Below are 71,894 nucleotides of genomic sequence, written 5' to 3' on the forward strand. Positions count from 1 at the left end.
CCCCATCTATTTGCCATGCAGTGACGGGACCAGATGCCACGATCTTAGTTTTCTGAATGTTGAGCTTTAAGCCAACTTCTTCACTCTCCTTTTTCACTTTCATCAAGAGGCTCTTTAGTTCTTCTTCGCTTTCTGCCATAAGGGTGGTGTCATCTGCATATCTGAGGTTATTGATATTTCTCCCGGCAATCTTGATTCCAGCTTGTGCTTCATCCAGCCTAGCATTTCTCATGATGTACTCTTCATATAAGTTAAATAAGCAGGGTGACAATATACAGCCTTGATGTACTCCTTTCCAGATTTGGAACCAGTCTGTTGTTCCATGTCCAGTTCTAACTGTTGCTTCTTGACCTGCATGCAAATTTCTCAGGAGGCAGGTCAGGTGGTCTGGTATTCCCATCTCTTTCAGAATTTTCCACCGTTTGTTTTAATCCACACAGTCAAAGGCTTTAGCGTAGTAACTGTGGTTATACAGGGAAATTAAAACATGGTGCTATAACTCCAGTGCCTCCAAGTCTCCCAATGGAAGAATTCTCTGCCCATCCCTAGATTCCAGGGAAATCCTTGGGCATCTCAAGGTAGATCAAGATGACAGGGGGCAGAAAGGCTGAGATTTCCATTGCCCAGCCCTGGAGCCACCATGCCAGAGGGAAGAATTCTTGAAGAATACCAGAAGTTGTATATATTTTCTCAATGTAGGCCAGCAGCTGCTAGCTTCCACCCCTTCCTGCTAGACAGAATCATATTTACACCAAGAATCTGGCATCCTACCCAAGAGAACAGAAAGGCTGACAGCTTCTAAAAAGGCTCCTAATAATTCCTGGTCTTCATACCTCGTGGAATCCTCTCTTGTTCTATGGGATGGCCTTGGCGACTTGCTCTTAACAAGCAGACTATGGCAAAATGATGTCACTTCCAGGATTAGGCTACAAATGACTTGGACGTTTGTCTGGCTTGTCCACTCTCTGGGTCTTCTCTGGTGTTTGCTTTAATCAAGCAAGATGCCATGCTGTCAGTTGCCCCTTGGAGAAGCTCATGCTATTCAGACTGGAGGGTGGTTTCCAGTCAACATCCAGGGAGGAAATGAGACCCTCAGCCTTACAGCATTCAAGGATTTGAATGCTATCAATACCTAAAGGAGTGACCTTGGAAGCTGAAGCTTTAGGGGCAATTGGTTATGCAGCAATGGTTAAATAATGCAAGTATATAAAAGAAGAAGAAAACATAACTAACTCAGCTCATGATCTAGTGTTCTTCCTATTACACCATGTGATTTCTGGCTAATGAGGATCATTCATCTTGAGGCTAGGGCAACATCTGGTCAGTGGCATGAAGTCCTAGCACTTAGCTCAGCAGTCACATTCCCACACTGTCCGACAGTGACCTTGTCTCCGAGGTGTCCTCTGTATCCATAGGCTATTGGCTCCAAGACACCTCCCCAAGTGAATCTCAGATACCAAAATCCACAGATTATATATATATATATATAGCTTTTTTAATTTGCATGTAACCTATGAACATCTTCCTATATACTTTAAATCATCTTTCAGTTCAGTTCAGTCGCTCAGTCGTGTCCGACTCTTTGTGACCCCATAAATTGCAGCACACCAGGCCTCCCTGTCCATCACCAACTCCCGGAGTCCACCCAAACTCATGTGCATCAAGTCTGTGATGCCATCCAGCCATCTCATCCTGTCCTACCCTTCTCCTCCTGCTCCCAATCCCTCCCAGCATCAGGGTCTTTTCCAATGAGTCAACTCTTCACATGAGGTGGCCAAAGTATTGGAGTTTCAGCCTCAGCATCAGTCCTTCCAATGAACAACCAGGACTGGTCTCCTTTAGGATGGACTGGTTAGATCTCCTTGCAGTCCAAGGGACTTGCAAGAGTCTTCTCCAACACCACAGTTCAAAAGCATCAATTCTTCGGCGATTAGTTTTCTTCACAGTCCAACTCTCACATCCATACATGACCACGGGAAGAACCATAGCCTTGACTAGACGGACCTTTGTTGGCAAAGTAATGTCTCTGCTTTTTAATATGCTATCGAGGTTGGTCATAACTTTCCTTCCAAGGAGTAAGCGTCTTTTAATTTCATGTCTGTACTCTCCATCTGCAGTGATTTTGGAGCCCAGAAAAATAAAGTCTGACACTGTTTCCATTGTTTCCCCATCTATTTCCCATGAAGAGATGGGACCGGATGCCATGATCTTAATTTTCTGAATGTTGAGCTTTAAGCCAACTTTTTCACTCTCCTCTTTCACTTTCATCAAGAGGCTTTTGAGTTCCTCTTCACTTTCTGCCATAAAGGTGGTGTCATCTGCATATCTGAGGTTATTGATATTTCTCCCGGCAATCTTGATTCCAGCTTGTGCTTCTTCCAGCCCAGCGTTCCTCATAATGTACTCTGCATATAAGTTAAATAAGCAGGGTGACAATGTATAACCTTGACGTACTCCTTTTCCTATTTGGAACCAGCCTGTTTATCCATGTCCAGTTCTAACTGTTGCTTCCTGACCTGCATACAGGTTTCTCAAGAGGCAGGTCAGGTAGTCTGGTATTTCCATCTCTTTCAGAATGTTCCACAGTTTATTGTGATCCACACAGTCAAAGGCTTTGGCATAGTCAATAAAGCAGAAATAGATGTTTTTCTGGAGCTCTCTTGCTTTTTCGATGGTCCATCAGATGTTGGCAATTTGACCTCTGGTTCCTCTGCCTTTTCTAAAACCAGCTTCAACATCTGGAAGTTCATAGTTCACGTATTGCTGAAGCCTGGCTTGGAGAATTTTGAGCATGACTTTACTAGCGTGTGAGATGAGTGCAATTGTATGGTAGTCTGAGCATTCTTTGGCATTGCCTTTCTTAGGGATTGGAATGAAGACTGACCTTTTCCAGTCCTGTGGCCACTGCTGAGTTTTCCAAATTTGCTGGCATATTGAGTGTAGCACTTTCACAGCATCATCTTTCAGGATTTGAAATAGCTCAACTGGAATTTCATCACCTCCACTAGCTTTATTCATAGTGATGCTTTCTAAGGCCCACTTGACTTCACATTCCAGGATGTCTGGCTCTAGTTGAGTGATCATCTTTAGATTACTTTCAATACCTAATACAATGCAAATGCTATGGAAATAGTTGCTGACAAGCAAATTCAAATTTTGCATATAGGAACTTTCTGTATTTTTTTTTTTCAAGTATTTTTGATCCACAGGTGATTGAATCCTTGCATGTGGAACCTGTAGATATGGAGGGCTAACTGTACTGTGGTCAGGGCTGGTCCTCACTACCTCCAGGTCCTACACAGAGCTTCATTCACCTGTCCACAGTTCTCACCACACCCTACAAGGTCTGTACTATGATGGTGCCATTTTAAGGAAGCAGAAACAGGTTTAGTGATATTCTTGAATTGACTGAAGGTCACAGAACTACTGAACTTCAGAAAAAGTGCACCATATACAATTTCCTGACCTCTTGAATGATGATTGGTTGACTTTTGTATCTCACTCTTTTCTAGATGCAGTTCCAGAGTCTGTCATGGGTCAAGGGCTGTGGTCACTGAACAACTGTGCGGCTTAGAAAGCGGCTTACTTCCCTGTAGCAAAATACCCTGAAATCATATTTGCTGGCACTTTTTTATTATGCAAATGAAGATAATGAAGCCTAAGGCTTGATGCTTACCTCATATTTAGAACAAGGGACTGTATTTCTTCAACCCTCCTCCAGTTTACACCGCACCCAGGATCATACACCATCCCTCAGGTCCACAGGTACAGATGGACCCATTTTCTAAAGTGTTGGGTTCATGGCTAGGAGTTACCTATCCAGTGAAGAACAAGTCTCAACCTTTCTGAGTTCTGGGACAAAATGTAAATGATATAAACTTTCATGTTCTCCCAAGGAATACAAATTAGATATATGGGGGAAATACTATGAAATCGATTATTTGTTCACAGTTTTATCACTCAAAGCACTCTTGTATATTTGAATGTGAATTACACAGATACGAGTGGGACATATCATTCGTTCCATCTATAGCTCACTGAACAGACTGCCCACATAGCACTGAGTTTCCATACTGCACACGCTCTGCTCCAAGGCCACCTGCGGATCCAAGGCTCACAAGGTGGAAACCACTATCATATAGATACTGCCTTTTTATTTAAATGCACTTTCCTGGTTTGCAACTATCCAATGAAACCATCAAACAAAATTCTAGGTAAGGATCCTCAAATTGTTTTAAATTTAAAACAATATTTGGACACAGAAGGAAATAGAGGAGAGAGGAAAGGAAAGGATCCAAGGAAAAGGCAGAGGAGAAGGCAGTGGCAGGAAGGAGAGCTGTGCTGTAAAACATCAGACGTACTGGGTTTGTGGAATTTCACCAATGGACCAGTGGTTAAGAGCACCTGCCTTGCAATGTAGAGGATGTGGGTTCGATCCCTGCTCTGGGGACTAAGATCCCACATGCTGTGGAACAACTAAGCCTGCCTGCCTCAACTACTGAGCACACGTGCCACGACTAGAGAGTCTGTGCGCCACAGTGAACAATCCTGCAAGAAAGATCTTGTGTGCCACAACTAAAAGACCTGACGGACACAGACAAACACTACTGGTGTATGCTCATGAGCTAATTTCCTTGAGACTCAGTTTCGTCCACTGAGGTTTGTAATGAAATCTCCTTTATGCAGCTATCGTGAGGATTAAATGGCACAAAATACATAAGAATGCTTTGCAATTTGGTGAGGCTATGGCACATATTAATTCTTAATAGACCTTAATCTGAGCAATCAGGGCTGTCCAAGGTCATGTGACTAATTGGCCAAGTTGGGGCCCAAATGGGATAAAAGCTCAATGTGTCCTTGTTCAGACCCTGGTCTACTGGTGACCAGCTTGTTTTTCCCAAACTGAAGGTGGGCTTTTAAAAGCTGAAGAGGGATGTAAATGATCATTCAGTTCAGCCTATTCCCTTTGTAAGGAGGGTATTGGTTACCTCCACTCCAGAAATGGTAGGGGATTGAAGTGTCATTCAAAGGCCTAAAACTCAGAAACAGAGCGGGGTACAGGGGGGCGGAGGGTGGAAAATCATCTCCCTCGACATTTGTCTGTGTGCCAGGTATGGAAACACACACTAGACTTACCAGAACACCCTTCAAACTGAATCTATTTTTACAGTAACCTAGCACTGTAGATAAATGTAAATTTGTAGCACTTGCTGGACTAGCTGGATTATTTTACCGGTTTTCACTTTGTTTTATTAGCTGCTCCACAATATATAACAGGATGGCAGGCAATTTGTAATATTCAGAAAATTCCCATATACTAGGCTTCCCATTCTCCTCTAATTTAATTTAAAAGCAACAACAGCAACAAAATTCTCCTATATTCATTTCACTTGTAAGCACTCTACAACTATTCCCTTGGACGGGAAGAAAAACAACAAAACCAGGGGATGGGGAAAAAAATGTTTCAACATGCCAATTTCTTTTGTATTTATACACTGGACTTCTGCTAGGAGACCATTTATCCAAAGAGAAAAACAGACCCCTTACCTTGCCATGGTAAAACAAACAAATACAAAGTCACTTTTTAACAGGTACTGCTAGGAATCACCTTGGACATAAACAACCATTTTTCAAAGACAAACTGTTTAGAACAAATTGAGAAAAGAATCACTATTATGGAAGGATTACAAGTGAGCCATTCAAGCCAAAGGTTTAGACATCTAAAATAGCCTGATGACGGGCAACGTGATGTACGTGAACCTTAATTCATTTCCCTGCCCCCTTCTTCCCTCACACACACAGACACACACACACACACACACAGACACACACATGTGAGCAGCACAGCCATTGAGTAATGGGCCACCATGGAAAAAGTTAATGAGTTTTGCTGGGTCCTGGTCCTGGTTCCTTCATCTGAAAAGTGGGGGTAATAATATCTATTTTGATGGATTTTATAAGAAGCAGAGAGAAAGAAAGTGGCTGGTCTAGTGCTAAGAAAGCATAATTGAAGTATAATTATTATTAAAGTTACTAAAAGAGAAGACTCCAAAGTAATGGGTCATGAAGCTTCAATTTATGACATGAAGCTTGGAAGCAAGCCACAGGCTTCATACTACTGGAAATGCATCTTCCATTCATGACTGTATCCAAACCCCAGGGTCACAGTGAACTTGACCAAATGCATCTCTGAGGACTGGAGCAATGAAGCTGTGTACCCTCTCCCCTAGATCTCTGCCTTCCTCCTTTCACAAAGGAATGATGGAATCTCTTTCTAGAGTTAACTTGGAGGGGTAATTAGGGGTACTTACCTTCCTGGTGACTGGTACTGACTCTGATGCTAGGTGATCTGAAGATACTGTCATCAGGAATATCTAGATTGCAACTCATGTCTTTATACCACAAAACTCCTCATTCTTGACCAACTGCATCCATGCCACCTTGATTTTGAACATACCATTTGTAAAACCTGAGGCAGCCATGAAACCAGATAAGAGAAGTAGGGAACATGATATGAACAAGCTAGAAGGAATACCTGGGAAAGGAGTAACTTCAGGGAAATACAGAGGTCCTAGTCATCAAGCAGGTATCATAGACGCCTATGTCAAATCATAGACATAGAGGTAGAGTCCACAGAGTGGTGTGAGTGGCCGGTGGGCGTGTAACCAAGAGGAGGGGGAGACGAAGTTGCTGGGGATTTCTTAAATGCCAACTCCCTTTATCTATGCCCAGGTTTCGAGGTATGGCCAAGAAGATCGTGTTTTGCACAATTCCAAGGGTGACACTCACAAAGACCTCAGGGGGAATGGAATGTTCTGCATTTGTGCACATCAGCATATGGTAGCCACGTCTACAATTTGTCCTGGAAGCTTGTCACAGATTTTTGAGCCTAGATATGGCTTGATGCGAGAGTTAAGAAAGAAGACTATCATCATCCATGGTATATATCAGCCTTCAAGTGACATAGTAGTCTCAAGAGTTGTTATCTGATCAACAAACACATCACTTAGTTTAGGGCTTTACACTTAGCAGGTACCTACTCTACATTTACTAGATGAATGAACTAATGAGTGATGAAGTGAATTAAGGAGCAGTTACATGCATATCAAGATAGAGGACATTTTGGAAAACATGCACAGCAGATTAGCGACCTATGGCAGCTGGATCTGACTGTTCTACAGAGTGGACTGGTTAATGTGTGTTGTGCTCAGTTGCTAAGTCAGGTCCAGCTCTTTCCAACCCCATGGACTGTAGCCCACCAGGCAAGTAGAATACTGGAGTGGGTTGCCATTATTACTCCTCTAGGGGATCTTACTGACCCAGGGATTGAACCTGTATCTCGGCAGATTCTTTACCACTGAGCCACATGGGAAGCCCAGGGACTGGTTACTATTCCTCTGTAATTGTATAATCCCTACTTTAATTGCCATATCATCTTTTATCATAGCTACATAATTTGTGTTTAACCATACCTACAACTGTTATTTTAACAACTCCTATACATTTTATTGATATTTAAGGCATTTTGTCTATTATTATTATCATTGCATGTTGAATTGCTTTCTGTGGACATATTCAAACAATGACAATAGTAATATTATACGCAAGACATTATGCTAGTTGCTTTAGGTGCTGCTGTTCAGTCGCTAAGTTGTGACTCTTTGCAACCCCAGGGACCGTAGCCTGCCAGGTTTCTCTGTCCATGGGATTTCCCATGGACAAGAATACTGGAGTGGATTGCCATTCCCTTCTCCAAGAGATCTTCCCCACCCAGGGATCAAACTTCAATCTTCTGCATTGCAGGTGGATTCTTTACCACTGAACCTAAGCTCATTTTATAATTAAAGTATTTCAAATTCATCTAAGGTCATATACCTAGATGAAGATTCCCACAAAGATCTTCCTATTACATGTTTCCTTTTTTTCAATCTAAGAAGAATTACTGTGAATTCAGATAAAAAGGTTTAAGGCACTAGGTATAAATTATGCAATTTATCCTCCACTACAGTAGTTTCCAAAGATCATGAATTTGGCCTTTAAGAATGGGCAGGACTGTGGCCACCATATAATTTCATCAGAAGTCGTGAATGTATCATCAATCATGCATAGCATCCATTGCTGTGCTGTGCTTAAGTCACTCAGTCATGTCTGACTCTCTCCAACTCCAGGGACTGTAGCTTGCTACGCTCGTCTGTCCATGGGATTCTCCAGGCCAGAACACTGGAGTGGGTGGCCTCTCCCCGCTCTAGTTCATCTTCCCGACCCAGGAATCCAACAAGGGTCTGCTGAATTGCAGGAGAATTCTTTATCAGCTACCAGGGAGGCTCACAGCATCTGTTATGTACCACTATGTTGACCATTTTCTGTCTCTCCAGGTGACAGGGCTTTCTTTTTCCTTGGAAGCCCACTGATATTTACTTCATATGACCTCCAGTATGATCCTTCTAGAACCCCAATCAACCATGTCACTTCCCCATTTAATGGCAGCTTTCACTCTGCATCTCTTCTACTTTGGCTGGTCTGTCTGTCCCTTCTCATTCTAATCCCAGTTCACTTTGTCTGCCACATGCCTGGCCACTGCTCCTAAGCTGCCAGTACCAGAGCCATGGCGAGTTACTAGAAATTTCAGAATATCCCACTCCTTTGCTTCTGTACATTCTTTCTCTCCACCAGAAATACCAATGACAATCTCTTATTCATCTTATTGTATGACTCATAGAACTTTTTCAAGATCCATGAGGATAGGAAATAAATTCTTTAAAATCATTGTATCTCGAAACTCAGTATCTGGTGCATAGTAGGTTTCAATTAAATATTTGCTTTGGATAAATTCAAGGTGAAAAAATCACTCTTTCTGGAAAACTCCCTGAAGCCCAGGAAAAGTGGATGGCTTGATATCCAATAGCCACATTGTTATACAATGAAATGATGTATTTCCAAGTGTTTCTCTGAAGCTGGACTCCGAGCTCCTGGGTGGTAGAGACCAAATCTTACTCATATTTGGATCCTTAACACCCATCCTAGGCCGGGCTTATAGTAAACCACCGTAGATTTCCTGGAATTGAAAAATATAATTCTAAAGCAGTCATGTGAGCTGAGCTGGACGGGTGTTAGGCTTCTCATTTTACAGCTGAAAAAAGGGGTAGCCAGGGAGGAGGGAAAACAAAATGTCTTGACTCAATTTTCACTGGAAATCAGAGGCCCAGACAGGGCTGGAACAGGGTCTCCTAAACTCCTAGTTATAAAGCACTGTTGGTGGCCACTGACAAGGAAGGCTGATCCCTTTCTTTCCGACTCCTCAGCGGAGGAACAGAGGTCTGAGGAGGAACAGAGGAACAGAGGAGCCTCGATGGGCCGAGATTCATAAATGGATCCTGCTCACCACTCATGGTGACGGCCTGGGGGAGCACACAAGTCACCCTAGGGTCAGGGACTGAGTGCCAGGAAGTTCTGCCAGAAGTCGGTTGGCGAGAGGGAGTCAGGAGACATGGGAGCACTTTCTTGACTCTTTTTTCAAACCCAGTGGCCCTGTGGTGGCCTGTCATGCAGTCTGTGTTCTGCCAACCTGCCAGGAATGCCTTATCTCTGGAGTTTGTGCATAATCATAAATTGCAAATATGCTCCAGTGGGCATAATCGTACAGAGCTCTCTTTTTTTGACTCAAAAGTGTCCTACCAAGGACTTCCCTGGTGGTCCAGTGGTTAAGAATCCATCTTCCAATGCAGGGGATGGGTGGGGGGAATTGATCCCTGGTTGGGTGGGTGGGGAGGACTAAGATCCCTCATTGACACAGCCGAGTAGATAAATATTTTTTTAAAAAGTGTCCTATCACGGGCAATACATGACATAGTCCGCTTTTCCTCCCAGACTAGAAAATATGCATGTGCGTGCTCAGGTGTGTCCAACTCTGTGCGACTCTATGGACTGCAGCCCACCAGACTTCTCTGTTCATGGGATTCTCCAGGCAAGAATACTGGGGTGGGTTGCCATGTCCTCCTTCAGGGGATCTTCCCAGCCCAGGGATGGAACCCAAGCCTCTTAAGTCTAACCTACTTTGGCAGGCAGGTTCTTTACCACTAGTGCCCACTGGGAAGCCTGAAAATATGCATATATGGGTATAAAAGTTCAGAGGGCTCTAAGAGTATTCTAAACTCCCCTTTCTCAGCCCCTTGGGTTTTTTTGGGTTTTTTTGGTCCTCAATCAGATTGCTTGGTTTACCAGGTTACATTAGGTTAAGGCCTGGCAGTACAGCCTCTGTCCAAGTTCTAGCCTAAATCAGGGGACTGGCACTTCTTGCGGAAATTGGGAATAACTGGAGTGAACCCGCAGGTCTCACCTGATCCCCAGTGCCAAGCGCCTCTGTGGTCCACATGTGTGTTGGGGGAGGGCGCACAAAGAGAACAAGAGAAAGACCTCGACTGAAGGGGCTCCAAGCTTCGCAGGAGGTGTGCGCAAGCAGTTTCCCTGGGCCAAAGCCCTCTGGGCACGTCTTGGGAGAGGAAGAATTAGTGATTACCTGCGGTCTGAGTTAAAAGATGTGTTTGAGCTGGTATTCGGCAGGCAGAAAAATACTAAAAGCCTTGATGGTAGGTGGGTGTCGGAGGGGGACACCAACTAAAAGCAAGCAATCCGTTTATTTTTATATGGGGAGGAGAGTGTTGGAAAAGATAATGAAACTGAATTTTGAAACGGTGCGGCACCCCGGATGGCAAGCACATTTTCCAAGGAAAAGAGCTATGTGAGCAGCGATGTCCGGACGCTCGGAGGATGCCCGGCTTGCTGGGGAGGAGTGCCCGGGAAGATGAACGAGTTAGGAAGTCCACTCGTCACTGATGGAGCTTCTTGGGGACTTGGCGGCGGGGCAGGAGTCGCCCCGCCGCCTGCAGCAGGGCGCGCAGTCAGCCGGTAGCGGCGCCAGGACCGTCCCTCCCTGGTTGGGTGCGCTACCTCCCCGGCTCCGGGCCCCGGTTGGTTAAAGCACTTTGTTTACCTCACCCGGGCAGAGCCATCCTGGGGGGGCAGGGGGAAGGCGAGCGCCCGCGCCCGGAGCCGGGAGCTGCAATGGCAGTGGCAGCCGCCTGCGGGCGCGGGGAGCTGCCGGAGGACTGGCAGCGGCGAGGCTGATTGATGGGCCTCCGGCTCAATGAGGGGGGGGCCCGGGCGGGGGCGGGGCGGGGCGGACGCTGCGCTCAGCCAGTCGCCGGTGCCGCCGGGTGGGTGGGGGGGCAGGGGGAGGAGGCTCAGTGGAAATGTGTCGGTGACATTGAATGGGGAGACCGAGCGCGAGCGAGGCGCGCGCGCACACACACAGCCCCGCTCGCGCAGAGATCCCCGGCCACGTAAGTAACTATTAATACCGCCTCGCCGAGAGATGCGGGCGTGCTGAGCTCGGGGATTGGCCTCGGGCACCGTCGGCCGTCCCCTTCCATTTCCAATACACATTTCTCTTACCTCCGGTTGGGGGGAAGAACAAAAATCAAAGAAGAAGAGAAGCCGTCAATTTTCTCCAAAACAACCCCGCCAGGCAGTTTGGGTTGAGGGAAGGGGGTGACGGAGCGGTGGCAAATTATTCCAAGGCGAGATCCAGTGAAAAGAGCGAGAGAGGAGACGGCGTGTGTTGACTGGGCTGGGGGTGCATCCCTTTCCTGCCCCGGGAGGACCCCCGGAAGCTCGTGCCGGGGACACCGGAGACCATTGATCTACCCTCGTCCTCCCTGGGCGCACTTCTCGCTTTCTCCGGAGGCCGATCCAGAGCGCGAGGGAGCGGCAACGGCATGAGCCAGTGCTAACCTCCGCCCGGCGGGCTAAGCCCTGGGCTTTGTCGCGTACCTGCGCCCGGCCCGCAACTCCGTGCCTGGCTTTTGCAATCTTTTGTTGGCAGCGCTGACCGCTCTAAGTTAAATGCTCCCTTGCTATTTTTTATTTTTTTTTCTTTTTGTCTGTTTGTTTAAATTTTGGAGAGCTCTAGCGATCTTGGAAAAGCCTCAGACGCCATCTACAGTTAAAACGTAGGTAATTACCCTCTCTGGACCCTCTCCGGCAGCCTCCCCCCACCACCCCCAGCCTTCCACGCCCCCCACCCTTTCCACCAAGAAAGGGGGTGCAGCGCGGATTCAGTCTGCGGTGCGGCGCGAGCCGGTACCCGGGCTTGTTTCCTTTTTCTTTTTGTTTGGTTTCTAACGCGCCGAGACCAAGCGGCGGCCGTGTGCGCTCCCCGAAGACTGCACAAACTACAGCGAGGCTCCTCCGCCCCGTCTGCTTCGGGAGCCTGCGTGGGGACTGCTTCGGGAGCCCCAGAGCTGCAGCTCCCCACCTTAGCAATCCGGTTACAAGTCCAGATCCACGTTGGAAAAGGAGCGAGAGAGAGAGAGAGAGAAACTAAAAGTGCGAAGATTCTGCAAATCGCTGGCGGCTTTGGGGGTAACAAAAGGACCCGAGTTGCCGCCGACCGAGGACCCCCCGGGAGTCGGGTTCGGAGCAGACGAGGTGCCCGGCGGCGCCCGTTTGGGGGGGCTTCTAACTCTTTCTCCACGTAGCCCCCTTCCCGTCCCTCCCCTCGCGATCCCTTTTAACATCCGTGGCACGGAGGCGCCTGCAGCCGCACTCGCCCGCGACTCATCTCTCCAGCGGTTTTTTTTTGTTTGTCGAGTGCGATCCCCACACTCATGAACATACACAGGTCTACCCCCATCACAATAGCAAGATATGGGAGATCGCGGAACAAAACCCAGGATTTCGAGGAGTTGTCGTCTATAAGGTCCGCCGAACCCAGCCAGAGTTTCAGCCCGAACCTCGGCTCCCCGAGCCCGCCTGAGACTCCGAACTTGTCGCATTGCGTTTCTTGCATTGGGAAATACTTATTGTTGGAACCCCTGGAGGGAGACCACGTTTTTCGGGCCGTGCATCTGCACAGTGGAGAGGAGCTGGTGTGCAAGGTAAAGAGCCCGGGGTTTGCTTTTGGCTGTTTTGTCTTTTGAAAAGATGCCCCAGCCTTTGGGAGGGGGCGGGAGGTTACCGAGCCCTGCGGTCCGGGGGAGGGCGATTCGCCTGATTCATTATCCGTGGGCTGGTTAAATGGGGTTCTGAATTTATTTGCTCGCGTTCGACTAGTCGCGAAGTTTTTAGAGCGTTGCAGACAATGCGGCGGGCTGCGGCGGGGGCGTTCTGGGGAGAGCCCGCCGCGGGGAAGGCGGGGGGACTGAGCGGGGGCCAGGGCCACGCGTGGTCCCTTCGGCTCGTGGAGCTCCTCTGCGTTACGCCGGGTCCCGCGGCCTGGGGATTTCTCCCTGGGTCCAGCCCCCTCCCCTTCCAACGCCGAGGAGGGAATCCCCCCGCTAATTTCTAGGCGCTGATGCCTCTGTTCCTTTCGCAGCCATTGTTCTCGGCAGCGTGCAGGTGTGGAACCTTTGTTCCGTAGGTGCCCTTTAAAAGAGACGCACAAAGGTGTCCCCTCTGGCTGAGCCCAGGGGCCCAGCGCGGGGAAGGAGTTTACAAAGAGCCTCCTTCTGCCTGGAGCCTTGAAAGGAAGGTTGAGGGCGGAAATCAAAGCCACCAGTGCACCTCTGGGTGTTGGAAATTGTGAATCCTTTGGGTCTTTTTCTCTTGTCTCCGTTTCTTCTCATCTCCAGCTTTCCATGCCTGACCCCCCCCCCCCCCGCGCCCCCCGCAACACACACCTTTGCCTGTAGGGTTTAGAGGCCAGCATTTGGAGCCTCGGGGATTCACAGTGCTAATACAGAGATGGGTACTTCAGTTTCCTTTTCGTCTTTGACCCTAAACTGGTTTGTGTCTCTGTGTCTTTGTGTGCGTTCACAGGGCTCCAAGACAAGGGGATGAACAGGGGAATGGTTGCAAAAAAAAAAAAAAATGAAGAAGGTAGAACGGGCTACCCAGGAACGGGACATAGATGAAGAATTCATTGTCACTTAATTTTAGCTTAGCTCAGTGTTGGTTTTGTTTGGGGAGGGGTTACGGAGGTAGTTAGAAGTGGGGACACCACCCCCCCCTTTGAAATGGGCACTCTGCATAACTGTGCTACAAATAATGCATCACACTTTTACCATCAACCATAGGCTGCTTTGTGAACTTGCTTTCTTTCACAGAGGACTGGAGTATTTCATTGTGAAAAATGGGTTTTGTGGAGGGTCTCCAGTCTGTTGTGCAGTTGTTCAGTTGAGACCTCAGGGGCAAATCAGAGACTCTAAATACTGCTCTCTGCTTGAACTGAGCATTTGGTGTTTTGCACCTTCTCCAAGTTATTGAGACTCAGAGCAGCTATTCCCAGTTAACCAAAATTCAGTAGGCTATTCAGAGCTGGGTTGAATTCTCAGAAGACCTACAACGTTGTACAATAGGGTAGTCATCCTCTGAAATGAATGAATTCCACAGAGCTGCCACTCTCATATGAAATATGCACAATCACCCAGCAGTGTGTTTTCACTCCTTTTGCTCAACTTCAGTAGAGCATTTTAATATTTTTCAAAGGCTGGAGATGCTTTTAAGTAAAAGGAGTCTGCCGCCAAATTCTGCAGGAACATCTTGCCCTGTTATTTCTTTGTTTAAAGACAGAGGTGACTCCAGCCCCTGCTGTTTCTTTCTCCCTTCAGATTTTTTTCAAGACATGTTTCACTTTAGACTAACCTTACAGTGTCATTCGTAGACTTGCTCTCTGGCCTGAAACTGTACTTAATCTGCTGGTTTAGTTATTGCAAAGATTGAATCAGCCCCTCACCAATTACTGTGCCACTGCAAGTGGATTTAAGTGCAGTATCATTGTTCTGCTTGACAGAGGTCATCCCTTTAAGACACAGCAGCTCTGTTTGCCTGCCTTTTCATCAGAGGTGATGTGGGTGACTTCTTATGCAAGCGTAGTTGTATAGTTGTGTATATCCTAGGAAGCTCCAAGTGGTTTTTATAAGGCTACTGCTATGAACTACCCTCATAGATACACTGTGGACTCTTGGCTTACTGCAGGCTCAGTGAAATCTACACATTGAATCCAGTTCCTTTTGACATCTTAGAATGTAGAGTTCCTGTCTCCTAGCTCTGTGTTGACCCAAGAAAAAAGTCTTTGTAACAATAGATCCAGTGCAAAGATGCCACTCACAGGAACTCTATAGAATTCTATAGGACATTATTTGGGGAGAGAGAGAGACTGGAGCGTCATTTAACCAAAATAATCATGCCTGTTTATTGTCTTCCTGTGTCTGTGTTAAGCTAGGCAGATGAAGGAAGGGGACTTTAGGGTGTCTTTAGCTTATTGTTTTCATGGAAGTGCTTGTAGTCACTGTGCAGATTGACATAATTACTATGTTGGCAAAATGGGCACTTTTTTTTTTTTTTGCAAATACTATGAATGATGGCCTAATCTCACTGCCTTATCTGATCTGTCACATTATATAACTAAGGATCTAAATTAAACATTTAAAAGAGGCTGGCACTGAGGCTTATGGCTTGATTTTGCACTTGAAGGTGATGGTTTAAATACCAATCCAAGCTCATAAATGCCTGTTACAGCTAGTAATAAAAGTTTGGTTCCTACCCATTTGGGAAAACATAAGTACTTGTTTTATTTTGCATATTATGTCCACCATCTTGGAATTTGGTCTCTCCTGCAAAGGGTATGGCTACATTCTGAAGTTGCCATGAATATGTTTGACTTTACATTTTAATGTTCATTCAGTTTTTCAGTGGGACAGAATAATAGACTAAGGGTACTGAGCAAAAAAAAAATCACCTTTTATTTTTTTTAAATGCAACTCAAAGCAGGAAATATGTTATAAATAATCATTACCCCATGAGCACTGGCTACAGAGCCTGCAGCCTGGTGCTTCAGATCCCAATGTCCTCCTTATGTAACGCAATGTTTACATTAGTCACTGCAAAGCCTTTATTACTCTGGGAAATTTCTGAGGCTTTCCTGGGTTTCTGCAGTCTGGGTGTTAAAGTTGACTCAAGCATTTCAGATGCCTAATTGAACGGACCTCTGAGGTCACTGCTGGCAGGTCATCATTTGACAGTATCAGGGTGTGATTTGTGGTCTCTGGGGACACGGAAGTATTCATTCTCAAATTCTAGGTTATAGTGGCAGCAGCTGCGCTGCTTTCCTGAGCTGCCTCATTATGGTTCATTCACAATGTTACTTTGCTTCCTCGCCTGTGTTCGCACCAGCCCTCCCGAGGTTCTTATAGCGCCGTTTAACTCACAGATTTTGGAGTTTTGTTTTTTGAAACGAAGAGAGGCTTCACTCAGGGATTGCTAAATAGCAGCCTATGTCCCTGGCTGGGTTATGGAAAGCCTGTAAGTCCCCTTAAGACACATCTATTATTATTGTACATGCTTTTGAGAATGGGCATTGTCAGCTAAGAGGGGTCAGAGCTTTCATCAGATTCTTAGGTAGGGGCCGGACCCATAAAGGTCAACAGTGTTTCCAATCAGTGTCTTCAGTTTATGAAAAGAAGGGCGGCTGAGTGATCCTGAATGCTTTATCCACCTCCTCCAGATTATCGGTGGCCAAGCCAGGATTAGATTCTCAAATTAGATGGTTTCTAGGCCAGCGTTTTTCATTCCCCTCCACACACCACAAAATTTTGATTAAGGAGAGTGTGTTCTAACTAATGGAAAAGAGACTGAAGAAGCTAAATGATGGTGAACTGTTAGCATTCAGCGTATTGTCGTTACAGCGATGTTGGCTCTCCATGCTTCCCAGCAAGGAACACCCACGCCCGCCCCTCACTCTTGCAGACATGGAATAGACTCATCATAGCCACATTCCCCGGGCAGATACGAAAGCCACATTCCAAACCCAGAGATTTGTATCCCTGATTTAGTGGAGGTCTTGAATGAAAACGTTTTTTTTTTTTTTTAACCTGAGAAAATCTCTGTAGTGTTAATTCTTATTAGATCTGTTTCCAAAAGGTATTGAGGGTGGATTCGCTTTTGAAATAACCCCACAATGAGGTGGCATTTCACAGGCTCATTTTGATTCATAGAAAATCATTGCATAACTGATTCATTGAGCTAGATATGTGTGGAGGGAAGAGAGAAAGGAGCGTGGCTGCTTTCTTAATCAGAAGGACTGTGTCCTTTCTCAGCTCTGCCGCTGGGGGCTTGATTTGACTTGTTATCCGAGCCTCGATTTCCACATCTGTGAGATGAAGGTACTGAATTACGTAACCTTCATTCTACACATTTAATCTATTAATTGCTATTATGTTGTATACTGCTATACAATCCAATTATGTAGCAAAAAATATGTTGTATATGGTTGTTAGAGCTGTGTAATGTTGGTGTATGGATGCTTTTTTTTTTCTTTGAAGGTAAATAAGGTGTTGTCTGTGCACCTTGGGATGTCTCAAATTTTGCCTTAATTTTTCTATAAACAGAGGCGATTTGGATAGAGAGAAAAACATAATAAAACTTACCATTTGTATATTGCATTACATCTTGCTAAGCATTCCGACCTTCATTTTCTCATATAATCCTCCCAACACTGTGAGTCAACCACTTGCCCTTTTGCACATGAGGATTTGGAGGCTCAGAGAGGTCAAGCGACTTATTCAGTGCTGCACAGCTGGGAGGCAGGGCCAGTGTGATCGGGAGGTTCAAGCTCAACCCGTGTCTATGGGAGTCATCCACATTCTGTGATCTGGTTGTATAGGAGGCACCTCTGACTCTTGGTATTGTTCATCCTGCCCTAGGTGTTTGATATCAGCTGCTACCAGGAGTCCCTGGCCCCCTGCTTTTGCCTGTCTGCCCACAGCAACATCAACCAAATCACCGAAATTATCCTGGGGGAGACCAAAGCCTATGTGTTCTTTGAGCGGAGCTATGGGGACATGCATTCCTTCGTCCGCACCTGCAAGAAGCTGAGGGAGGAGGAGGCGGCCAGGCTTTTCTACCAGATCGCCTCGGCCGTGGCCCACTGCCACGACGGAGGGCTGGTGCTCCGGGACCTCAAGCTGCGGAAATTCATCTTTAAGGATGAAGAAAGGTGAGTCTCCTTCCTGTCCAGGCCCGTGTGCTGTGCCAGGCTGCTCAGAGCAGCTTGCCGGAGAGGTTGGAATGGACATTCTTGGGCTGCCTGTCGTCCAGGTGAGGAGGAAGGATTGTGGAAGAACAAAGAGAGAAATATTGCAGTGTTTTAAGTGCCCCTGAGAAGTGGTTTGCTGCTCCTCTAAGAGGTGGTTATCAGAGGCTCACAAGTGCCAGGATATTCTGTGATCCCGTAATTAATTTTGTTTTGGTGTCATGAACTCTGAAGGTGGCTGCCTTTCAGCGTGAATAAGGCAAACTTTTGAAAAATCTGCCTTCGGTGGTGTCCGTGCCTGGCATGAGTCGTTTATCATTCATTCATTCAAGAGATACTCCCTAAGTCCGTTCCTAAGTTTGAATCACAGGTCTCCGGACTGTGAATATCAAGATGCATTAGCTAGTCAGTGACCTAGTAAAGGAAGCGTTACTGGCCCACATGCAGGTATGTGCTGGGTCAGATGGGAACTGGGGGCTGGGGTGTCAGTTCTAACGAGGACTTGAAGAGTCAGGAAAGTTTTTATAGGAGAAGTGAATTTGGAGCCAAGGTGAATGTGTTATAGGCGATGTGGGAAGGACCGGCATTCCAGGTGAGGAGCCTGCCTGGGCACGTGCCTGGCTATGTGAAAGTCTTGGTTGTTTTAAGAGACAGCCGGACAGGGGGCTGGGCATCTGGGCTTCATTCATGGCCCTTCCATTAACTCATTACATCATGTTTAGCAGACCCCCCCTGGGGCCCTGCTTTCTGCTCCAGCTGACTTTGATTGTAAAAACTCTTTCAAGTTCCTTTTTGTTTCCTTTTTAATAATGTGCTTTTTTAGAGGAGTGGAAGCAACTGATGTATATTCATTGCTGACTATTCCAAGAATTACTGCAGGGGCTCTACATACGTGATGTCATGGAATTCTTGTGACTGCCTTGGGCTTTCCTGCCTCCTATTAGCAGAGTGTTTAGTGAAGTGAAGGTTCCATTGTCACAGTCCTATTCAGGATCATCTGAATACAAGGCTAGTGTGCATCATTCATCCACTCGCTCTGCAAGCATTCTGCGAGTACCCTTTTGCGTCTGGTACAGATTTGCTGTCAAACCTTTCCATCTTCCAGTTAGATTAGCTAAGCTATCCCAGTGGCCTGTGATGTTTTTAGGTGATTGCTTATGGAAGCCTGACGGCATCCCAATGAGAGAGATCTAGTGATGGTTTTTCCATCTTTGTGGTCCGAGCTAATCTGGCAATAAACATCTGGGAAGCATTTGGGGATTAGCACAGGTCAAAGGACCTGTGGTTACTTAGTCCAAATGGAATAATTTCATGAGCATTTATAATCCAGCAGAGTAGACAAAGTGCAGAGGGCCACTGGATTTCCCAAACCCACTGTTGGTTATTGTTCCATATTTTTACCCATAAAGGCATACCAAGTGATTTATTATGTTTTTAAAAAGTGATGAAGGGAATATTAATTCTGGAGGGTTTTTAATCAATTCAGCACTATTATACATCAGAGGAAAAAAAATCTCCATGAACATTCCCTCACAAAGCCAGTAGTTTTATATTTACATAGTTATTATTATAGCAATTTTAAATGTTAATCTATGATACAATAATATTACTTCAGAAAACATAAAAAATATAGTTTTTTAATAGCCGTGCTCCCATTTTTGCTGAAAGCTAGTCAGTTCACCCTAATGTTAGTTTGACACTTTAAAACACACGTGAGATGCAGTCCGCTCTGTAAACGCTGCAGGACAGAGACCCTCAAACGGGCCTCTGGTGATTAATATCCTGGTCTCACACACTGGATGGCTTTTACCTTCATTAACAAGCTAAAGAAGGTGGGGACACTATTTGATCTAGAGTGTGGGAGTGATGGTTATCTTTCTCTTTCTGCTTACCTCCGTCTGCCCTTGGATCCTGGAGAGCCAGGTCTTCATCCTGTTTTTGCCCTTACTCCTCTCTGTGACCTTCGATTGGTCCCTTCCCCTTGGCCTCAAGTTCCTCAATCTTTTCTTGTCCTGACTCTGTTGCACTGGCTCTAAGGTCTTCCTGAGTTCAGACAGTCAAGTATGTGCCACTTTGAATATTCTCATATACACCTGACTGAAAGATATACACCTGACTCCAACAAGATACTGACAGAGATATCCTTTTTGCCCTTCAGTGTTCTATCTTCCTCGAAGATCTAATAACTAACTAAAAAAATAAGAGGTATTGTTTAGTGACCTATTTAAGGACCTTCCGTGATGGCTCAGTGGTAAAGAATCCACCTGCAATGCAGGAGACAGGGGAAACACAGGTTTGATCCGTGGGTCACGAAGATCCCCTGGAGGAGGAAATGGCAACCCATTCCAGTATTCGTGCCTGGGAAATCCCGTGGACAAAGGAACCTGGCGGGCTACAGTCCATGGGGTCGCAAAGAGTTGGATACCACTGAGCGACTGAACACGTACACACGGCAGAGCCTACTATAAGGTTGTCTTTCAACACTTAATTCTCTCTGCAAGTTGGAGAGGTGAGTATCAGCGTGTCATTAGGTAGCTGAGGGCTCCAAAGTGTAGCTGGAGAAGTCTCAAACTTATAGACACAAAAGAACAGAAGACCCAATTCTCTGTTAAGTCAACTCTCAAGAAATTCATTTGGCCACCACAGGGATTCAGGACAATCAATGCCCTCTGTCATGGGGATCTGCATTTTTAAGCAGCATCTTTAATTGTGTCTCTCTAGAGAGGAATTGCAGGCATACTGGCGAGGATGTGGGGTGGTAGCCCGTCAGGTCCTAGCAGAGCCGTGTTAGAAACAGATGTGTCAAGTGGGTCCGAGTAGACTGGACGTTCCCCGGTCACAGGCTATGGGAGCAGAAGTCGGCGTTAGAGATTCCGTTCATTTTGCCATCAGTGAGCAGAGCCCCAGAGGTGAGGGTGCTTGTCCAAGAGCCCACAGTTGTTCTGGAAGCAAATATGGGCTGAGTCTGTTGGGAAGATCCCCTGGAGAAGGGAAAGGCTACCCACTCCAGTCTTTGGGCCTGGAGAATTCCGTGGACTGTATAGGCCATGGGGTTCAAAGAGTCGGACACGACCCAGCGACTTTCACTTTCACCGACCTCATGTTTGATGGTGTGAACCTCTCCCCCAGGACTGCTTGTCCTTTACGGGGAAATGTGTAAGGTAATTCGTGTGTGATGGCAAAGCCAGAGTCCTTGATGTCACAGGGGCTGAGGAAGAAATGGTCACACATGAGAAACTTCTAACATGAGCCCTGCAGGGCTCTGACACTTGGTCTGGAGTTACGTTTGGCTTATGCAGAAGAGCGTGATCCTTTCTAGAAAGAACTAGAAAGAAGTATTTGGTATGAATGTGAAGCTAGGACACCACAGAAGCAGGTGGTGTCACGCTCAAAGGTGGTGTCAACGTTCAGACCTGAGGTGGGGGCGGGAGGATGAATTGAGCCTTTGGGATTGATATGTATATACACTGTTGATGCTATGTATAAAATAGATAACTGAACCATTGTATAGCACATGGAACTCTGAATGGAAAGGAAATCCAAAGAGGGGATATGTGTATGTGTGTAGCTGATTCACTTTGTTGTACAGCAGAAACTAACACAACATTGCAAAGCAAATCTACTCCAACAAAAATTAATTTAAAAAGAAAGCTCAATCCTTTTTAACTTTGAAGAGCATTTTCCTTCTGAAAAAGACGGTGTAAGCAGCAGGTAAGAAGCTGGCCATCGTTGTTGCCACTGTATCTGAGAACCTGAGTCAGAGCAGCCTTGCCCCCCAAGGGGCTGCAGGGAAAGGGGAACCCCTTGCCCCAGCCCATAGGCGAGGCAGTGGGCCCGCACAGCAATAGGTGACCTTGCTCAAGGTCACACAGTCAGTCTGATGATGGAGTCAGCCTAGAAATCCTATCATTTCCTTCCAGAGTTCTTTCTCTGCCCTGAACCCTGGGGAGGCCCCAGTGGATTTGCTCTGAGAAGGCTGCTTTCCTTTTCAAGGACATCAGTGGGCGACAGGACCTTTCTCATTATCACCCAACCATCAACTTTTGGTAAAAGATGAATAATGCTTAGCAGCCTTCTTTCATCTTGTTTGGGCTTTAACCCCTCCATTTTGGACTGTAAGGCTGGTTTTGTCACTCAGGTTATTCTAGTTCCCAGGGGCCTCTGAGTTTCATGGTAGAGTCTCTTCATTGGCCTGCACGGTGGCTGTATGACAACCACTCCTATATTTCCAAGAGGGACAGGAGCCAGAGGCTCTGGGATCTCTTCTGGGCCTTGCTGCCTTCACTCTTGGTCCCAATCAGTAGGACCTAATGAATAGGTATTTCAATAGGACGAAAACTTCCTCCTCTCATGACAACGTGGAGGTATGAGAAACAACGAGTTGGATTTGAAAGGCTTTTGAAAAGTTAAAACAGTGGAATCTGGGTCTGTTTCCTGATTGTTAAGGCATTGGTTCTGTGATGCCCGGGGCGGGGTTGCATAGAAGAGACCTTAGGAAGCACTGCTTTACAAGCTTCAAGCCACCAGACATCTCTCTTGCCTCATCTGCATCCGTCTCTCTCTCTCTCTCAAGGATGTACTTCCTGTTCTTTGATGATCTTGAAAGTGATCAAAGGGGAAAGCCTTACATAGTGAAATTGGCTGATGCAAAGAGCCGACTCATTGGAAAAGACCCTGATGCTGGGAAAGATTGAGGGAAGGAGGAGAAGGGGATGACAGAGGATGAGAGGTTGAATGGCATCACTGGCTCAATGGACATGAGTTTGAGCAAACTCCAGGAGATAGTTAAAGACAGGGAAGCCGCGTGCTGCAGTCCATGGGGTCGCAAAGAGTCGGACACGACTTAGCGACTGAACAACAGGTGGTTCAGAGAGAGACCTGACTCTGGGTTGACTTCTTATGCACAAATTTTCCATTCTAGACCATCTGTAACTCTCAAGCCCGTGGCCACCCATGGAAACATGCTTAATAGAACTGTCATCACCCATAAGTCCAGCTTCCTACAAGTGGTTTTGCTCACATTATACACGGATGACACCTGATATTCTATGAAGACTTCATGCTGGGGTGCCTTCTGCCTCTGTGTTGAATCCGCAGCACCTCAGATTCTTGTGCTCCTGTTTTATTTGTTTACTGTTACTTTATTTACTTACTGGCTGCGCTGGGTCTTTGTTGCTGCTGGGCTGCTCTTTCTTTGTTTTTGCAGTGCACGGGCTTCTCATTGCAGTGGCTTCTCTTGTTGCAGAGCATGGCCTCTAGGCTCACAGCTACAGTAATTGCAGCATGCAGGTTTGGTAGTTGTGGTGCTGAGCTTGGTTACTCGTCGGCATGTGGAATATTCCCCGACCAGGGATTGAACCCATGTCCTCTGCATTGGCAGGCAGGTTTTTATACACTGTACCACCAGGGAAGTCCTGTTATTCTGTTTGTTGGAACTAGATTCCAATTCTGGCTCTACCACCTGTTAACTACCTGATTAAGTCATTTCATACTTCTATGCTGCACTTTCCTCAAAGCGGAAATAATAGTTGCATCCCTAGAGGGTGGCTATGAGAGTTAGATGATCCTGTGACTCACAGGTAGGGCAGGCGCTAACAGTCAGTAGCGGTCCTAGAGTCATCCATGGGGCTTCCCAGGTGGCGCTAGTGGTCAAGAACAGGAGATGTAAGAGATGTGGGTGCAGTCCCTGGGTTGGGAAGATCCCCTGGAGAAGAAAATGGCAGCCTGCTCCAGTATTCTTGTCTGGAAGATTCCATGGACAGAGGAGCCTGGAGGGCTACAGTCCATGGGGTCACAAACGGTCAGACATGATTGAGCATACCAACTACTTAGAGTCATTGATAAAGTGATACCCTTGTGGGAGAGCTTCCCTGGTAGCTCAGTTTGTAAAGAATCCGCCTGCAATGCAGGAGACCTCAGTTCGATTCCTGGCTCGGGAAGATCCGATAGAGAAGGGATAGCTAACCAATCCAGTGTTCTTGGGTTTCCTTGGTGGCTCAGCTGGTAAAGAATCTGCCTGCAATTCTTTGGGGCTCTGCCTGCAGTTGAAGCCAGGAGACCTGGGTTGGGAAGATCCCCCGGAGAAGAGAATGGCTACCCACTCCAGTATTCTGACCTGGAGAATTCCATGGACTGTATAGTCCACGAGGTTGCAAAGAGTTGGACACGACTGAGTGACTTTCACTCACTTTATGGGAGAGCAGTTCCCAGAGAATGGAGTACGTAGCAACAATGTCCTTGAAGGTTGAGCCCTTGAGATAGAAAGATTAGATTTAAGCCACATCCTCCCCTCTCCTTTGTTTAATTATAATCGCTGGATGCGTATTAGGAGGGCAACTGACAGGTCAAGTACACATGGTGTGGAACCTGCTGCTCAGAAGGGCTAGGCGGTTCACAAGCAGTCGGAAAGGGAAGGTGGACAAGGGCACTGGCAGGGTGGGAGAGAAGGGTGGATTCCACCCCTCCAGGCCTGGACCAGCCACGGTGCTCCCACCCCTGTTGTGCTGCCTCTCCTCTGGGCCGGGATGTTTCTTTAGGGCTGAGCCTCAGCCACACTGTTTGTGTTTTGAGGAAGTTAAAGCCCTACCCTAACTGAACTCGCCCTGGACACACCCTTTGCATCCCCAGTTCCTGTAGTAAAATCTGAGATGATCTGTGTGTAGTAAATATAGTAAATGTGATGCAGTAAAATCTGCATAGGATTGAGGCCTCTAATCTGAAAAAGGGCAGTGCCTGATCCCCCAGAGGCTGCGCCCGTGTTCTCCAGCCCCTCTCGCCCTGCTCTGGGATTAAAGGGGTCTCCTGGTCAGGTCTTTTCCTTGAGGCCCCGGATTTCAATCCCAGCCTCTAAGGGACAAAGCTTGTTGCTCTGCTGCAGTCCATCCCTCTCTGGATTCCAGTCTGTTTCTCTTGCACTTCTTCATCAGTTTAACGTTGACCAGTTACCTAACCTCTTCTGCTCCATTGGCTTATCATAACGGGAAGACTTTGCTCATGAAATTAAATGAATTAACGAAAGTGAACCTGTTGCTTGGCGCACAGTTGGCCATCAGCTGCTCTTAACCTCTCCTGGGCTTGATTCATGTCTGGGTCTCTGGGTGACAGCAGGCCAGCCTGCTGACCTAGAACTTGAAGAGCACTTTAAGCTGCTGCAAGCTGCGGCTGCAGGAGGGGCCCCCTGAAGCACGTAGGGAGGTGGGGGAACATGGTGCCTACAACAGTCCCCGTTTGCCAGCTGAATCTTGCCTATCCCTTGGAACAGGGCTCCTTGACACCCTCCCTCCCCAACCCCAGCTCCCTGCCCCCTACCACAATTCGGTGTTGACATTTCTTTGCCCAGAAATACCCCCATGTGAACGAGAAGACGGCTTCTGAACATGTTTCTTCTTTGGTTCGAAGATCTTTATCTCTTAACGTCAGAGGTCTCATTTCCTCTGCTTTGTGGAAGCTGATCAGTGCCTGTGTCTGCCGGAGGGGATGGAGGGCGGTGTTTCCCTGGAACGAAAGCCCTCTTCAGGGGCACAGGGGTACTTGCATCTCCCTCCTAGGGGAAGGCCTCTTCCCTGCCGCACCAGATGAGGTCAGTGCTCCCTTCCCCAGGCAGGTGTTAGTATGTGTATTAGTTCTCCCTTTAGATCTTTAAGGTTTTTCTTGCCTCCAGAGATGTTCCCATATCTAATAAAGTACAGTGGGCAAGGCATTGGAGTCCTGGAGACCAGACTCTGTTTTCTTCCGTTAATAGCAATGTATATTAAGTTGCAGGCTTCCCTGACGACTCATGTGGTAAAGAATCTGCCTGCAATACAGGAGACTCAGGTTTGATCCATGGGTCGGGAAGATCCCCTGGAGGAGGAAATGGCAGCCCACTCCGTATTCTTGCCTGGAGAATTTCATGGACAGAGGAGCCTGGAGAGATACAGTCCATGGGGTTGCAAAAGAGTCGACACGACTAAGCTTGTACTCCCACGCATCCATTAAGTTGTAGGTTTGTTGAATTTTAGGAAATTTGCCATTCTGCTTTAAAGGCTATGGAGCTCCTGGAATTCTCTTGTTCATGTTGACCCCTTGGATGTAATCAGGCACTGTCCATCCTTTGGGAAAGTTCCTCCCCCTCACTCTTCTCAGGACATGTCAGGAGTGCTCACACTTGGATCTGTTACAGCGTGTTTTCTGCTCTCCTCTTACTATCCGTGAGCATCTCCAGACAGTCTGCATCTCCTTCTGGCCTGGGAGCTCATTGAGGTCGGAAGCTGTGTCTTGTGTACCGTTCCTGGAGCCTGGTGGGCATTGAGTGAATGAGAATTCCTTTTATGGACCAGGAGCAGCTCAGATTGGATTCTCATGTCAGAGCAAGAGAGGCAGGGAATGTATTCATTTAATGATCATCTCGGTCATTGCCCAGATGGGAACCCAAAAAGACTGAGACTTATGAATCTCCCTTGTAGGCACCTTTTTTAAAAATTTTATTTTTTATTGAAATACAGTTGAATTATAATGTTGTATCATTGTAGACGGGCTTCCCTGGTAGCTCAGATGGTAAAGAATATGCCTGCATTGTGTGAGACCCGAGTTCTATCCCTGGGTCGGGAAGATCCCCTGGAGAAGGGAATGGCTACCCACTCCACTATTCTTGCCTGGAGAATCCCATGGGTGGAGGAGCCTGGCGAGCTACCATGTTCTGGACCATGGCTACAGTCCATGGTCACAAAGAGTCAGACACGACTGAGCGACTAACACTTTTTCTTTCATCATCGTAGACACCTTTTGAAGAGAACTGTTTTCAAAGGTCCACGTCAAGTAACAGACAAACCCATCATTCCCATTTTGATTTAATGATTTATGCAAAAGTGACATTTACTTAAGACGCCGTTATTTATGTCTGTGGTGGGTGCCTTTTTATTTATGAAGGGCTTCAGGTCACGATGAAGGCAATGGCACCCCACTCCAGTACTTCTGCCTAGAAAATCCCATGGATGGAGGAGCCTGGTGGGCTGCAGTCCATGGGGTCGCTAAGAGTCGGACACGACTGAGCGACTTCGCTTCACTTCAGGTCACGATTAGAGGGGAGGGCTTCCTCAAGGTTCCATGCTTAGAGATAGACTGAATTGTAGGTATTCTTCAGCAGGGTTTCTGGCTAGGGTATTAGGGCTTAATAAATTAGCTGATGGACTAGACTGGGAACCACAGGCAAGTGGAGCAGAGAGCACAGTGGTGAAAGTTTTTGATTCCTCCATTTGGCCTTTTGCCCTTGGCCTGCCTTCTCTGACATGGGTTGGGGATAATGAATTTAGAGTATCCAGCACAGATATACTTCAGGGACTTAGGATACCTATTATTCCTGCTCTCCATAATCCTTATTGCTTTGAGCCTCATATTCCAACAACCTGGAGATTTGTTTATTTGTTCAACAAATATTTATGGAGTACAAAGTATTATATGTGCCTGACAATAGTCTAGGTGCTGGAGATACTGAAATACTGGATGACACAGAAGCCCTGGTCTCATGGGACTTACATTTTAGTGAAATAATATCTAGGATCCACCATGTACCAGACCCTGTTCTAACCAAAACACATAAATGAACAAATTTTATCTGAATTAATTACTATAATTATTTATTTATTTTATTTTTTTTTATTGGAAGATAACTGCTTTACAATGCTGTGGTGGTGTCTGCCATACATCAACTCAAATGAGTCATAATTTTATATATATATATACCCCCTCCCTGCAGAGCCTACGTCCCTCTGAGGGAAGAAGAGGGTAGAACAAATTGAGAGAGTAACACTGACATATGTACACTATCCTTGTAAAATAGATAACTAGCAGGAAGCTGCTGTATATCACAGGAAACCCATTCTGGTCCTCTGTGATGACCTAGAGGGGTAGAATTACTGTATTTAAATCAAGTTATTTGATTTAAATCAAGCTATTTGATTTGAGGTCCTGCTATGTTTATCACCATTGTACAGATGAGGAAATTGCGGCCTGGGGTTGTACAGCCAATCAGTGCAAATCTGGGGGTGGTACCCAGACTGAGCGACTGATCTGAACTGAACTGAATACCAAACTCCTAATTTAAACCTCCTACCGACAACAGAGAATGAGATGGCTGGATGGCATCACTGACTCGATGGACATGAGTTTGAGTGTACTCTGGGAGTTGGTGATGGACAGGGAGGCCTGGCGTGCTGTGATTCATGGGGTCGCGGAGAGTCGGACACGACTGAGCAACTGAACTGAACTGAACTGAACTGAACCCAGAGAGAGAGAGACCTGGCTCCCAAGCTTAAGTTCTCAAATGCCATGTTAGCTACAGAAACTAAATGCCAGGTAAAGTGCCACCCTTGTACTGGACCCATAGAAGGAATTTTCTTATGCAATTAGACAACAAGTGAACCCACAAGGACTTGGATGCCTGGAGTCTAAGTGAGGCTCAGTCCTCAGTTTTCTCGGAGAGGTCTTGGCAGAGGTAGACTCGGCCACCAGTCAAGCAAACCTCACAGGCAGTCCTTGTACATCCTGCTTTTCCACTTTTAGGAGTGGGTTTAGGTTCCTCTGCAGGACTCTAAGCTGGGGTCCATTTATCTTTTCGTCCCTCATACCTAGCCCAGGACTTCGCATTATACATACTTAGTGAATGTGTGACAGTTGATTCGGTGGGGATATGACTAGCCCCATATATTCTGGAGTCATAAATATTATAAGAAAACCCCCCTAAATATACTGATGGTAGAAGACAGTAGATGGAAACACATCTCAAACATCCCTTAGCCAGTGCTCTTAGGAATTTCTCTAAACCATGGACAAATCCAGTCTCTCTGAAATTTCTCTGGATTCTGGACATTGCAGTTGTTAAGCAGAGTCATGCCTAGATGCCCTGAGTGCTAGATAACGTGTTGGAGCTGAGGGCGCAGGACACATGGGGATCACACTATCTTGCAAACATTTATTAAGCACCTGTCATGGCACTACCTGCAGTGCTCGGTATTGGGGATGCAAGACTTAATAGCAGAGAGTCCTCACCTAATGGAAGACACAGTGCAGTGGTTATTTTTAACAGCACGTCTGAGAGGAAGGGTGTGCATTAGAGAGCTATCTGGGAGCAGGAAGAGGATCTTCCAACAACGGAGTGGGCTGTAGAGAGGACTGCGTCAGGGAGGAGCTGGGCTCCTCACAGGGTGGTTCTGAGAGATGCAGGAGGGAAGGGGAAGGGTCCAGAAAGTGCCAGCAGTGGGTAAGGAGGGACTGCTCAGGGAGGGTATTGTGAGGTGGGGCTGGAGAGGAAGGTGAAGAGAGGTCTAGGGCCTTGGCCTCACGTCTGGGACCTTAAGGGCTTTCCAGGCGGCACGGTGGTAGAGAATCCACCTGCCAGTGCAGGAGACTTGGGTTCGATCACTGGGTCAGAAAGATCCCCTGGAGAAGGAAATGGCAACCCACTCTTGCTGGAGAATTCCATGGACAGAGGAGCCTGGTGGGCTACAGTTCATGGGTTCGCAAAGAGTTGGATATGAGCACACACAGACAGGCTGGGACCTTGAACTTGATCTGAAACTCAGCAGGAGCCGTTTAAGGTTTTCTCTAGACAGGGCGGGGGCAGGTCAGGTTGTGATTCTGGACATGCGTGTGAAGGACAGACTGGGGACGGACATGGACGTCAGGTTGCTGAAGCTGAATCACGCCCCAGGCCGTGGGGTTGAGAGCTAAGAGGGGATTTAAATCTGGCCCTCTTACCTTTGGTGGCTCAGAGGTTAAAGCATCTGCCTCCAATGCGTGAGACCCGGGTTCGATCCCTGGGTCGGGAAGATCCCCTGGAGAAGGAAACGGTAACCCACTCCAGTATTCTTGCCATGGACGGAGAAGCCTGGTAGGCTTCAGTTCATGGGGTCGCATAGAGTCGGACACGACTGAGCGACGGAATGGAACGGAACCTTTACAGATAAAGAAATCAGGAAGGGAAGGCCCTTCCCCAAAGTTCTATAAGGTGTAAGTGATACAACCAAGAGCAAAACTCAGAATTCTGACTCCCCAAGTTTGTTCAGTCTCTGCCTAGACCACGTGGGGAAGCCGCAAGTGAAACCCCTCACCCGGGTGGCCCAGTGTATGAACCAGCCTGGCCAGGTTCACAGCCCTTTGGGGGTGGGGTTGGAGGGACTGGCCTGAACCTTGCCCTGCTTCACCAATGAGGCATGGAGAGGAATGTTCTGGGCCCTGAATCATCCTGGGCAAAAAAGGCAGGAGCAGCACCTAGGGGCGCTTGGCTCTCCCTGGAAGGATCTGGGCTGGGTGAGCAAACAGGGCAGTGTGGTACAGCATGGAGTGAGATGGCCGCCTGGGAAGCTTTCCTGAGAGGCTCAGTTGATTGATTTGGGTTTGAGGGAACCTCAGGGATCCAGGTCTCGGCGCAGAGCAGCGAGAGGTGGATAGATTTTTGACGAGGAGTCCCAGATGCACCACCTCCCTTGGAGCTCCTGGTTGTTCTTATGACAATGGAAGGCAGGCTGCCTGGGTGTGGGGTCCTCCTGCAGGGCAGGGGTGGGGTTGCGCGAAGTTCTTGGAGGTGGAATGATTTCCCCATTCCCACCACGGCCCTGATGAGTCGGGCACAGACGTGCACCTGCATGTAGGTTTCAAGGGCTTTTGCATCCTGGCTGGGTAGCCGGTGCCGTGGAAACACCTGCCTGCTAGAGTCGGCTTGGGTTCCACCTCCCAACTGTGCTGTTTCTCAGCGGGTGGCTTTATCTTTCCAACTGCACATTTCTCTGTGTAACCAGTGCACAGTGTGGGATGGTGTTTTAAGGCAATCGGAGGATATACTGCCTTCTGGAACTTAACCAGACCTCCACTGGGTCCCCTTCCCCTTTGACTTCTCTTACTCCACCCTGAGTGGCTCCCTTACTGTTTGCCTGCTGTTCTCTGGCTAATGTGTGAGCAGCTCGACCTAAAGTGCTGGGTCTGTTCCCTGAGTCAATGGGACCTGGGCATCAGTGGCACTCAGAGGTGACCGCTGGAGAGATCCATACACACAGGAAGCAGAGGCTCTGAACAGTGATGATTTATTGGGCAGTTTAGTGGCCTGTGGAGTCCCCGTGGTGCCTGCCAGGCTAGCACAATGCAGCCCATGCTGCTGGGGTGGGTGGGTGGGTGGGGCCTTCCTCTGGCCTCTGAGCAGTAATTCCAGCTGGGACCCTGGCCTGACACCTGGACTGGCAGCCAAGGGTAGCTTTGCAGTAGTGGCCAGAGCAAGGTCAGACCTGGCTGCAGCTAACCTTTCGCCCTTGATCCTTCTCCTGTTTGGACCCACCCCACAGAATGGCCTTTGGTGACTTCTGGATTCCACTGACCTCAGGCCCCTGGACTTCCCGTCCAGGCCAAGCCCACTTGGTCTGGCTGAACTCCCAGCCTGACCCCACCCTGGCCCACCCTGTCCTGATCTCTTCCTGTTGGGAGCCCAGGGTGGGGTTCAGGGTTTAAAAGCAAAGCCTGATTGGCTTGTGTACGCCTATTTTTCATATTTTGGACGAAGCACCAAACATGGAGGTTGAAAACCTGGGTTTAAATCCCAGCTCAGCCACTCACTAGCCAGGTGGTCTTGGACAAGTCACATCTGCTTTCTGTACCTCAGCTTTTCATCTAGTAAATGGGCAGGTCCCGCCACCACCATCCACTTCACGAGCTATAGCACTTAGATCATGTATTGTAATGGTTTTGTATGTGATCCAGTGCTAAATAAACCTGGGGCCATATCTGTCTCCATAAACCCAGGGTCTTCCTTTAAAAATTACTTTGTCTTTTGTTGTTCAGTATGACTCTTTGTGATGCCACGGACTGCAGCATGCCGTCTCCCTGTCCTTTACCATCTCCTGGAGCTTGCTCAAACTCATGTCCATCGAGTCGGTGATGCCATCCAACCATCTCATCCTGTGTTGACCCCTTCTTCTCCTGCCCTCAATCTTTCCCAGCATCAGGGTCTTTTCCAACGAGTCAGTTCGTCCTATCAGGTGGCCAAAGTATTGGAGCTTCAGCTTCAGCATCAGTCCTTCCAGTGAATATTCAGGATTGATTTCCTTTAGGATTGACTGGTTGGACCTTCTCGCTGTCCAAGGGACTCTCAAGAGCCTTCTCCAATGCCACAGTTTGAAAGCATCGATTCTACTATGCTTAGCCTTCTTTACACTGAGTAAATCTGTGATACTGGCACCAGGGTGTCTTTTGGAGGGACACTGGCGTTAGAATACTCGTGACGTGGATCAGAGCTCAGTTGTTTCAGTTACTCCGTGTGTGACCTAAAACATTTCATTCTCTGTGCCTAAATTGCCTTAATCTTTAGGAAGTTGGCACATATCATAATATTTGCCTTTCAGTTTTGTTATGAAAAATAGACATGTAGACCAAAAATAATCCCAGTGTTTTGTAGCTGTTTAATTCATGGTTGCTATTGTTGCTGCTGCTGCTAAGTTGCTTCAGTCGTGTTTGACTCTGTGTGACCCCATAGACCCACCAGGCTCCGCCGTCCCTGGGATTCTCCAGGCAAGAACACTGGAGTGGGTTGCCATTTCCTTCTCCAATGTGTGAAAGTGAAAAGTGAAAGTGAAGTCACTCAGTCGTGTCCGACTCTTAGCGACCCCATGGACTGCAACCCACCAGGCTCCTCTGTCCATGTGATCTTCTAGGCAAGAGTACTGGAGTGGCTTGCCATTGCTATTGTTGTTCCATTCCGTTCCGTTCCGTCGCTCAATAGTGTCCGACTCTATGCGACCCCATTGACTGTAGCCTACCAGGCTTCTCCGTCCATGGGATTCTCCAGGCAAGAATACTGGAGTGGGTTACCGTTTCCTTCTCCAGGGGATATTCCCGACCCAGGGATCGAACCTGGGTCTCCCGCAATGGAGGCAGACACTTTAACCTCTGAGCCACCAGGGAAGCCCGCTATTGTTGTTACTAGTATATAAATACTATATTAGTGTCAGGATGTTAGATAGGAAGGGTTGCAGTCCCTATAGCTTAAGAGTTAAAGGTATAAAATCAGGAAATTTGAAGCTGGAAGAGCCCTTAGCAGGCCATGTACCATTGGTTCTCGGGATTCTCCGGTGGCACAGTGGTGAGGAACTCACCTGCCGCTTCAGGAGACACAGGTTTGATCCCTGGGTTGGGAAGATCCCCTGGAGGAGGATGTGGCAACCCACTCCCACGGACAGAGGAGCCTGGCGGGATGCAGTCCATGGGGTTACAAAAGAGGGAGACACGACTGATCACACACACACACACACACGACTGGTTCTCATTTTATAGAAGAGAAACTGAAGCTGAGGTCGATTTAGTGACCCAGAGAGAGCCACTCAAACCTCCGGGCAGTGTGGGTAGGACATCGGGTCAGAGCTTTCTAGGCTGGTACGGCTGCTCCGTGGGGGTGGGACATGGAACCTCATGCACCCAGCTGGTTCTGGCTTCCTCACCTGGCTCAGCATCTGAGGACTGTAGCCCTGGCGCTGGGCTGGGCCTGCTCCTCCAACACAGGCTGCCCCCCTGTAAGCCTTGTTCATTCAGAGGTTGCAAGCAAAGCAGGCTTTTCCCGCCTATGCCAGGGACAGGTTGCCGAATGCACACAGAGATGGCAGCTTGTCAGCCAGATCAACCCTCCCTGGGGCCCGTGACTCAGGGCTCCCTCCTCCAAGAAGCAGCAGGAGATAACCACTCTCATTTGCAGCTCTTTGGTCACACATATCTCTACCATTCTCCTTATTCTCCGTGTGCCGTTTCTAGTCTTAACCACCTCCACGAAGCCCATCCTGATCAACTTCGTACTGAATAATGTGAGCAGGAGTGAGCTGGGCACATATTTGTGGGAAGAACATTCTAGGCAGGAAGGAAAAAAATGTGCAAAGGCCCAGGAAGGAATGGGGGCACAGAATTCACATCCATTTTATTCTGCCTGTTGCTTATTCATCTATCTTCCCTCTAGGCTTTGGGGCTGAAGGGGGCGAGGGAGGGCTTATAAGAAGGTCAGTTAGAGTTTCCAGCATTTTTTTGCAGATTTAGTGTGCTCGGTTCTTTGATAGGTACTAAACTTGCATTGTTTCATTTACAACCTTAACAAAAACTGAGACTATGGGTGTGACTTGTCTGTATCTCCAGTGTATAGTTTCATTTGAATAACTTGGACTACCACCGATGTTCCTATTGAGTTTCATGAAAATTGATTTCTCTGCCTGGAAATTCCTAAAGCCCAGATTGATCAAGGGACCTCAGAAGCTGAATGATTGTTTTCATTCACTTCCTCCTACTCTGATGGGTGCTGGTGCTCTGCCAGGAATTCCCGCAACACTCCTGAGAGGAGAGGGTGAGGCGCCTCCGCCCCACCCCCACCCCCACCCCCCGTGCCCAGGGGTGGAGAAGCCGAGCCCCAGAGACCTTCTGAAGGGCCCTGTAGTTGTGTCGTGCATCGGTGGGGACCAGAGTGGGAATTCTAGCCCAGCTCAGGCCCACGACCTGGGGGCACCCCGGAAGGCCCTTGTTTACAGATGTAATCCAGACTTCTTGCCTCGACCCTTGCCTGGGAGTGATGTAAACAAGTTCAGGATGTTCCCAGAGGCAGGCAAGGTCAGAAGAATGCCTGGACTGCTGCATTTCCTCCCCATCCTTTCCTAGGCTTCTTCCTACCCCTGGGGGATTCCTGCAGCCTGCGCAGAAGAAGCCGGCTTCCTGACCCTAGGGCGCATGCGTGCTGCCCGCCTTGAGGGCCCCTGGCTGACCAGCCAGCCTGGGTTGGTTTCCTCCACCAGGTGCTCAGGTGATGGAGGCTCACCTGAGCTCCCGGCCCAGCGAGAGCCGAGCATTCGGCCTTTAGCTAGCCTTCCCGCCAGAGGAGCTGACATACCCTCTCTGAGCATCAGGTTCAGTGTCCATGCAAAGGAAGAATAATTCTTGCCTTGGAAATTGACTTTATATATTTTGAAAAGAAAATATATGTAGATACCCACTCAGGCTTCAATGCATAGACGGTGTTTGGTATTTTTTCATAGTATTTTTGCCTAAGCCAGAATTCGAACCCAGGTCTCTGGCTTTAAGACCCTGAACTGGCCTGGCTTCCTTGTGGCTGTGTCACCACAGGCCACACTGAACCCGATGTGACCACAGCTCCAGACCCTCCCTGCCGGAGGCTCAGCCTCTGAAGGCAGGGGGATAAAGTGGCCTGTGGATCAGCTTAGGGGGAGCGGAAATCAGCAGCACGTGGGTGCCTTTTTATTTATATATTAATAGCACTCAAATTCATGAGGTGTTTGCATGGTTTCCAAGCCCTCTTTTTGAGTCGGGGGAAGAGAGACATGAACTCAGGGAAAGGGGTTAATTGACAAGATGGAGACCTTAGGCCTGGGTCTTGTCTGTGGTGTGGGAGGAGGGTTCTAGAAGAGGGATGAGGATGAAAGTGGGGTCACTGCTGCCCGTAGGAGGGGGTGTGGGGATGACGGGGTGAAGGAGAAAGTCAGAATCTAGGGCTGTGACCCGGGAAGGAATGAGAATGGAAAAGGGCTTTAGGGTTGGCTTAGCATGAACTTTACTAGCGTGTGAGATGAGTGCAATTGTGCGGTAGTTTGAGCATTCTTTGGCATTGCCTTTCTTTGGGATTGGAATGAAGACTGACCTCTTCCAGTCCTGTGGCCACTGCTGAGTTTTCCAAATCTGCTGGCATATTGAGTGCAGCACTTTCACAGCATCATCTTTCAAGACTTGAAATAGCTCCACTGGAATTCCATCACCTCCACTAGCTTTGTTCGTAGTGATGCTTTCTAAGGCCCACTTGACTTCACATTCCAAGATGTCTGGCTCTAGGTCGGTGATCACATTATCGTGACTATCTTGGTCGTGAAGATCTTTTTTGTACAGTTCTTCTGTGTATTCCTGCCACCTCTTCTTAATATCTTCTGCTTCTGTTAGGTCCATACCATTTCTGTCCTTTATCGCGCCCATCTTTGCATGAAATGTTCCCTTGGAATCTCTAATTTTCTTGAAGAGGTCTCTTGTTTTTCCTATTCTGTTGTTTTCCTCTATTTCTTTGCATTGATCACTGAGGAAGGCTTTCTTATCTCTCCTTGCTATTCTTTGGAACTCTGCATTCAGATGCTTATATCTTTCCTTTTCTCCTTTGCTTTTTGCCTCTCTTCTTTTTACAGCTATTTGTAAGGCCTCCTCAGACAGCCATTTCGCTCTTCTGCATTTCTTTTCCATGGGGATGGTCTTGGTCCCTGTCTCCTGTACAATGTCACGAACCTCCGTCCAGAGTTCATCAGGCACTCTATCAATCAGATTTAGTCCCTTAAATCTATTTCTCACTTCCACTGTATAATCATAAGGGATTTGATTGAGGTCATATCTGAATGGTCTAGTGGTTTTCCCTACTTTCTTCAATTTAAGTCTGAACTCCCAGATGTTCAAGCAGGTTTTAGAAAAGGCAGAGGCACCAGAGATCAAATTGCCAACACCCGCTGGATCATGGAGAAAGCAAGAGAGTTTCAGAAAAACATCTATTTCTGCTTCATTGACTATGCCAAAGCCTTTGACTGTGTGGATCACAATAAACTGTGGAACATTCTGAAAGAGATGGGAATCCCAGACCACCTGACCTGCCTCTTGAGAAACCTGTATGCAGGTCAGGAAGCAACAGTCAGAACTGGACATGGAACAACCGACTGGTTCCAAATAGGAAAAGGTGTACGTCAAGGTTGTATATTGTCACCTTGCTTATTTAACTTATATGCAGAGTACATCATGAGGAACGCTGGGCTGGAAGAAGCACAAGCTGGAATCAAGATTGCCGGGAGAAATATCAATAACCTCAGATATGCAGATGACACCACCCTTATGGCAGAAAGTGAAGAGGAACTCAAAGGCCTCTTGATGAAAGTGAAAGAGGAGAGTGAAAAGGTTGGCTTGAAGCTCAACATTCAGAAAACAAAGATCATGGCATCTGGTCCCATCACTTCATGGGAAATAGATGGAAAAACAGTGGAAACAGTGTCAGACTTTGTTTTTTTGGGCTCCAAAATCACTGCGGATGCTGATTGCAGCCATGAAATTAAAAGACGCTTGCTCCTTGGAAGGAAAGTTATGACCAACCTTGATAGTATATTAAAAAGCAGAGACATTACTTTGCCAACCAAGGTCCGTCTAGTCAAGGCAATGGTTTTTCCCGTGGTCATGTATGGATGTGAGAGTTGGTCTGTGAAGAAAGCTGATCGCCGAAGAATCGATGCTTTTGAACTGTGGTGTTGGAGAAGACTCTTGAGAGTCCCTTATACTGCAAGGAGATCCAACCAGTCCATTCTAGAGGAGATCAATCCTGGATGTTCATTGGAGGGACTGATGCTAAAGCTGAAACTCCAATACTTTGGCCACCTCATGCGACGAGTTGACTCACTGGGAAAGACTCTGATGCTGGGAAAGGTTGGGGGCGGGAGGAGAAGGGGACGACGGAGAATGAGATGGCTGGATGGCATCACCGACTCTGTGGACATGAGTTTGAGTGTACTCCGGGAGTTGGTGATGGACAGGGAGGCCTGGCGTGCTGTGATTCATGGGGTCGCGGAGAGTCGGACACGACTGAGCGACTGGACTGAACTGAACTGAACTAGCATGAACTGCTTGAGGTAGTTAAGTCTGTCTTCGGAAAGAAGCCACAACTCCCTCCCAGCTTTACTCGAAAGGCACCTGAGCTAGTGTACCAACAATTTATAAAGCTGGCCCCCCAAATAGTCTTCACTTTTCCTCCACTTACTCCGAGGAAAGTTTTCCTCCTTTACCCAGAGCAGGGCTGTTGTTCCTTTAAAGGTAGCATACAGATACTCCTGGGGTCTATAACTTGATGGTCCCTTTCATTCTTGGATTGAGGGACTGAGTGTCTGTTGGGTGCTGGGTACAAAAAAAAAAAGTCTATGGACTGGAGTTACCTCAGGAAGGACAGGTGGTGTTTTTTATACTCAAAGTGACCTCAGCCACCTGCCCAAGGGCCCCTGGAGGTGGGATTAGGTGATGACCCTGAAATGACCACTGGTATCATAACACATAGAGTATACACGCAGAACTGTAGACATGTAAATACCTAGTTTCAGGTGGTAATGAAGGGGATATGGCATTGTGGTGTGGGGGTGCTCCTTTGGAACAGGAGGGTCAGGCAGGGTCTCTTTAATAAAGTGCATTTAAGCAAAGACCTGCAAAAACTGAGTTTTGCAGAAGAAGACCATTCTGGGCAGGGGGCTGGAGGTGGGGGGTGTGTGCAGAGGCCCCAGGAAGGACTGTCGTTGGTCAGTATATGTGAAGAACGGTGCAGGGGCTAGAAGGGAGAGGGGCCGCTCAGCTGAAGCCTTGGCGAAGATGGACACCTACTTGAATGAGCAGAGATGCATTGGAGGGTTTTGGCAGAGAAACCCAGCTCCAAACCCAAATCTGATTCCAAGTCTCATTCCACTGGACCATCACCCCTTGTCATACAGATGCGAAGGCTTATTACTATTATTTCCACTGGGATGATTATCCCCACGGCTACTCTGCTGCCCAGGCTGTGAACTTGAAGGTAGAGAGCCTGGTGGGTCCCGAAGCTGGGCAGCAGCAGCTGCTGGTGAGGGTGGGGCCGGGGAACCTGTGGAGAGAACCCACCTGGGCCTGTGGGTTGTGCTCCATCCTCTCCACCCCGTGGGTTTTACCAGCTCACCTCCAGTCTCCAACCATCTAGAGAGGCTGGTGTGAGTCAGCGCCACCTGCCACCTTAGATTAGAAGAAGCAAAAGGAAGAAGAGATTTGCTTTTAATCCACTCAATTCCAGATCAACACATCCAGACCCTTCCTATTTTTATAGATCGACTAAAGGGGGAAGAGAAGGGCACATACACTACAGATTATAAATAGGATATGGGCAAGCAGATAAAGAAGATGTGTTGCAATGTACTACATAGAAGCCCAGAATGTTAAAACTGGCAGAGACTTCAAGACTGTCTTGTCCAGATGGATACACAACTGTGTGCGTATATCAAAAATTAATGCTACTGAACTGTAAACTTAAAATGGTTAAAATAGTAAATTGTATCTTACATATATTCAGTCAGTTCAGTTCAGTCACTCAGTTGTGTCCGGCCCTTTGCAACCCCATGGACTGCAGCACACCAGGCCTCCCTGTCCATCACCAACTCCCAGAGCTTGCTCAAACTCATGTCCATTGAGTCAGTGATGCCATCCCCTTCTCCTCCTGCCTTCAATCTTTCCCAGCATCAGGGTCTTTTCTAGTCGGTTCTTCGCATCAGGTGGCCAAAGTGTTGGAATTTCAGCTTTAGCATCAGTCCTTCCAGTGAATATTCAGGACTGATTTCCTCCAGGATGGACTGGTTGGATCTGCTTGCAGTTCAAGGGACTCAAGAGTCTTCTCCAACACCACAGTTCAAAAGCATCAGTTCTTCGGCGCTCAGTTTTCTTTATTACATACATTATACCACAGTTTAAAAAAGTAAAATAATAATTAAAAAAAAGACTGTCTCATTCAACACTCTGCTTTAAGGTTGAGAACAGAGAAGTTTAGTGACCCACTCACAGACACAAGGCAGGTAAGAGATGTAGTCTGGCCTGGACTCTGCTCTTCTAGCTCCTAGTCTAGTGCCTTTTCCAGTGACCGCCACTATGTTTTCCTTGTTGATGGGAATGAGAACAGGGAAGAAGTCAGTCACCCTTTGGTCTTGGAAACTCCTGCACTTCAAATATGGCGTCTGAGAATTTGTGCAGGGTTTTAGCTGACCTTTTGCTCTGTGCAGCTCCCCGCAGTTCTCCTTGGATTAATTTGAGCCTCACCTCCCTTCCGTGGCTCTCTGAGGAGTTGCGGTGACAGTCCTACAAGGCTAAGACCTACAGCTGGAGAAAGAAAGAGAAACATTAGTGGATGAACCTGGTCATCAACTCTGATTCAGGCCTGAAGCCTTACTGTGGCTTCTCCAGCCCTATTCACTCCTCATCTGTGCCTCAGGACACCTCAGGGCAACAGGGGCAGTGCTTTGGTGGGCACTTAGAGATGAAAGAAGCAGCTGATAGGAATGCCACTGACCTCCTAGGTGCTCATCAGGACCGTCCGTGTGGTCCCAACCCCGACCCCAGCCCCTCCTCCCTGCCTCAGCTTCCGTTCATGTCATCATTTGTGTGATGCAATGGGATTAACTGAGCTGATGGGGCCTGAGAACTGCGGGAACTTTGCAGTGGTGGCATTCTGGCCAGGAGGATGGAGGTGGGTGTTGGTTTTAGGCACTGAAAGGAAATAACACCTAACTTTGCACTCAGAGAGCAACAAGGCAGGGGCACAGGGATTCTTCAGAGGTCGCTGGGATAAGGAAGGAATGCAAAGCTAGGAGCTTGGGGGTACTGAGCATATCTTTATTTGGTACTTAATGGTGATATCAAGCCCTTCTGTGTAACCCTGAGTGCTAGGCTCCGGAGACTTAGAGTTTAATGAGATTTCTGTACCTCTGTTCCTCCCCATCGTACCCAGGAGGGTCCTGCATTCATCAGTGAGCTCGGTGGTCCTTAACCAATGGGGAGAAGATTCACACACACACACTCATGTACCCATGTGAGACAGAATCACATATGTGTGACCCAAGTGGAGAATCTAGGTAACCCAAGTCGCATGCATACTCCTAGGACCAGACCCTAGGAGTGTGATGGGCAGGACAGGACACAGCCTCACCAGGAAATCTTGGGAAGAGGGTGGGCTTGAAAAGAAGATGAGAATGTTGGCTTTGGAAGGACGAAGTGATGGGTTGCATTTCTAGAGAATATTTTCTGGCTCTGCCTATGAGAGGCATTTTGGTGTGGAGAGAGCACCAGGTTGATTTAGGAAGACCTGAGGTCAACTCTTCTCTGTTTCCCAACCAGATGGCTTTGGGTAAGTTACTTAAATTCTCTGAGCATCCATGTTCTTCTCTGTACAATGGGTTAGGAAAATCCTCTCCGTCTAATAAAGGAGTGTTGAAATGAAGCAAAACTGTTGAAAGAAAGATCCTGGCTCCTGTGTTGTATCATGTTAGTCGCAAGTTTGCCAGAAGCTATGGATAGAGATTGTGTGAGTTTCCCAGCTGGTTGGATCTGAGTTCAAATCTTGTGACTCCCCATCATTACCCCTGTGTGACTTTTAATCTCTTGTTCCTTCCTGACTAAGTTGAGGCAGTAATAATCTATTTGTGATTTCGCTACCTGCTGAAGGTTTCAATCCCCCAGTGGATCGAACGTTTCAGGCTAATTCTTTGCCTCCTGGCTCCCCAGCTCTGGAACAGGGTCTCGCCACCTAGAAGGTGCCCAGTAAACAGTGTTTGGCTGGTCCGATGTATGAATACGAGTCTTTGGAAACATTCGAACAGAAGCTGCGACATAATGGTGGGATTCCTGGGGCTCAGAGCATCCTTACAAGCTCATGTTTTGCCCCCTTTCTTGCAGGACTCGGGTCAAGCTGGAAAGCCTGGAAGACGCCTATATTCTGCGGGGAGATGACGACTCACTCTCCGACAAGCATGGCTGCCCAGCGTATGTCAGCCCGGAGATCTTGAACACCAGTGGCAGCTACTCGGGTAAAGCAGCTGATGTGTGGAGCCTGGGAGTGATGCTCTACACCATGCTGGTTGGGCGGTACCCTTTCCATGACATTGAGCCCAGTTCCCTCTTCAGCAAGATCCGGCGTGGCCAGTTCAACATTCCAGAGACTCTGTCGCCCAAGGCCAAGTGCCTCATCCGGAGCATCCTGCGGCGGGAGCCCTCGGAGCGGCTGACCTCGCAGGAGATTCTGGACCATCCTTGGTTTTCTACAGATTTTAGCGTCTCGAATTCAGGATATGGTGCTAAGGAAGTGTCTGATCAGCTGGTGCCGGATGTCAACATGGAGGAGACCTTGGACCCTTTCTTTAACTGAGCTCATGCCCCACGGGGACTTAGCAGGTACCAGAAGCGAGAGAGAGGGCAGCGGAGAGTTCTTCCAGGGAACACGTATTGCCTGGCTTGGTAGCAAGAGGGACACGGATACTCACAGGCTTCTTGGTTCAAAGAAGGAAAACCGTCAAGGAGCTGACTGAACATGTAGCATGGGGGCCAGAGACGCGGGATGGAGGCGGGCTCCAGGGTCCTCTCGGGTGGGCAGGAGCCCCCTGGAGCTTCTCTCGCCCGACGGAGCCCCCCAGGAGGCCACCCCTGTCAGCTGGGCTGCTTCCGCCTATCCCCCTTTCCATTTTGTTCCAAATAGTTGCAAATCTTGATAGAATCAAAACTCTGCCTCAAACACACATCTTGGCATCGCACTGTTAGCATTTAACTTCTTGTCATGATTCAGGGAAGGTACCATTGGCCAAGGGTTTTTTGGTTTTTGTTTTTTATTTTCTTTTTAAACAAGCCAGCCACCTATCTGATAATTCACGGGGTTCATTAAAAAAAAAAAATTCGGTGCACACAGACTGATGTGAAACCTGGGTGCTAAAACTAAAAGAAAATAAAAGTCCAGCTTGTGTCTCCTAATTGCGCTCTTCAACTCATTTCTTCTAAATAAACTATTGAATATCCTGGTCAGGAAATGACAGGTTTAGTGCTTTGCTCCCTGAAGTGGGGGGGAAAGAAAACAAACCTGTCCTTTAACCCAGTATTCTGCTTTGTGTCAATAATTTGTGGCAGGAAGCTCTTAGAAGTCAAACTTCCAGATGCATCATTGCTATCATAGTTTAAAGAAAGAAAAATGAGAGGAAAAGAGAAATTCAACTCTTTAATTTTATTATTATTATTTTTTTTCTGGTGAATGACGAGGGCTGCATCACATGCATGCCTGTTTGCTGAGATGTTAGTGATGGAGTGAGATTCCAGATGCTGTTGGAGTCTGAAGCTCTTGTAACACTCTGATCTCAACTAAACATTTTGTCTTTGCTTTATTGGCAACTCATGAAATGAAGCAGGTTGTCCCACATGTATGAAATACAGGGCAGCTATTGCATTTTCTTTGTGGAATATGATCCTTGTAGCTTGGGAGGCCCTCTGGTTTGGACAAAACCCTCAGTTGAGACAAGCAAGAAGGAAAATAAGCTGAAAGCTAGGATGATATTAAAAAACAAAAAAACAAAAAAAACAGCTGTCTATCCCCATATGCACCTTTGTATTTTTCAAGAACTCTTCTATTTATTAAGGAAAATGTCACATTGTGATGTATTAAGCCAGTACTTCAATTACGGGTTAACTTGGGTAACATGTTACATGCTGTAGTTAACATTTATATATATATATTTTTCTTTGTTTGAGTATTTCTGTCCCTGAAATAACCTTTTATTTGGCTTTTCTAGATAGCTTTGTTTGATTTCGAGTGGCAAATGTTTTTCTTTTCTTTCTCTTCTGTTATGGCTTTTCTATATTGCTGTATGATACAGAACTCTCTTTGTTTCCAGTACCTCAGTTGTTTGGATTTTACTGCCTGTATATGTTTTGTGAAATGGTCATGTTTTTGGGTAGGTGACACGTGGACTCTAGTATGTAAATGTTACTTGAATCTGTGCTTCATTATAGTATGTGGCATGTATGTGCAGACCTTGGATGCTCGATTCCTACTTAGCCGGAGCCCGGCCTCACATTCCCAGGAGGGCGGCTTAACCATTCATCGTCAGGAGACAAGGAGGCCATGGATTTGCTCTGGATTCTATTTTGATAACAGGAGATTAAAAAAGGAGAGAGGGTTTTTTACATTCTGAAGATGGGGCTGAGTCAAGAAGGACCTGTTTTTCTTCCCTCTCCCTTATTTTTTAAGTACCTTGTTGGAGGGAAGATTGGTGACATGCATGGTGGGAATCTATGGCCTCTGGTGCTTTGTCCTGTATTCGGTTTAATGTTTTTGTCCTAATCTCTTCAATCAATAAAATTGTGCGTATTTAACTAAACTCCTGGGGTCTGGCAAATGATGATTTTTCTGCTGTCCAGGGTTTGAGGGCCACCAGCCTCAAACTCAAACCTCTCACCAGCCGGGAACTCACCCGTTCTCTTAGGTCAACACTCCTTTGTGAGTGAATGAATCAGTGTCGCCATGTATACAAAGCAATACACATGGTGTGGGCGTGTGCTGGCTGATTTAGATGGAATATCTCACTGAATTCACACTTCCGGAGGTGTGAATTATGTTCCTATTACAGGTGAGGAAATCAGCCCAGACAGTTTATAACCCGACGTGAATGAGGAGTGAGGAGGTGAGTGAGGAGTGAACCCCAAGTCCAGTGAATCCCAAGCTGGCTATGCTTTCTAAGATTTTAAAGCCCAGAGGCTCTTAGGGCAACTGTAAAAGTAACTGGAGGTGTGAGGCTTACCTTGGTCTCAAATAATGCAGGATTCCACATGATTCCCCAAGAAAAAGTTTCCCCTGCAAACCTGATTGGAAATCATCGAGGAGGAGACCACCTGGCTCCCAGAAGTGAATGTCCTGCCAGCAGCCTTTCTCTAGGTCAAAGATCCATGTAGGGTTATCAGAGACAGGTGGGCTCTCTCAGCAATCCTGTGCACTGTAGACCTGATTTAAGAGATGGACCTCCAGCCCAGAGAGGGTCAGTTCAATCCTGAAGCGTTTAGTAGGTGCCTCCTCTCATTTCAGTGCAGGTTGGGGAAACAAAGGCAGTAGGCAGCATCGAGTGGCGGGTAAACAGGTTCATGGCAGCCCACAGGTTGGGCGCCCCCACCTGACTAAGGCTGACAGTTTGTGTCCTGGAAGGGGTGGCCGCTGAATCAGTCCAGAAGGACATGGCTTTGGGTATTGAAGGAAGAAAAATCAGCACTACTCTAAGCAGAGGGAACTGTGACAGAGAAGAATCTAGTCCTCAGTGCCAAGCTATGGATGGAGTTCATCAACGTCCTTGCAAAGGTGTGGTTTTGTGGCATTTGGAAGGACATGTGGCAGAAGAGGAGGCTTTCTAGTTGGCTGGACCCATCTTCTAAATTCACAAAGTGCTTACCATCCAGTGACATCACCTCTGTATCCCCAGCAGCACCTGGCCCTGTGCCTGGCACATGTGAATGTTCAGTCAATGGTTCATTGATGTTTAATTTGATCTTCCCGAGCCACGGATCGAACTGGCGTCTCTTGTGTCTCCTGCATTGGCAGGGGGATTCTTTACCACTAGCACCACCTGGGAAGCCCATGCTGAGGGCCTCTGCTGCTGCTAAGTCACGTCAGTCGTGTCCGACTCTGTGCGACCTCATAGACGGCAGCCCAACAGGCTCTGCCATCCCTGGGATTCTCCAGGCAAGAGCACTGGAGTGGGTTGCCATTGCCTTCTCCGTGAGAGCCTCTATATGCTGCTAAATTTCTTTCCAGCCCTTCTAAGGGGCGCATCATTAGAAAACAGCTTTTGTAAGGACTGGAGCCCACCAGAAGTGGCTTTTGCTAGGACCCAGAAAGGCTGATCCAAATTCTTTGCTCTTTCACTGCCTGTGATTAAGCAGAAGTGGGCCTGCTGCCTAATGAGTGCCTGTTTGAATTGTGTTCTGTCAAACCTTCCCATGCGTGGTTGCTGGGGGGAGAGAGCTGTTGGCACACACACTTCCAGCCTCTAGATGAAAGCTTCCACCCTGTTAGGGACCCAGAATCAGCAAGCTTCCTTTTTCTTAACATTTCAAGCCTTAGCCAGCAGAAATTTTTATTCGAGCTTGCCTTTGGGGATAGATATACTTCATGGCTTTGCTACTTAACCCAGTCCTGGGGCAGGGCCAGGGCCCAGGCCACTGGGAGTGAAGGCGGAGGCTGGGGAGGTAGTGAACCAGGCTCTGTGTCCTCACCCTTCCATTAGCCATGACCGGGTACATCACTTTTACAAGGACCAAGGGTGTTGTGAGGATTAACTGAGATGAGGTGAGGCAGGTCAGAGGCTTAGTCCTGAGCCAGGCTGACCCGGAGACTGGTAATAGCAGACAAGGGCATAATGAGGTGGAGTTCTTACAACTGGGGATGGCCCTAGAGTCAAAAATTTATCAAGTGCCATCAAAAAGAGGTGACAGGGACCCACTGAGCCTCCTCCCCTACCACAGCCAAAGCAGCTCCAGCTTTCACAGTCACACGTGTCTAGTTCTCACGTAGATGTAGAGGGAGGAGGATGACATTTCGGTTGCCAGATGCGCTTGAGAATTATTGTCAAGTCTAGCTCTTGATTAAGAGTTGCCAACGTAGCTTTGATAAAGCAACCAAGGTCCAGAGAAGTCAAAGGCATTCCCAGAGCCCACACTGAGAGTGGGTAATGGACTCTGAACTGGAGGACCAAGGTATGAACGAGCTGGGTCTGTGGGTCATCCCTTACGAACTTCAGGGGGTTTATTATCCACCCAGCTCCTCTCACTTTGACCTTAGGTCCTTTGCAGAGGCCTTTTCCCCTAACTCAGTCCATTCGCCTCTGTAACTAACCTCAGTTCAGTTCAGTTCAGTTCAGTTGCTCAGTCGTGTCCGACTCTCCGCGACCCCATGAATCACAGCACGCCAGGCCTCCCTGTCCATCACCAACTCCCGGAGTACACCCAAACTCATGTCCACAGAGTTGGTGATGCCAACTCTGGAGAATGTTTTCTGGTAGCTCTCAGTGGTAAGGGGCTAGAGGAGGGTTGAGAGTATCCCTGAGGCTAGATGAAGTTTTCACCTTTCCCTGAACTTAATCACAATTCAACCAGATGTGGACAGAAAACTTTTGAGGGAATATCTTTCATTTCTAAAAAAGAAACTTCTAGGGGGAGGGAGGAGGCATCAATCAGGAGTTTGAAATTAACAGATACACACTACTATGCATAGTACTATGCATAAAATAAATAGGAACATGGAACAACAGGGAGCCATGGCACAGGGCTAATTATTATTAATTATTTTGTCATAACCTATAATGAGGGGCTTCCCAGGTGGCACTAGTGGTAAAGAACCCTCCTGCCAATGCAGGAGACATAAGAGACACAGGTTCAATTCCTGGGTTGGAAAGAACCCCTGGAGGAGATGATGGCAGCCCACTCCAGTGTTCTTGCCTGGAGAATCTCATGGACAGAGGACCCTGGATTGCTACAGTCCATAGGATTGCACAGAGTCAGACAGGACTGAAGTGACTTAGCATGCAGGCATGTAACCTCTAATAAAAAGGAATCTGAAAAAGAATGTGTGTGTGTGTGTGTGTGTAATCAAATGGCTTTGTTGTACACTTGAAACCAGCACAACATTGTAAATCAACTATACTTCAGTTTAAAGAAAGGGAAAGAAACTTCTCCTCACCAAGACTATGGAAATTTTTGAATTATGGACACATCTAGATGAAATGGAAGGACTGATGCTGAAGCTGAAGCTCCAGTACTTCGGTCATCTGATGTGAAGAGCTGACTCATTGGAAAAGACCCTGATGCTGGGAAAGATTGAAGGCAGGAGGAGAAGGGGAGGACAGAGGACGAGATGGTTGGATGGCATCACTGACTCCATGGACACGAGTTTGAGCAAGCTCTGGGAGTTGGTGAAGGAGAGGGAGGCCTGGAATGCTGAGGTCCATGCAGTTCCAAAGAACCGGACATGACTGATCAACTGAACAACAAACAACAACAGATGAGAAGTTGGTTCTGGGTTTGGAAGACCTCTTGGAGGAGGAAATGGCAATGCACTCCAGTATTCTTGCCTGGGGAATCCCATGGACAGAGAAGCATGGTGAGCCACTACAGTCCATAGGATCACACAGAGTCGGACACAACTGAAATGACTTAGCATGCACAGATATAATAAAAAAAAAAAAACAGAGTTTGGAATTAGAAGGCTTTGGTTCGCAAAATCTGTCCCTTGTCTCCTATGTGATCTATGAGAAGTCACTTGTTGAATCTCAGTCTTTCCATACGTGAAGTAGGAACAAAGGATGATTGTGAGGATAACTAATCTCTCATTAGTTTCCATGCTGTGTAAGCTGTAAAGTAGTCTACTCATGCTTTTATAAGGACAGATGGCCTGAGCAATACTACATCTTTAATTTTAGGTACCAAAATTAAGTACAAGGCAAAAATTAAGTGAAGGCAAAATGAGACTCAACTAGGTGAGTCAACAGCAGTAGAGGGTGCCCCTGGGGTTCCCAACCTAAGATACAGCTGCTCTATCAATGAGGAGACTCCTCCGAGGTCCTCTCATAGCTCTTGATCCAGGAACCTGTGTTCTGAGACCTCAGCTGAAGCTGAGAAGCAGGTAGAGATTGAGGGAGAAAGAAGAAAGGAGGCTGAACCATCAGGCTGAGCCTCCTCAATTATATTCTTAAGGCCTTAATCTCATATACCCTTAGCCCAGACCATGCCTGCAAGATCCTCCAAGACATCATCATAACTCTTCTTAATGCATCCCTTGATGAGTTGTAAACACCTTACCTCTACATGGAGACATAGAAGACACTATGCTTTCTTCTCCTAAGTTTAGGATGAATGATGGAGCCATTGGTAATGTTTCTTTGAAGATGATATTCCTAACCATTGGATCTTTGAAAACTTTGGTGACGTGGCAGGGCCCTGAATCTTCATAAGGTTTATCTCCCACCCTTTAAAATTACAAGCACCTTAATAAGGCTAGCCAACCCTTGCTCATCCTTCCTGATCATAATATTACCTAGGTAATGGATCCGTCTAGTCAAGGCTATGGTTTGTCCCGTGGTCATGTATGGATGTGAGAGTTGGACTGTGAAGAAAGCTGATCGCCAAAGAATTGATGCTTTTGAACTGTGGTGTTGGAGAAGACTCTTGAGAGTCCCTTGGACTGCAAGGAGATCCAACCAGTCCATTCTGAAGGAGATCAAACCTGGGTGTTCATTGGAAGGACTGATGCTAACGCTGAAACTGCAATACTTTGGCCACCTCATGCGGCGAGTTGACTCACTGGAAAAGACTCTGATGCTGGGAAAGGTTGGGGGCAGGAGGAGAAGGGGACGACAGAGAATGAGATGGCTGGATGGTATCACCGACTCTGTGGACATGAGTTTGAGTGAAGTCCGGGAGTTGGTGATGGACAGGGAGGCCTGGCGTGCTGTGATTCATGGGGTCGCGGAGAGTCGGACACGACTGAGCGACTGAACTGAACTGAATGGATGAACAAGATGCCCTGTGGGAGGTCCAGATGACCCTGCTCTCCTCAGACTATGTTCTGAAAGAAGGCAGTAGCATTAATATGACTCTGGATCAACTGTGATTATGTACAATTGTCCATTTCACGTCAAGGCCAACTGTTTTTTTCTGTCTTTCATGATTTGGATGAAAAAGATCGCATTTATCAAATCAATGGCCATTTGAATCTGCTCTTGCAGCGATGTGACAACTGGTAAAGCATCTTTGATTGAGGCTCATGATTGGTTGAGCTTGTGGTGGTCTGTAGGCATTCCCAGGGTCCCTCTGTTTCTGTAGGAAGCAGTCTGCCATACTAAATGGAAATATGAGTGGGACCATCGGACTCCGTTCGGTGGCACTAATTATCCCCTCTGCTTGAGGATTGTGATGCTGTTTGTTATTTTATTCTCCAGACAGGAGTGGGATAGGTGGGAAACCAGTTTCAGAAGACCCCTTTGCTTCCTCCCTGCTGGTTTTTATCCCATATGTCAAGACCCAGTGTGGGAGTTATTATATGTGCTTAGTCAAATTCAGTTATACCTTTGGGGGATGGGGATATGAGGGCCAGGTATGCCTGCAGACCCAATGAACCCAACATGAAGTGGGCAAGGACTCCATTCATTACTTGAGCCCCACCTCTCCAGTCTAATGTGGAGCCATCATGACCTTCTGGGTTTCTGGGTCTCAGTGTCAATCCTACCTTGTGTTCAAAGGTTTTTGAAATGGTTAAGTATTCCTGTTTCCTCAGCAGCAGCCACCTAAGTAAGTGCCCGCAGGCCTCTTTAGGAAAGTCCTGGGGAATCATTACAGACATTTCCTAGAGATAGTATGTGTTCTGTTCCAGGCCACCACAATTAAGTAAATGTCACCATAAACTGAGTCACTCAAATTTTTTGGTTTTCCAGTGCATGTAACAGTTTTGTTTACACTAGGTGCTATGCAGAGTATCATGTCCGACTCTTTGCAACCTCATGGGCTGCAGCCCATCAGGTTCCTCTCTCCATGGGGTTCTCCAGGCAAGAATACTGGAGTGGGGTGCCATTCCCAGCCCAGGGATCAAACCCAGGTCTCCTGCATTGGCAGGTGGGTTCTTTACTGTCTGAGCCACCAGGAAAGTATATTTACACTCTACTGCAGTCTATTAAGTATGCAATAGTGTTATGTCAAGAAATATATATGGTACCTTAATTTAAAAAGGCTTTATTGCTAAACTATGCTAAGTATCATCTGACCCTTCAGCAAGCTGTAGTAGCAACATCAAAGATCACTGACCACAGATCACTGCAACAAATATGTGCTGTGCTTAGTCACTCAGTCGTGTCCAACTCTTTGCCACCCCATGGACTGTAGCCCGCGAGGCTCCTCTATCTATGAGATTCACCAGGCAAGAATACTGGAGTAGGTTGCTGTGTCCTCCTCCAGGGGATCCTCCCAACTCAGGGATCGAACCCAAGTCTCCTGCATTGCAGACGGATTCTTTACTGTCTGAGCCACCAGGGAAGTCCAACAAGAAATCTAACAATAATTTTAAAAGTCTGAAATATTGTGAGAATTACAAAAATGACACACAGAGATATGAAAGGGGCAAATGCCCTGATAGACTCGCTTGACTCAGGGCCACTGCAAAGCTTCAATTGATGAAAAAAAAGTGCAATATTTGTGAAGCATAATAACACAAAGCACAACAAAACGAAGTTTGCCTCTATAATATACACTTGTTTTGCTGCTGCAAGTTCCTTTCTCCTGAGAAATCAGCTCCCTTAATTGCCAAAAAGCCTGAGTCTGAAAACTTCCTTCCAGTTTCCTTACTTTATCTGAAACTGGACAAAGCATATGACACTTTAGTCATTTTATTACCATCAGTCTCCTGATCATTCTTAACTTCCTTTCTAATGCACTGAGGGCTCCATGCTAATTCTGGCCTTTTGATTTTGGCAATTAGTTGTTAACACTTTACCTTTACTGCTTCGGGGCCTCATCATCCCATTGCTACCTGCAAGCCGTCACCATAGCAACCCCTCTTCCTTAGCTGTGACCTCTGCCAAGAGCCAGAACTGAACTTCTTCGTGCTGTCTCTCACCAGTACATTCCTGATGGCCTTGGTGACCTTTAAGCCACCATGAAACATAATCCTTGGGTGGGTCTCCTGGCCTCACATAATGCATCTGTTCCAGCATGTTGTCTTCCCTGCGATTTTAATCACTTTCTCTGCTGTTTCCTCACTAATTCAGGCATTTAGCCTGGCTCAGTGTTGGCCATTGCTTTCTCCAGTTTTCTGGGAAATCTCCTAAAAGCATATGGATATCATCCCCAGGATCCTTCTTGTAGTGGTGTCAGAGTTCTCCATCTGCTGTAAGAAATTATCATAAGCTTAGAGGTTTAAAACAATACAAATGTATCATCTGTCTCATAGTTCTGTGGGTTAGCTGTCAAACACAGGCCTCACTAGGTTAAAACCAAGGTGATGGAGTGCTCCTTTCTTTTCTGGAGACTTTGGGAGAATCCACCTCCTTGCCTTTTCCAGCTTTTAGAGCCTCAGCTGGTAGCTCCCCTCCCCCAGGATCACAAGGTCTCTCTGCCTCCATCATCACATCACTTTCTCTGACCTTTTTCTGCCTCCCTCAACTTCTACTTTTAAGGACCTCCATAATTACACTGAACCCACTTGGATAATCCAGGATAATCACCATATTTCAAGGTCAGCTGATTAGCAATTCTAATTCCCTCTGCAACCTTAATTCCCTTTTGCCTCGTGAACTGACAAGTTCACCAAATTCTAAGGATTAGGACTTGGACATCTTGGGGGAGGGGACCACTATTCTGCCCACAACAGATAGTAAATCATTTAACCAAGGAGAGTGTCCCCAAGTCAATGAAGTCTTCCTTATGTAATTTTGTGTTCTAATCCCCTGATCAAGAATATTTAAAATCCAGGACTACAAATACCTATTCCCACCAAGACTTTCTGGCTGATTATTGGAGCTGTTTTGGAAGGTAGATCCGTTTCTTTCTTATCAGATGCTATATGGAGCCATGATGGCACTTTGAGTTTCTGGATTTCTGTGTTAATTTTATCATGTGACCAAAGATCTTTGAAATGTTTAGAAAATCATTGTAGTATATACTTATCTGGGTTACGGGTCATGCAAATACTTCACTCAAATTACTGACTTGGGTCCAAAAGTGGACTCTGTTGTCCTTCAGTGTCTTCCCACTCAGGAGCGCTGTTAGCTCTATAGGAGTGAGTGCTTTCAGACTCGGAGGCATCAGATTTCTGAGGAGCTAAAGTCTTTGGGGGGATTCACCAAGGTGTATAAGGGGATCCAGATTTTCCCAACCAAAGTTTGACTTTGGTATAACGGAGCTGTCTTGTCCATATATTCAGGTGCCTGAAACTCTACACTAAGTATTACATCCTGAGTTTGGGAGCCTTTCCTGTTTTCTCACTGAAAGCATGACCTTTTTTGTAAGCTACCACAGAGGCCCTCTGGTCTTCACACTCAGTTTTAAATTGTTAACTACCCTCAACTTTCCATTGTCCCTCTGAATTGCAGTGCAATCCCACTGTGCTTCCTACGCAAGGATGCTAATCAGTGTCCCAGAACTGACCTCGTCCCCGTCTCAGCTTCCCAGGGGACCCTGGGAACAGTAGTGCTGGGGACCAAAGTTGAGCGCCAACAATGCTCCTGAGGTGGTGGGGGGGCTGCTCCTCAGGCACTTCTTTCAGGTCCCCCGACCGCAGAAGTCCTCCCAGACCGCCTTTCCAGGCTCCTCTAGAGCCCCAAGCCTCTGCCTCCACAGCCAGGGTGGAAGGGAATCCAGAGCTTCAGAGCCTGTCTAGCCCCATAGATTGCTGCTTCCTTCCCAGAGGAGGAAAAGCTGGCCTAAAGGTCTAGTCCTCTGTTTCTCCATACTCTGGGTGGGATGTTCCAGGGAGGATGTGCGCTTCACTTGGAGGTCAGAATTTATTTATTCTCAGTGAGGAATGATCAGAGAACCGGGAAGCCTCTTGGCTCTGAAAATGTAATACCTTAAAGGCATACTTAAATATAAGTTCCTTATTAATTATTAACACTAACACATTTCTTTTATATGCCTTCCACTGTGCACGTTCTATCTTTACATATTGCTACTTGGTGGGCAAAGAAACTTAAGAATTGTCCAGTTTGGTTCCCCATTTGTAAGGGGGAGGAAGGCCACTGAAGGTCAAGGAGGGACTGAAAAGTTCTACCTGTTCTCACGACATCATCCTGCAAGACACAGCTCTGGGGTCACCTCTTTCAGAGAGCAGTGCTTGAGCACCCACCCTGCCCAGGAGCCCTGCTCCACTCTGGACTGTGGTCTCTGGGAGGGCAGGATTCCTTCTAAGGTGTCTCTTTATTCCCAGGGGCCCACATGGGTCCAAGAACAGTCATTAGTCATCAAATGTGTGTTGAATGAAAGAAGACAGGTCAGAGATGCTCTAGGGGCCAAACCAGAGAGAAGTGTCTCAGGTTCAGAGCACAGGAGTCCAATGTGAATCTCACAGCCGAGATGATTATGCCCAGGAAGGGAGGATAATAAGGGAAGAGGACAGCAAGAAATAACCGGCGAGCTCGAGAAAGCATCCTTTCTAAAAATTACCATTTTCTTTATTACATAGGAGGCTTTGTAATGTGCTGAATCCAGCTGGCAGCTGGTCTAGAAGGCAAAGTCCTACATCCCTGATCTGACTGAATATTTAAACTCTTTACACCAGTGAATGGAGAAGGAAATGGCAACCCACTCCAGTATTCTTGCCTGAAGATTCCCATGGACAGAGGAGCCTGGCAGGGTAGAGTCCATATGGTCGCAAGAGTCGGACACAGCTTAGCATCTAAACCACCACCACTGCCATACCATTGAAGGGACTGAAATCTAGAATACAAGGCTTCTTGAGCAGTACTGCTTCTTTATTACATACTGTGCTGGTGTGTTCAGTCACTCGGTCATGTCCCACTCTGTGTGACCCCAGGGACTGCCACCTGCCAGGTTCCTCTATCCATGGGATTTTCCAGGCAAGAATACTGGAGTGGATTGCCATTTCCTCCTCCAGAGGATCTTGCTGACTCAAGAATCGAATCTGAGTTTCCCGTGTCTCCTGCATTGGCAGGCAGATTCTTTACCACTGAGCCACCTGGGAAGCTTATTACATATTGATATGGGACCTCTTAAAGGCATCAGCATTCCCACTGGCTTTCAAACGCCTTTCTCAGGAAGAAGAGCCTGAAAGTTACATCTCTCACATAAGAAAGAGTTTATTGGTTCTCCAAGAAGGTTATTGACTCAGTTTCCTTGTGGCCCACTTGCCTCTCACCACGCAGATGGCCCAACAACTCACATCTATGTGAGTCCAGTGCTGTGGAAAGTCCTAGGGTTTGCAAAGTTGTCAGTTGTTTCGGTATTGTTACAGCTCAGTCATTCCACAGAGATCTTATACTTGCAACTTTATATTTATATGCTTATAATATTATATTTATAAATTTACTTATGCTCCTCTACTTCTTCCTTGAGGAAATAATTATATACAGCTTTAAGGATAGGAACCAAAGAACAAAAGGATAAAGGAGTAAAAAGTGAGTAACTTTAACTTTTCTAAGTAAACATCTAAGATGATCGTCTTTCGGATCAAACATGAATTTAATCTGTCCTTTTGTCTTCACTTTTCCCATCTCTCTTTTCCCTTCTCTCTCCATTCCTTCCTTTGTGTATTTATTCAGTCAGGTGTTAAATCAGCAAATGTTCCTGATAACTTTGTCTGCATTCTGCTTTGTCCAGGAAACACAGACTTGAAGGACAGATTATTCTCTCCCGGAAGGAACTTTACGCATGACGGGGAAGCTGATAAGACTGGGCCTAGTGAGCAATACCTAGTGAGCGCTACTGAGATGGAGGTAAACTTGAGGAGTTATAAGGCCAGCTAATCCAGCCTCAGGGGAGGTGAAGAAGGACTCACTGAGAAAGAATATGGCCCATCAGAGTCCTGAAGAATGAGAAAGAATATGTGAGGCAAAGAAGGAAGACGAGAATTTTTAGGCAGAGTCACCAGAAGGCCCATCAATAGACACCATATACGTGCCACTACTCTGCTCCTGTGCACGCTTGCTCAGTCGTGTCCGACTCTCCGCAACCCCACGGACTGTAGCCCATCAAGCTCCTCTGTCCATGAGATTTCCCAGGCAAGAATACTAGAGTGGGTTGTCATTTCCCTCTCCAGGGGATCTTCCTAACCCAGTGATTGAATCTGTGTCTTCTGCATTGGTAGGCATGTTCTTTACTGCTGAGCCACCTCAGTTCAGTTCAGTTCAGTTGCTCAGTCGTGTCCAACTCTCCACGACCCCATGAATCACAGCACGCCAGGCCTCCCTGTCCATCACCAACTCCCGGAGTACACTCAAACTCATGTCCACAGAGTCGGTGATGCCATCCAGCCATCTCATTCTCCGTCGTCCCCTTCTCCTCCCGCCCCCAACCTTTCCCAGCATCAGTCTTTTCCAGTGAGTCAACTCGCCGCATGAGGTGGCCAAAGTATTGCAGTTTCAGCTTTACCACCTAGGAGTCCCTAAATACATGCATATATACTGGTTTCCCTGGTAGCTCGGTGGTAAAGAACCCACCTGCTAGTGCAGGAGACTCAGGTTTGATCCCTGAGGTCAGGAAGGTCCCCTGGAGGAGGAAATGGCAACTCATTCCAGTTTTCTTGCCTGGAAAATCCCAAGGACAGAGGAGCCTGTCAGGCTACAGTCCATAGGGTGGCAAAAGAGCCAGACATGACTGAGCGACTAAACAACACCAACACTTTATATTTACACATGTAGAAATATCCTGTGGTATATTTCTGACTGCTACTGTCCAAAGCTAAACACAATTGATTATAAAATGCATCATGTCTGAGTAAATAATATGTATTCATGCGTGTGTGCTCAGTAGCTCAGTTGTGTCTGACTCTTTGTGACCCCATGGATCATAGCCCACCAGGCTCCTCTGTCCATGGGATTCTCCAGACAAGAATACTGGAGTGGGTTGCCATTTCCTTCTCCAGGGGATCTTCCCCACCCAGGGATTGAACCTGCATTGCTTATCTCTCCTGCATTGGCAGGTTCTCCTTCCTGTAAAGGCACGTTCTTTATCACTAGTGCCAACCTGGGAAGCCCTGTTCATTAGTCAGCAAAAACACACTTTTCCTGCCCCCAAACTCTGAAGATAATTTTTTCCCTCACATGTTATAAAGAGCATTCAGTGATGTAAGCAATGTTTTTTTGTATCAGTTTTGTCACAGACATAGATACAGATTTTGCCCAGTTCCATCTCAAGCCACTGAAAGTTCCAAGGAGCGTGTACTGGGCACTGACATGGTGGCATAACTTACAATGAAGGGATTTCCATGGGGCTGAGGCCATCTGAGAAGACTCACCAAAAAAAAAAAAAAAAAAAGAAGAAGCCTTTAGATGTGAGCTTTGATTGATTTCCTAGGATCAAAACTTCTGCCAGATGGGGTTATGAATGACTCTTGCTATTGGATTTGCAGAGAGCCGGGCCTCCACCTCTAGTTTTGTAAGGCTCCTGTTGCAGAAGAACCCAGAAAGACAGCCCTGATTGGGATGAATCAGCTCAGGAGTGTCTACAGCAGATCCCATCCCAGACCATCTGCTCAGAGAGTGAAACAGAACTTCATGCACTGGGGCCCTTTTTCCTTCTGGCTCCCAGGTCTCACCCCATGAATGACCTGCTTTCACCAAGACTCACAGTTTACACACTCAGTACTATACCAGTTGGAGAAAACAGTTTCATCTTGGTTTTCAAAAAGCTTACTTTCTCACATTTACTAAAGGAAAACAATTTCATGTGCCTATAGACATAATAGGAGTTGAAAACACTGAAGTGTAGTAAGAAGCTCTGTGCTGGAATCTGGTTTCACCCTTTTGAAGCAGTGATTGCAGGCGAGTTACTTACTGTGTTTCAGTTTCCTCATCTGTAACTGGAGGCTGATATCACCTACTTCATACCTCTACAGTGATCGCCACAGGGGTAGTACATGCAAAAGAGGCAATGTGGCTTCTTCTTATCATCAAATGGCCAGTTTGGGACTCCCTATCTTAATTCTCTTCCTATGAACCCTAGGAACCTCGGGGATCAACATTTGCTTAGAGGAGAGAGAAAGGAAGTGTGATGACCAACTGGCAGCGCATGAGTCCACCCATGGACTCCCTGGGAGGCCTTGGAAGGGTCTGTGTGTTCCTTTCTGCGGCTCAGTGCAAAGGGTGTGCTGGGCTGGGTGGGGTGGGGCCAGGCTGGAGGCGACCTCAGGTGTCCCCAGGCACGGCAGCTAAATCACTCAGGAGAGACCCTATGGAAACAGGGATGGGAACGCCAGGAGGTGTTGCAATCTTATTTTAGAGGATTCATCTGCTTAGTATTATAGTTCCCCTCATTTAACCCTCAGAGGTTTTGGACTCTGTCTGGTGTGAAAATTTTTTTCGGTTTAGAAAGAGTTCCGCACATTGCTCATTACTTTAGCAGACTGCACATTGCGAGAGCTTGTTTATCCAGCTAAGTGAGTCATCAATATCCTGCTCCACACTCGACTGTGGAATGGGGGACTTGAAAGGGAGCTGAGGGCTCAGCTAACTCAGCCCCTCATTTGATGGAAGGCTCCAAGAGGAGAGGGGCTTGCATACAACCGTACCATAATAGACCTAAAATACGGCTCCTGATTCCAAGTCTGGCGTGGACTCCACTAAACGCAACAGACGTTCAGAGAGTTTTGGAGGAAGCCGGTGGAAGAAGGAATCTTGTTAGATACTCTGCGTATTGTGTTCCAATTGAACCTCTCAGCAACTCTGGAAGAAATTTGTACAGAAGAAGGGGATTATAGCAGTTAGTTGAGGAGACACAAGTAGCAAATAACTACATCATTCATTCTACATAAAAAAATATTCTACATAGAAAATGTTTGTGTACTGATTCCCCAGTCACTGTATTAGACACTGAGATATGGAGGAGAATAAGACAAATACCATCCCTGTGGTCACTGAATTTATAATCTCGTGAGCTCTGGGGTCTAAGCTACACAGGTAGTTTTACAATTGGTTGCTTGGTGTGTTCAAATGTCACAGAGATGGCTCAAGGTTTCCTTGAGGCTGCACGTAGGATCCTGCTGAAGTCACGTCTCTTTTCTTTCCCCATCCCCTCATCAGCTACAGAGATGTCTCTACAAGCCACGTCCTCTCTTTCTACACTGGGGCTTCTGGTGAGATTTCACTTGAAGACAGGATTCTTTTGATTCTTCTGCTAAGCTGATTCATGCTGCCTCCTTCTCTTATTCAAAAATCTTCTGCTGTCAGTGCAAAAGCTCAACTGAAATTATCTCGAGAACAGAAACTTTAGAATGTATTGGAAATCTTTGGACATCAAGTTTGAGGTTCCGCTGGTCAGGTAACTCAAACATTGGCAGGGCAAGCCCTTCTCTGTTTGGCTTCAGATCAGTTCAGATCCAAGAACTTGAATAAGAACATCAGAGTTTGCTCTCTCTTCCTCTTTCCTTATCTTTCCACACGGCTTATCTCTGCTTGCCCTTTTAAAAAGTTTTTCTTAAACTCTTTGTTGAATTTGCTATTGCTTCTGTTGTTTATGTTCTGTTTTTTGCCCTCAAGGCATGTGAGATCTTAGCTACCCAACCAGTCATTGAACCCACTCCCTCTTCCTTGAAAGGCAAAGTCTTAACCACTGGACCACTAGGATAGTCCCTCTGTTTGGCTTCATTAGTCATAAGCTACCTCCATACATAGCAGATAATTTGGCCTTTGGAAGCTCCCAATCTATAGGGAGGAAACATGTCCTCCCTATTTATCCACATAGCCACCCCTGGGAAGCATACTTTTGGATCTGTCCAGGTTCAACCAATCAGTGGAGCTGGGGCACAAGGATACTCTTGATTGTTCATGGATACTCAGGTGCTGACCCTGAGAGGGTCAGTTGATTGACAGTTCCACCAGCATCAAAGAGAATAGAGGAATAGTTCACAGAAAGAAGGAGAATGTGCAGGTGGAGAGACCAAGGAGAAGGTAGCAGAGTCTATACAGATAAATTCTTTGTTAACCTATCACTTTCTCCTACTAATTATATTTTCTTTTTAATACTGCTGCTGCTGCTGCTAAGTCACTTCAGTCGTGTCCGACTCTGTGTGACCCCATAGACGGCAGCCTACCAGGCTCCCCCGTCCCTGGGATTCTCCAGGCAAAAACACTGGAGTGGGTTGCCATTTCCTTCCCCAATGCATAAAAGTGAAAGTGAAGTCGCTCAGTCATGTCCGACTCTCAGCGACCCCACGGACTGCAGCCTACCAGGCTCCTCCGTCCACGGGATTCTCCAGGCAAGAGTTCTGGAGTGGGTTACCATTGCCTTCTCCGTTTTTAATATTGACTAATTACAAAAAGATGATTCTAGGCAACTCAAAGTATATATAAGAAAGATGAAACTCAAACCCTTGAACTCAAGATAAAAGGCAAAAGAGGGGTGATCATAACACTATTTCTAGATGCCTTAGCAGGGAGAAGACATCCACAATTAAGAATAAAATGTTAGCTTTAAGTTTCTAGAGCTCTAGGCAAAAAAAAAAGAAGGAAGAATGGATGCATGATTCTCACTGTCTAATATGAGAATCTAGTTGCCAAGTGGTAACAAACTTTCTTCTATTACTGAAATCTGAGTTTAGTTTGTTATAGACACTTTTGTCTGTAAGGCATTCGTGTAGTTTAAACAATTAAAAAAATTTTTTTTCAAGCCAGCAAATAATCCTCTTACCAAATCTCTACAATCCTGATGATTCTTTTTTAAGCCTTTTGTGGAAAATACATGCGGTCAGCATCTTTTGAAGATGTCATTCAAATGAGGGCATCATGCTGCTGAGAGAGTTAGGAGGGTTGGGGAAGGAAGGACATGCTCAGAACCAAATGAGGCTTCTGAGCTAATAGAAGGGCCCAGCCATAAGCATCTTCTCTTCAGAGGGAACTATTTCCTTCTGACCTCAGTAAGAAGATGGGAACCATAACAGCCAATGTAAATTAGGTCAGTGTCATTGAGAAAGAAGTCAGTTTTGGAAATTTTGATGTCAGCAGTGGTGATGCTGGGTGCATTGTTTTTGCATTATTGTCATATGAACAAGTGATGCAAATAAGCAGTCTATTTTCCTGGTAGGAGATTGCATGCAAATTCCACAAAAAGGCAAAAAGAGTTTGGTGCACCTGAAAATTAATGATCCTGAGAGGCAGGCAATCTGAGTTCTGTTTCTGTCTTTTTTTGCTCCATGGCCCCATCAAAATCCCTTCTTAGACTTCATTTTCAAAATCTGCAAAGTACAAGAATGGATTTATGTGAACACCAAGATTTCTTCTGGCTCTAAATGTCCTTATCTAGACCATATTTTTAAAAATACAGATTCTAGAAAATGATGCCTGTTTAAAGATTGAGTGAAAATATTGTTTTCCACATGTAGCTTTTGGAAATTGGTCCTCTTAATTGGCAGTAAATTCTCATATTGCCAGAACACCCTTGCTTTTCTGGACAAAACTTACATTTTACTGAGAAAGATTTTGAATAATTTCTTGCTCTTAGCAGTTTTCTTTTTACTAACAATCCTCCTCCACAATACACAGAAAGCAATGAAATATCCTAAGTTTCCTTGAAGCTCTTTTTTCTCGTTGCTTCCCTGTATGACATACACCAGCTTCTGTCAGTTACCAAAGAGACTTGTTTCCCCGACCCCAACTTGTAAGAGGACATCCCAAAGTCAAGATTGGCTTTTTCTGCCCCTGGAGAAAGGGCTGGAGATTTCTATCGTGAAAGTGAGACTTAACGTTGGAAAACTGGTTCTTCTTCCCTAAATGACGGTACATTATTTAGAAAACAGGAATGAAGATTCCATCTGAGATGACTGAAATTCTTCCGGTTCTGCCAATAAGCTAAATATGCAAGAACTGCTAATACTTATATACCGTTTGGCAGTTTACAATACCCTTTCATACATGTGATTTCATATGATCCTCACGAATAATCTTGCATAAAGTATATATTCATCGTGTTTCCTCAGTGAGGCAATGGAGGCCCATATGGTTTTTAACTAAAGTGACAAGACAGCTGGTGGGGAAGGAGGGGACCAGTGCCTGCATTCAGCTCTCATCCAACCAGGGCAAGGGCGTGGGCTGCTGTGTCACTGGTAAACCACTGGTAAACCAGGAACCGTAAGCCAGTCCACCTCATTCACCGGTCTGAGTGTGTTCTGAGAAAACACGAATGCCATTCAGTTCTTACTGACGAAAACCCAAGTCTATTTCAATAGCTCAGAAACACGGTCAAATATCAAAGACCCGAATTTAGCAGCTTCTAAAGTCCAAACAAACCAAACAGCACACAAGTGCTGCCTTCTCCTTGGAACAAGGGAGTAGTATTAAGCCCAGAGCTGACCTGGGATTCTATCCAGCGGGGACCTGACAGGAGAGAAACAAACTTTACATTTGCAGTTTTGGTGTGGTTTGAGACTGCATTTGCAAAAAGAAGTTACTTACGAAGGAGGAGAAATATTTTTGTGGATACAAAAACTGGAGACAAAACAGGAAAAAAAAAATCACAGATTTGAAAATCTTACAAAAATAACAAATGAATAATTTGCAGCTTTTCCTCCATTTATTGAAAAACATTGGAACATGTTCTTAACTCAGTGCAACTTGGGTTCTCTTCCTGCGGCTATTACTCAGTCATCTTCACTTCTTTGCTTTTTTTTAAAGAAAGACATGTCTTTGGTGACTTGCTCTTGGCTTTCCGTAAGCCACCATCTGAGCACCGTCTGTGTGCTCTTGCCACCCCAGCTTTCAGCCTTCAATGTCTACTTGTCTCTGCTGTCTCCCAGATGCCCTTAACCATCATGCATATATTACCTCTCAGACCCACCCACCACCCCCATGGGAAACTTGTGAGAATCTCTATTTTCAGATCACCATTCATTCACCTGTAATGTGACCTTCTGAAAATTCCCAAGTCTTATTCCTCTGACTCAGAATGCCCTCCATCTGACATCTGTTGATCCCTATTGTCTTCCTTAGGGTCGCCAGATTTAGCAAATAAAAATACAGTATACCCAGTTACATCTGAACTTCAGATAAATAAAAAAATTGAGTATAAACATGCCCTGTATATACCTAGGATGTTACATTTGCAGGAGAAGCAGAACCAGAATCACTATGTCCATTCCACAGAGAAGAAAACTGAGACCCACCAGGGTAAGAGAAGGTGCCCGAGGTTAAAGAGCCAGGATATGGTATCACTGGAATTTGAGCCAGTGGGCTGACCTCTGGGCTGAATAGTGTGTCTATGGTACTTGACAGTTTCCAAAACACTTTCAGTTGCATGATCTTAATTAATCTTTGCAGAAACTCTTTTGAGATAGGTGCTACATTTTGTTTGTTCTAGGACACTTCCCCCCACACCCATCCCCAACACTTTAACATCTCTGAATCCAGGATGTATTTCATTGTCAAGAGTGTGTCAGTCTAATTGGCAGCATTTTTTTTTTTTCTTTCTTAGAAGGGCTTACATAATGGCATCTTGGATTCAATTAAATGCAACATTATTATGTATTTCCTCGGGGAAGTCTGGTCTTTAGACTAAGGTGGCAGACATGGTAATTAGAACTGTCTTCCTGACCTTCTACTACCCTCATGTCAAAAAGAAATTGCACAGACTTTCTCCCCAAGACACACAAGGAAGCCAGGATGAGTTCAGTGAACTCTAGCAGATACCAGACTTCTAGCAGGGAGATGGAGGTGTGTGCTCAGAACTTAAAGACTAGGCAGGTGAGATGAAGAATCTGGCAAGAATAGGGCTTCCCCTCTTTTGTCAAAGTCTTCCAGGGGGGCCACGCCGAGAAAAGCAGAGCTCCTTACAATGTCACACAAATGAAAAATTCAAAGAAACGAGAGACAGAAGCCGGCCTCAGTCAAGTCATCCGGCTCAGGGTTCCGCCAGCTGGAGATCACTGCCGACAACACACAGGCTGCCTGCTCCAAGCCTGGGTCCCGGCCCAAGAGCTTAATGAGTCAGGCAGCATCTCTACCACTGCTTCCCCTTGGAGCCTCGCTCTATAGTCTAGACTGAGCTGGAGGCACTCATTCTTGACACAGCGCCCACATTTCCCAGCATGGATTCACAGAATCTCATTCCAAGTGTTGTATTCTTAGGCTCCGAACAGCTAATATCAGGAGGGAAACTTCTTTAGAAAAGAGAAACAAATTGTACAGGAAAAAGGAGGAGAAGGAGAAAAGTGATGGCTTGATTGCAAGCAGACAGGTCCGAGACTGAATTGATTTACACTTTCAGAGTTTAAGGGACAACAAGCATCTGCCTGAAAGATGATCATTTCCAAAGAGATGATTTGAAGGCTGCAGAATTGAAGTCATTTGACATGGTTCTTTCTTTAAAGGAAAAGCGCCTGTAACTGGAGGTTTGCAAGGATCTAAGCTACAGCATGAAGGCTATAGTTAACAATACTGTATTGCATACTTCAAAGTTTCAAAAAGTGTAAAATGTAACATTTTTCACCACACACTATGTGAGTAATGGATGTTAACTAAATTTTTTTATATGCAATACATACACATATCAAAATCATTTTGTTGGACACTTTAAACTCATACAGCGTTATATGTCAATTATGTCTCAGTAAAGATAGGGGTGTCAATATAACAAAGAAGCTAGTTCTGCATCCGAAGCCTATTTGCAGATTGCCCTTTATGCTGATAACAATCAAATGCATTTCACTTCCCTAGGCTCTCAGTAATAAATCACATCACTTAAGCTTCCATCAGGCTTGTAGGGTCAGTGTCAGCGTTCTCATTTTAGACGCAAAGATACAGAGGCTCGAAGACCTCTGTGACCGTGCTCAAGTTCACAGACTATTCGTGGCAGAGTTGGGAGCTGAGCCCGGATCTTGTGACTCCAACGGCTGTGTCTTTTCTACTCCCTGTCCCCATCGCTACTGGCATCTCAGCGAATAAGAATAGAGATCAAATTTGCTTGGGTGAACTTTGGACAAAGCAGGGGAAAGTTAAGTAGAATGAAATGAAAGTGATAGATTCTACAAGGGGCTTAAGAATTTGCCCTGTGTCCTAGAGATACTGACCTGATGGAGTTGTTCTTGTTTAGTCGCTAAGTGTTTGACTCTTTTGCGACCCCACAGACTGTAGTCCACCAGGCTCTTCTATCCACGGAATTTCCCAGGCAAGAATACTGGAGTGGGCAGCCATTTCCTTCTCCAGGGGATCTTCCCCACTCAGGGATCGAACCTGCATCTCCTGCCTTGCAAGCATAATCTTTACCACTGAGCCACCTGAGAAGCCCAGGTGCTGACAGAATTGAAAGAACATTTAAATAGGAAAGAGGAGGGGTTAACATCAGGAAAACCATCTCAGTAATAAAGTCTTAATGTCAGAAAATAAAACCTTAGTCTAGGGAGGTGGTTTTAGAATAAAGACCTTTCATGGTGAATTAGATTATTATTCCTTACTCCAAGAATCTTCATGTAAGAAAAAAATATTTTTTCATGGCATCATACTCCCTCCAATGCTGCCAAAGTTGCTCAGAATGGTAGAATGAAAACAGAATGATCTCTGGAGCCATACACAATTGAGTTGAACCCAGGCTATATCACTTATTAAATTTTTTAAACTTAAAAAAAAATTGTGGGGCCACTCTGCAGGCACGTGGGACCCTAGTTCCTTGACTAGGGATTGAACCCACACCCTCGGCACTGGAAGTGCGGAGTCTTAACTGCTGGACTGCCAAGGAAGTTTCCGCTTATTGATTTTTGACCTGAGGCAGGGTATCCTAGCTTCCTGCTGCTGCTGCTGCTGCTGCTGCTAAGTCACTTCAGTCGTGTCCGACTCTGTGTGACCCCATAGACGGAAGCCCACCAGGCTCCCCCGTCCCTGGGATTCTCCAGGCAAGAACACTGGAGTGGGTTGCCATTTCCTTCTCCAATGTGTGAAAGTGAAAAGTGAAAGTGAAGTCGCTCAGTCGTGTCCGACCCTTAGCGACCCCACGGACTGCAGCCTACCAGGCTCCTCCATCCATGGGATTTTCTCGGCAAGAGTACTGGAGTGGCTTGCCATTGCCTTCTGCTTTCCCATCTGTAGAATAAAGGTTATATTATTTCCAAGTTCTTTTTATGGGTCTGTCTCCTCTTATACATTCCTGGCTCTCTGGTGATTTCACCTCGTTGTATCTCTGGAATTTGTGTCTGGCAAAGGATCCACTCTCAGGGTCTCCTCAAAGAAAAATGCTGCAAGAGTAGGAAACAAAAAAGATGGGAAAGGAGGGATTTAGTTTAGCAAACTCCAAACATTTGGAAGTTGATTGGATGACTCAGTGGACGTGAGTTTGAGCAAACTCCAGTAGATGGTGAAGGACAGGGAAGCCTGGTGTGCTGCAGTCCATGGGGTTGCAGAGAGTCAGACATGACTGAGTGAATGAACAACAAACATTTTGAATGAGACCCCCATTTACTTTGAGATGAATCAACCCTCTCTTGTCTCCCAACTTCCCAAGCCCTTGTCCCAGTCCTTGCCTCCAATTCATAAGCAGGTGACATCTAAAAGGAATAGCTGTAAGATAAAAAAGCAAGTATCTTTCACTAGGGCGTTAAAGGTTACGATAATTAAACATTGGTTTATAGTTGACAATGCTCTTTCACCTCTATTATCACCTCTTTTGGAGAAGGAAATGGCAACCCACTCCAAGGATGCCCATGGGACAGAGAAGCCTGGCAGGCTACAGTCCATGGGGTCACAAGAGTTGGACACGACTTAGCAACTAAACCACCACCACCACCATTACCTCTTTTGAGCCTTCCACATTGAAATGGGCTGACAGTATTACAGAGATAGTCCCTGACTGACGATGGTTCAACTTAGTACTTTTAAATTTTACATGGTGCAAAAGTGATGCATTCAGTAGAAACTGTACTTTGAATTTAATCTTTCTTGGGCTAGCAATATGTAGTATGACACCTTCTCGTGCTCTTGGCAGTGGCAGTGAATGTTGACTCCCAGCTGCCACACAGTCATGAGCCTGGGCTTTAAGGTCAGCCTGCCCCAACTGGTGACCACTTCCAACCATCTGGACCCAGAAAATCTTTCTGTTTTTCACTTTTAGTACAGTAGTCATTAGGTACAGGAGCTATTCAAACACTTCATTATAAAATAGGTTTGTGTTAGGTGAATTGGCCCAACTGTTGGCAAATGAGTGTCTAACCACATATTAGGCAGACTAGGCTTCTCCGGTGGCTCAGGCAGTAAAGAACCTGCTTGCAATGCAGGAGACTGAGGTTTGATCCCTGGGTTGGGAAGATCCCCTGGAGATGAGAATGGCAATCCACTGCAGTATTCTTGCCTAGATAATTCCATGGACAGAGGAGCCTGGTGGGCTAAAGTCCATGGGGTTGCAAAGAGTCAAACTTGTCTGAGTGACTTACACTTTCAGGCTATGATGTGTTAAACACATCATAGTGTTTAAACATCATAGTTAAGCTGTGATATTTGCTAGGTCAGGTAGAGGAAATGCATTTATAATATTTTCTTATAATTTTCTTATAATTTTACTTATAATATTTTCAATTAATGATACACTTCTCAGGACAGGATGGAACACCATCATAAACTGAGAAAGATGTCTGTTTTGTCGTACCGATGAGGAAACCCAGTCCTAGAAAGGTAAGAGTGAATCCAGGTCACACAGTTCCTGAGCGACAAAATCAGAATCAAGAGCCAAGTTGACTCCCTCTTTCCGTGTTTCTCTGTGCTTTGCCTCTCCAAGATAACGCAGAGCTAATAAGGCTAAAAATAATGATAGGAGAGAATTTTCCCTGACATCTCGGATGTGAGTAGGCTCTCCTGGAGCCTCAGACGGAGGTGCTACCCAGCCCACACTTCCTGCTCACTCATCAGACAGGCCATCCAGCCCTCAGAGCAGAGTGGATCCTGCAGAATTGAAGCAGAAGCTGAATCATCCAGAGCCCGACTGTTGGATGGGAAGAGATGGCGTGGGTGGTCGCGTCCCAGACAGAAGACGCTCCGCCAGATGGAGCCGCGCCTGGAGGCTTGGAAGGGGCTCCGGTTGTTGCCAGATCCTTGGTGCTGCTCTCTTTTGATTGAATAGATGGTAGAGGGGGCAGGTGCCAAGAATCTACCCACTGCTCAGGGGTCCCTGGACCCACAGATGGGGACCTGTCCAATGGTAACCAGGGGCCACGCCAGCCAGGGGGAGAGGCTTGGGCACAGAGACGTGCAGACACAGCCTAGTTCTTGGTAAGGGAATTTGGGCAGTAACAACAGCATGGCAAAGACGCTATTTATACAACACCCATCTGGTGAGCATTCTGGGTGCTTCCTTCCAGACACACAACTCAGATCCAGTAAGTTCTGAGGCTGAATCTAAGGGCCTGCTCTGCCATTGCTGAGCTGCCTGTAAGAGTGTTTGATACAGAGGAATCCCACTTCAGTGGAGGAATATTTGAAGTGCCCCCCCACCCTTTCTCTCTGATAGTGATCAGAATAATAATCAGGACCTCTACAATGACTCTGTGCTAATCATTTCTAATCTTGATCACAATTCTGCCAAGTAGGTGTCATCATACTCATTACACATGAGAGGATATTTGCCGAGCTATATAGCTTGCCCAAGGTCACTCAGTTGTGAGTAGTGGATCTGGGGCACTAAAGCCAGTTGACTGCCTAGGCTAGAGACATTCAGCTGGAGGGTGACAGAACTGGATGGGACTCGAGGATCTCAAACCTCAAGGCTCCGTGTTTCTTACCCTGCATCCACCACTTGACATCTCCTTTCTCCTCCCCTCCTCGAGTTCCCAGAGGAAAAGAGCCCCTGAAAGTCATCTCTGGAGGGAAAGGAGAATATGATTGCTCTCTGGTCCAGCACTGAGGTTTTATACAGCTTCCAGGTGCTGGAATTTGTAACAAATGTTACTTCTTTGTCTTTGGCAAATCCAATTGCACATTTCATATTCAGGAAGCTAGGCTGAGCCATGAGGATGGGGGAGTGCTCTTCCTGCCACTTCCAACTTCCCTGGCTCTTATCTGCCTGTCCTGTGCTTTCCCAGGACCACATCCAGGCAATGCCAGCAGCATGGGAGTTGCAGCAGGACCAGGAGGGCGGCTGCCTCCACCATTCTTCTTCCAGCGTGCAGGGAGCCCTGGGGGTACTCACCAGGATTTGAAGAAACTCTAGGAAGTCGTTTGTTTAGGTTCTCCCCCACCCTGTTTGGGGAGGGAGGAAAAGAGGGACAAAGGAAGGATTCCAGAACCCCTTTGAGTGCATTTATAGACATAAATGAAAACAGAAAATTATAGATCTATAAATCTAAGCAAATTTGGAAAAAATCCCAGGAAAAGAAGCACTAAGTGCTTATAAATTATTTTAATCTGATGAGGAGGAAGGAAGTGAAGGAACAAGGGATGGAGAAGGGGAAAAAGATGAAAGGAAACCAGCATTACTGAGTACTCTTCTGTGTGTCACACAACGGTGGGCACTCTGAGACAAGGATGGGACGTGGGTTCAGATTTATCGGTAAACGATGTGTGACTTTTGGCAAGTCTTTTCCCTCTCTGGGCTTTAGTTTTCCGTTCAGAGAAGGGTTAGGGTGAAGGATCTCTAACTTGCATCCAGGCCTATCCATCTGGGGACGTAGAGTCTTTATAGACCAGTGCTGCCGCCTATGATCACTGTGAGTTACCAAGAACAGCATCCTACGTCTCATCACTTCCCAGAAGGGCCGCTGGAGTCCTGGTGGCAGTGTTCGCTCTGGAATTCCATGCTGGTGCTGACAGGGAATGCCTCTCGTCTTTTTGTTCTAGTGTTGTAGTCTTTCTTCTTCTCCAGGACAAGGATCTGGCCACAAGGCCAGGAAGGCCACCATATGTCACTGGTATTTCTGAGTCATTATCTAGGATAAGCATGGGGACTAAGTAGGTGATGGAGGTCAGGGAGAGACCAGGTGAGGATGGAGGAGGAGACAGGATGTATGAGATAGCAGAGGAGAATTGTCGAGATGTATCCTTTTGGTTGATCTGCACCCAAATCTTCCAGCAAGACCAGCTTGTTCTTTGGAGAGAGAGAGCTGGGTGCAGTGGGCTAAAATAGCGATTATCATCAAAAGATTTGAGTTCTAGTCCTAGTTCTGGACTAACTGATGCATACGTTTATTGTTCTGTTTCTCTAGAAGATGAGGGCTGTGCAAAGGCCTCCTCGGGGACCCTTCCATAGGAATGTCTTGCTCAAGTATCATGACACCCTACAGAAAACCAGCACCACTCAATATGCACAGCCCACTTGGCCATAATGATGTTCATATCTCAGTTTCCCTAAGGATCCAAGTCATTTCCAACAAAGGCTTCTCTTAGAGGTCGCTGCTTTCAGTTGAGTCTCCACTCTTCCAGGATGACACGGGTGCTGTGCTGAGCTGCCCAGGCCCTTCATCTTCCCCACTCTTCTCCACCAGATAGAAGATCCCAACAACTATTTGGAGAACACCTGTTGAGTGTGTCACCCATGTGACTCCTGCATCCACTGGGTATTGAACTAGATGTTCTCTGAGATTTCCGTTAACTCAGAGATTGAGAGATCGCAATCTTTTCCAGAATCAGGAGAGAGCAGGACACAGCTTCTAGGAAACCAAGATCTTCAGGATATCATATATATATATATATAATTAGGTTTTATTTTATTTATTTTTGTATAACTGTATAACCTATTATGCAGAATATTCTAGTTGTGGGGCATTGGAAGGCAAGAAGGCAAACAAAAACGTAGAAGAAAAGGATGGAAGGAAGTAGAAAGAGAACTTGTAAAGAAGGATATAAGGAAATTGTAAATAAAAGATGCAAAGAAGAGAAAGGGGAAGAGAAAATGAGCAAAAAAAAAAAAAAAGAGAGAAGAGAGAAGAGAGAGGAAAGGAGACCAGAGAGATGGACGAGCTTCTTGTGGACAGATGCATTTCCAGGCTGGGTTCCTGCTGCACCCCCACGCACAGGCATCCGCTCACCGCCCCCCCCCCACCTCCCGGCACTGTGCCCCCCACGACTTCCTCTGAGCAGGAACTTCTGTAGCTGTGGAGCTGATCAGGCTGCCCTGGCTGCTTTTCAGCCCAGTCCCTGCTGTTTCTGAAGGATGCTGGAGGTGGAGTAATTAGCACTTGTTCCCGTGCCAGTGCTGTACCTGGAGAAATGGGCTGTTGGAACACACAGTTTGGCTGATGGATTGCTGACCTCTTGTACTGCCCGAGGCTCGTCTGTACACTTCAACTTCTCAGCGAACGTGGAGGTAACGTGGGAGGAGGATGCTGGAACAGAGCCCTCCAGGCAGACTTCCCACCGCTGTAAGGAGCTCAGAGAGACTAGGCAAAATAAGGAAATGGTGAAGTTGAGATAATTTTGAGAAGAAAGATAGCAGAGCCCCGAGCAATGTTCCTTCAGAATCATCTTTATCAATTTTGTGAAAATGATTAAACTGTCTTATAAAATAAATGAGTACTGAGCTTTGGCATCATACAACCTTGGAGGATATAAACTCTATTTCATCCCTTCATCTTGAGCAACCAATTTAACCTTTTGGAACCTCAGTCTTCCCACCTGGACAATGCAGGTGAGAATTAGAGGGTTTGAGACGTTCTGGTTGCCACCTGGCGTGCTGCTTGGCATCTGGCAGGTGCTGGGCAAATGTTGACTCTCACATCCTTTAAACATCTGATTTCACTTTTTTCTTCATATTCAATATTTCCCATATATTAGGGACACCAAAGCATAGGCATTGCTAGAAAAACTGATTTTGAAAAACAAAACCAGATTTGATGTGGCAAATATACTCAGGAGAAGCAGTGATAATCAGGAACCAAGGAATCCCTGTCATGTTCATTCACCTGCGAAGAGGCTGACCGTGTCTCTGTATCGCGTACTCGCCTTACTGCCAGATTTCTGTGCATTTCCTTCACCTGCAGTTTTGCTTATCACTCATGCTGGTACCTCAAGCACTGTCAATACAGCCTGTTCTGAATACTCGTCCCCATCAAGTTGAATTTCAACGATTTGTTTTTTACTGCATAGTTTTTACTCTCTTCAGCACAATTTTTGTTTCCTCTCCTGAAAGTTAGACACTTATTTTTGTATTCTTCTATTTCTCTGCCTTTTCTTAACAATTTTTCTAAGGAGGTTCAGCTGTTCATACCATCTGGCCATAGTCTCAAGAATTAGAAAAGAGTGTTTTGTACTAAGCAAGTTCACTTGACGTGCTTTAGGTACACAGGCAGGAATGGAGATTTAGAGAACGTAGTGTCACGTTGTCAAGTTCAAGTATGAAGCTGTCATTTCATACAGGAGAGTTGTCTGAAGGTGATATCACACAACTGCACACACAGATGTAGACACACTTACACATACACACAGAGAATATACAACAGGCCAGGAATGATGAGATCTTCTAATTCCACCTCTGCCACCGGCTTACAACGTAACCTTAGAATCATCACCTAATCCTACAAAGCAGATCATATTATTCCCATGTTATAGATGAGAACACTGAGGCACGCAGTTTTTAGTTTTTGCTGGATATCACATTTCAACTATAAAGACTAGTGAGTATTCACATTTAGCCTTCTTGGTTCCCAAACCAAGAGCTCAGAGCT

General features: G+C 46.4%; 1 protein-coding gene across 1 annotated transcript; it reads left to right on the forward strand.

Annotated features, from left to right (window-relative positions):
- Positions 1-11,256: 11,256 nt before the first annotated feature.
- TRIB2 (tribbles pseudokinase 2) lies at positions 11,257-43,950 on the forward strand. Its single transcript, XM_055400056.2, has 3 exons — positions 11,257-12,935; positions 17,700-17,992; positions 41,489-43,950. Exons 1-3 carry the CDS (start codon positions 12,666-12,668, stop codon positions 41,955-41,957), a joined length of 1,032 nt encoding a protein of 343 aa, XP_055256031.2. The 5' UTR covers positions 11,257-12,665; the 3' UTR covers positions 41,958-43,950.
- Positions 43,951-71,894: the final 27,944 nt, after the last annotated feature.

This window comes from Moschus berezovskii, chromosome 11 (genome assembly GCF_049115385.1).
Source record: "Moschus berezovskii isolate FMDL1 chromosome 11, NW_MosBer_1.0, whole genome shotgun sequence".
Lineage (NCBI taxonomy): Eukaryota > Metazoa > Chordata > Mammalia > Artiodactyla > Moschidae > Moschus > Moschus berezovskii.

Bases quoted from the DNA above. Each gene is read 5' to 3' on its own strand.
- TRIB2 (XM_055400056.2), top strand. From the start codon at position 12,666: ATGAACATACACAGGTCTACCCCCATCACAATAGCAAGATATGGGAGA. The intron at 12,936-17,699 runs GTAAAGAGCCCG...ATCCTGCCCTAG, and splicing joins GAGAGGAGCTGGTGTGCAAG to GTGTTTGATATCAGCTGCTA. The intron at 17,993-41,488 runs GTGAGTCTCCTT...CCTTTCTTGCAG, and splicing joins ATCTTTAAGGATGAAGAAAG to GACTCGGGTCAAGCTGGAAA.